Source organism: Hylobates moloch, unplaced genomic scaffold (genome assembly GCF_009828535.3).
Source record: "Hylobates moloch isolate HMO894 unplaced genomic scaffold, HMol_V3 SCAFFOLD_12, whole genome shotgun sequence".
Classification (NCBI taxonomy): Eukaryota; Metazoa; Chordata; class Mammalia; order Primates; family Hylobatidae; genus Hylobates; species Hylobates moloch.
Genome location: NW_026652287.1, coordinates 62,413,225 through 62,474,172, shown reverse-complemented (window position 1 = coordinate 62,474,172; position 60,948 = coordinate 62,413,225). Strand labels below are relative to the sequence as shown.

The following is a 60,948-nucleotide window of genomic DNA, read 5'->3' as shown; positions in this document are numbered from 1 at the left end:
AAAAAAAGAAAAAAAAAAAGGAAAAGAAAAGAAAAGAAAACAACAATCATCCACGTTCCTATCACCGAGAATCAATCACTGCTAACTTTTTTTTTTTTTTTTGAGACAGAGTCTCTCTCTGTCACCCAGGTTGGAGTGACATGATCTCTCCTCACTGCAATCTCTGCCTCCTGGGTTTAAGCAATTCTCCTGTCTCAACTTCTCAAGTAGCTGGGATTACAGGCACCTGCCACCACTCCTGGCTAATTTTTTGTATTTTTAGTAGAGACAGGCTTTTGCCGTTTTGGCCAGGCTGGTCTCGAACTCCTGACCTCAGGTGATCCACCCCCTTCAGCCACCCAAAGTGCTGGGATTACAGGTATGAGTCACCTCACCCAGCCAGCTGTTAACATTTTTGCATATTTAATTTAAACCTTTTTTTTAAAGAAAAATCAGTGTTGGTTTGATGACAATGATATTACATTTTTCATTTCATTCATCTCATTTTCATTTTTATTTTTGGAAGAAAATCACTTTATTCTAATTAACTCACAAAGAATAAAATCACAACAGCTAGTTTATGGAGGCCACACAAACATTTGCCCAGCCCCAAATTCTACATGACCTTAATGAAATTCTGCATAGTAAGAACACCCTCTTCCATTTCAATTCTGAAGCAAGGAAGCTATGAATGACAAGGAGAGGTTTAACTGATGGTTACACTTTATACCTTCACTATCAATTATGTTTTTATACTAAATTAACTTGGTTATGAGAGCTGATTTTTCATTATTCCAATTTGACCTTCTTGATTAGGGCAAGCTGTTTGCAACTCTGTGACAGGGGCCGGGCAGAGACCAAACTACACCAGTTGCAGTCAAGAGATCTTTAGTGGAGGTATCGAGCGGCACCACACAAGAAGGAAGAGAAGAGAGAGAGGGCTGCTGGTGTGCTGGGTTTTATATCCCTTGGGCCTACGTGGATTGGGCTAGGGGTGGGCCCAAGGGAAGGCGGGAGACGCTGCTTTCTGATTGGCCCTCCTTTGGCGGGTTCAGACAGTGCCCGGTCAAGGAGGGGAGAAGAACCCGGAACCAGCCCCATCTTAAGGTATGGCGCCATTTTAAGGTACCCCATGTTACCTAACATTCCTCCCTTTTTGTTCTCTTAAACGGGGGAAAATGGGCGTCATGGTTCATCTGGCTGCTTCCTGCTGAGTGGGGGCGCTGTGGGGAGGGGGCACAGGGAGAACTGTCAGGGTTGTGCATGGGGTAATATTCCTTGTAGGTATAGATCCTCCAGTGCCGTGAGCCAGTTGAGGGGCAGGGATGGGTTGGCGATGAGCCAGCTGTCGGCACGGAGATCATTGAGAAATTTGTGGAATTGGTTGGCGGTTGTCATGATTGGCTTGGGTTAGCAGGTTGTGAGCCCGTCTGTGGAATCTGTCCCATCCTCGCCGGTGGCTAAAAGTTGGTAGTTTCTGAGGAGAAGCTGGTTAAATGTTTGGTTAGATATGGAAGAGAAACTTAATGAGGCAGGGGAGTAGTGCGCAGAAAGCGAGGATACCCATTAGGGGGCCTAAAAAGGGAAGGAGCCAAGCTCAGAGGGGGGTTTTGAGGGTTTCCCAAAGGGAGGGAGTAGTGCTAGCATTCATTAGTTTGCGTTTTATCTGATGTAGGTTTTTAATGCTAGTTTCGATTACTTGGGACTCATTAATGTAATAACAACAGTTCTCGTGTAGGAAGATGCAAGTACCGCCTTTTTCGGCTGTGAGTAGGTCGATGGCGTGGCGGTTTTGAAGGGTGACACCAGCTAGAGATGTGATTTGTCGTTGGAGGGCGGCTAGAGACTGAGCCGTTTCCTCAATGGCCGTCTGCATCTGGGTTTGGAAATCTGAAAATTGGGATACGCTGTATCCTAAAGAGGTGGCTCCTAGTCCTGTACCTATGAGAGAGGTTGTTAGAGAGATTCCAAGCATGACAGGTAGGAAGATTGCTTTTTTTTTCCCAATGGTCCTCAGGAGAGTTGGGTTTAGGGTGATTAAACTGATAGGCTTGAAGGCCTTCAGAGAAGGAGAGCAATGTGAGTTGAGGGACTAGTGTGGTGGGTATGCAGGGGCCAGGGATAGAGGAATTAATGGATTTGTTTAAGGAGCTGTTACACCAAAAAAAAAGGCCGTCTGGAGCTGGAAAGTTGGGGGGGGTTACAGTTTGTTTGACATTGTGGGGCGATGGGGGGTGGTAGCTGGTGTTGTAACAGGTAGGAATAGGGACGCTGAGGTTGGCAAGGAGGGGGACATGGGAGATTACAAAGCCAGTGATTGGGGGGGAGGAGTTGCTTGTGTTTATGGAGCTAGATAGTGGAACCGCAGCAAGAGGGAAGTGGGGACCTGAGAGGTGTTTAATAGTAGTAATCCTTGATTGAGGAACAGAAGCCAGGAAGCCTGTATGGAGGTTGTGTCGGCCTGTGGGTGCAGCTGGGATTGTAGTTCAGTCTCTCCTTGAGAAATATGTGTGTTAATTTCGGCTAGAACCTGTTGGGAGTCAGTTTTTAGGGTACGGGTGATGGTTATAGTTTGTGCTGGATAAGACCAGGCGTTGCTTGGGTATACTCCCCCTGTGGCTGCCTGGCCCCGGATTGCATTGGCTGGGTCAGTGATGTGAATTGCTCGAGATGAGGCATTGTTTTTGGTGACATAATATATGAATGGGGTCTGTCTGTCTGTTTTTTTTGGTGATTTAATTCATCCAGGGACACCCATAGTTTTGGGGCCATTCGATTTACAGGCGCTGCGGGATTGTTGGTGTGGAAAGCAAATGGCAAAGTGGAACATGTGGAAATAAGGGTCCTAACCACTATTTATTATGGTGAGTTTAGGGAGGGGAAGGTTTACTGAGGATGCGTCGATGGAGCATCGGGTGTAACTGATGACATTGGTGTGTGACCTCAGGTTAGCGTTGTAGGTTTTTTTGAGGGTGAACAGGTAGTAGGGTTGTGAAGGGGGCCTGTTGGCAGAGGAGGGTCCATAGAAGAAGATGTAAGAGGTGGAGAGCCAGAAGAGTGGGCTCGGAGCAGGCATGAGGGCAGCAGCTTACGCCTTAGGAATAATAGGAAGGGAGGGTGTTTTAGAAATGCGAACTTTGAGAGGGTTGTGGGGTACGGGCGTGCCTGGCTTTAGAGGGGTTTGTGGGTTCGTGTTTAAGGAGAGACAGGCAGGAGGGTGGTGGGATTGAGGGGTGCACGTGTTTGGAAAGTTACAGCGGAATCGTGCAGGCAAGGGGGAAGGATTTGTAGACTTTTGTAGGTCAGGAGTTCCTTGAGTTGATGGGGGGAGGTAATGACAACAGCTGCCCTAAACATTAATTTCTTTGACTCTTGAAGTAGTAGGTAGGCTGCAGCCAGGGCCCGAAGGCAGGGGGCTCACCCTTGCACGGTGGGGTCTAGTCGGCCGGCAGGGATGCAGAGCCTCCCATGGTGAGAGAGGAAGGGGTATATGTATACGGCGGCTGGCTGAACAGGGCGTCTCCTATTAGCTGATGGCCATGTTGCGAGTCAGAACCTTCGAGCCAGTCGTTACCGAAACGAAAGAACTGATGGGCCTCTGTAAGGCCGAGGGCCGTGGGTTACCTGGTACCAGGAATTTTTGAGCGAGAGAAGGGAGGAAACCCAGGCGGGACGAGTGAGGAGGGAAAGGAGAAAACTCAGTTCCCTGCGGGCCGAGTTCGCTCTCAGAATTGTTTGGATAGGTATGCAACTGCTGCAAAGGTGGGTCCGTGCATCTGACCTAGGACTCCAAGAGCCAAGCCATTGTGCTCATGTACATATAGAATGAAAGATTGTTGTAAGTCTGGAAGATGTAGGGCTGGGGCTTTGAGTAGTGCCTGTTGGAATGACAGGAAGAGCTGCTTGACTGTGGCCTCTACAGGCTCAGATGGGATACCTCGGGAGAGATCATATAGGGGCTTTGCTAATAAAGAGTAGTTGGGGATCCAAGTTCTAAAGTAGCCTGCTAGTCCTAAGAAGGAGAGTATCTCCTGTTTGGTTTTTGGGATGGGAAGACTTCTAATGAAGCACTTTCGGTCTAGGGTGATGGCCTTTGAGTCATGGGCAAGGAGGACTCCTAGATAGGTGACTTGAGTGAGGGAGAGCTGGACCTTTTGGGGGGATACTCAGTAGCCTCGGTCAGCAAGGAAGTTGAGAAGAGAGGTGGTGTCAGTTTGTGAGACAGTTAGAGAGGGACTGCATAGGAGGAGGTCATTAATGTATTGTAGGAGGGTGGACTGGGGAAAGTGTAATTTTTGTAGGTCTGAGGCAAGAGTTTGACCAAAGATATGGGGGCTATCTCTGAACCCTTGGAGAAGCACTGTCCACGTGAGCTGTTGTGACTGTTTAATGTCTGGGTCAGTCCAAGTGAAGGCGAACAGGTCTTGTGACTGAGGGGAGAGGGGAATGGTGAAAAAGGCATCTTTAAGATCTATGACTGAGAAATGTGTGGCACTGGGAGGAATAGAGGATAAGAGCTGAGGTCTTGGACGAGGCGGAACGTACCATTGGGTTTTTTTACTGCTAGAATAGGGGTGTTAAATGGAGAATGGGTTAGCCTGAGGAACCCTTTTCTTAAGAGGTCTAAAATAATTGGTTGTAATCCTTTCAGGCTGGAGACGGGGAGAGGATATTGGGGTTGGCTGGGGAAGTGGTGTGGGTTTTTGAGGACGCTGGCTGGGAGCGAATCTATGGAATTCGCCACCAAGGCAATGAGTGAGGTGGATTGCAGGAGGGTGATTGGGTTGAAGGTGATGGAGGTAAAGGTGATGGGACGTCCATCCACTGTTAAAGAGACCCTGGGCTCCTGCATGGTGATGATTTGTGTCAAGAAGGAAGTCCCAAGGCTCCGTCAGTCTTGAATGGCCAATCCTAGAAGATCGGGAGTTGGGATGGTGGCTGGCCTGGCCCCCCTTCGGGAGCCGGGGCAGTCTATGCCCCAGTGGCCAGATTGGTGGCATTTAGGACATGGCCGGTTGGGGGGCCTGGGATTTGGGCACTCTCGGACCCAGTGCCCTTCCTTTCCGCATTTGAAACACGGCCCTGGGAGCTGACGTTGGGATGGACGGGCAGACGACAACTTATGGACCTGTGATCGAGGGGAGGCATGAAGGGCTTGTGCCAGTAACTGTTGCTTTTGCCTCTTTGCCTTCTCATCTCGATTGTGATACACCTTAAATGCCATCGCTAAGATCTCGGTTTGAGGGGTGAGGGGGCCTTTGTCCAGTTTTTTTAGTTTACCTTTGATATCAGGAAAACTCTGAGCAAAAAAATGGGACATGAGGAGTTGCCTACTGTCTGGGGTTTTGGGATCTATGTTGGTGTATTGTTGGAGTGCCTGTGTAAGGCGGTCTAGAAAAGCGGACGGGTTTTCATTTTTATCCTGTATGACTTCATGAAGTTTTTCAAAGTTAACTGCCTTTTGAGCTGCCCTCCGTAGACCGGCTATGATGCAAGTAGCGAAATGGTCTCAGGCTGATACTCCATTTTGGGTGTTATAATCCCAATTGGGCTCATGCTCAGGTACTGCCTGCACTCCTAGCGGTAGGGCTGGGGTTGTTTGGTGAACCTCATCTGCATAAGTTAGAGTTTGTTCCTAGACTCGCCTACGCTCCTCGGGGAGGAGGGTGTTAGAGAGAATCATATAGATGTCGTGGAAGGTAAGGCTATAAGCTTGGATAAGGTATCGGAATTCTTTGATATATAAAGCAGAATTGGAAGTGTAGGAGCCTAGGCATTTTTCTATTTGTGATAAGTCAGCCATAGAAAAGGGGACTTGGACTCAGACAATACCTTCAGCTCCTGCCACCTCTCTAAGACGGGCAAGGAGCAGGGGGGTGTGACTTTGAGCGAGTGGCGGTGGGGGCTGAAGGCGGGGGCTGATGGGATAGGCGGTTGAGGGCGTGGGGGGGGGCAGTGGGAGGCTGGGCGACTTCCGGTTGGGTGGCGGCCGGAGGGTGGTGGTATGGGGGGGGCGTTCATCAGCTGGGTCGAAGTCAGGGGCAGAGGGAGAGGTTGGCGGTTTAAGAGCGGCAAGGAGCTGCTGCGGTTTACCAGGGAGACAAAGGTTAGGTGTATCCCGTAGGAGAAAGAAGCCGTGGATATATGGGATCTCTACCCATTTTCCTGTTCGCTCGCAATAATTGTAGAGATCCTGGAGAATTTTAGGATCAGGAGACCCATAAGTGGGCCATTTGCTTTGGTTGTCTAGGGGATATGTGGGCCAGTTTTGCTATTTGGGGTCTACCGTGGCCTTAGGGGCTTGAGGCGAGGCGCTTCGTGGGGTCTCTTGCCTGCCTAGAGAGGTAGACCCCGGAGGGGAAGACTTACTGAGACAGGGCCGGTGTTGGGCGAACAGCTTGGCAAACAGGAGAATGGGTGAAGGCCAGTTGGGGGTTTGGGTTGAGTCTAAGAAGAGATCGGGATCCCAGTAAAAGTGGGGAGTCCCGATCCGAGTCACGGCACCAAATGAAAGGGATGGTGGCAAACTCAAACGACACCGAGTACGGGCAAGAGATCTTTATTGAAGAGGTTGATGTCAGGTCGTGCAGGAGAGAGAGAGAGAGAGATGTTGGGTGGAGTAATTTATAGCCCCCAGGGCTGGGCACTGATGATTGGATGGGGGGCGGGCCTGAAGGGAGGAGTAGGAGGTGCCTTCTTTTATTGGGTCTCATTTGGCGGGCCGACGTAGTGCTGGGTGAAGAAGAACCCGGAACCAGCGCCATCTTTTGGCGCCTTGCGTCACCTAACAGTCTGCGCTGTTTCAGCACCTCACTGAAACCCTCACAGAGCTTTCTGTCACCCTGATTCTGTGCATCCTCCAAAAACTGGTCTCATAGAAGCAAGGCCGCTGCTGCTGTGCCGACTGGGTTCCCTGAGGCTACTGGTAAGTGATGTCAGGCCTTACAGGCTCAGCATTACTTCCTCCACTGAAGCCCCCGGTGATGGCGTGGCCCAGTGTGTGCCCCACAGCAGAGCCCACAGCCACATCAGCTGCAGTGGTTGTCATCTGGGCCCTCAGACCTGGCTGCTGGGGCGCAGCAGCAGGAGAGCCAAATGCAGAGGTGGATGCCACTGTTGGTGGCTGAGCTGCTGGTGCTGGCCTGGGTGCAGCTCTCATCTGAGATGCCCAGCTGGCCAGAGGGGCCATGTGGGAGGTGCGGCTTCGGCTTCCATGGGGCATCCTAGGTGCGCGGCGGCTCGGCGTTTGTATGTGTGAAAACAAGCCGTTTTGTTCATTTTAAAGAGCTCAAACAATGCAGAAAGCTGCAGTGATAAAATTTAGAGAATATGTAATCCTCCCCAAATCCCACCACCTAGAAAGAACCACCATTAGCTCCATTTTTATTTTTATTGCCCAGGCTGGAGTCAATGGCTCGATCTCAGCTCACTGCAACTTCTGCCTCCCGGATTCAAGTGATTATTCTGTCTCAGCCTCCCAAGTAGCTGGGATTACAGGTGTGCACCACTGTGCCCGGCTAATTTTTTTGTATTTTTAGTAGAGATGGGGTTTCACCATGTTGGTCAGGCTGGTCTCAAACTCCTGATCTCAGGTAATCTGCCTGCCTCTGCCTCCCAAAGTGCTGGGATTATAGGCGTGAGCCACTGCGCCTGGCCTATCAATATTTGTTGAATGAATACCTTGTAGAATTTTTTAAGACTTTGAAATTGCTTTGTATTTGGCAAATACTTTAAATCTAATGCCTCTCCCACTTGCTTTTTTGAAAAAATGAGTACACCTTATCCTTTTCCCAGGATAGCCCTCAGACTTTCCTGGGTGGGCCCTGCATCTCAGCAGCCTCCCTGGAAAACATCCTCTGCTTCTCTGGACTCTCCAAATGGGACAGCTGCAGAGAATATCTGCCCCCTTGGCCCCCCTAGGTTGAGCATATCCAGTAATTGGTCTTATTATTCTGTGTTGGAATTTTAGAAAGATAGTGTGATGTTGTTATTATTCTATGAATAACAACTTCTAAATTGATCCAATGCTCAATGAAAATGACATTTCTTTTTCTTTTTTTGAGACAGAGTTTCGCTCTTGTTGCTCAGGCTGGAGTGCAATGGCACAATCTTGGCTCACCGCAACCTCTGCCTCCTGGGTTCAAGTGATTTTTGTGCCTCAGCCTCCTGAGTAGCTGGGATTACAGGAGCACACCACCACACCTGGCTAATTTTTGTATTTTTAGTAGAGACAGCGTTTCGCCATATTGGCCAGGCTGGTCTCGAACTCCTGACCTCAGGTGACCCACCCGCCTTAGCCTCCCAAAGTGCTGGGATTACAGGTGTGAGCCACTGCACCTAGCCATTCTTCTTTCTTTCCTTTTTTTTTTCTTTGAGACAGGGTTTTGCTCTGTTGCCCAGGTTGGAGAAAACCCACTGAGAAACATCATATATATGGAAGCTGTTCATACGTAGTATATGAGTGGGCTGTAGAGACAGGGGTGCTGTGGAGGAAATGAACTTTCATTTTGTTGCTGAAAACTGCATTATTAGCTCCTGAATTTCCAGTCTCTTATATAATTGTTTATGTGAACATGATGCATTTTAAGGTATAATATTTAAAATTTACTTGGCATTAAATCGTAGTTCTGCTCTTAACGTACTTTATAGAGAATTTGGGACATGGTTTTATTCATACAGATTATTAGGTTCATTTCTTTAAAAGAGACTACTAGCTCCTTTAAGTAGTGGATTTGATGTGTAGAAGGATAATTTTAGCGCAAGTAACTACTAAACTATGCATTTGAGAGCAGAGGCAGTGGGGAATGTGGTGTAATTACTTGAGAAAAGGTATGTTTATCATTTGTGTTTCCTCATGGTGAAGATTATATAGCTTAAATATAATATATATGCTCATAAGAACCCTTTTCATTAGATGTATATGTACTAAGAGTAGCAGGTTCTTAAAATGGCTGTTTCTCTGGATTGATTGTTGAGGGAAGAAAGTGTAATTGCACCAGATCAATCTGGCTCAACTTTTATGTAACAAAGTTGTGAGTTGTTTTCCAGCTGCCATGGACCCCTAGGTCAAAGGTCATGTTACCCGAGCATGCCCAGATGGACAAAGTCTGGGTAGGGGGAACCTAAGTGCCTGGACTGAGGAGAGGGGACTGAATTAAGAAGCGGACACCACATGGCAGCATCCAGGATCCAATCAGATCAAGCTCTGGTATTACCTCATGGCAGGATCCCGTCAGATCATGCCTCCTGGCAATCACCTCATTGCAAGATCCAATCAGATCATACCTCATTATCCTGTGCTTATAAAACCTGATCCAAATCCCAGCTCAGGGAGACAGATTTGAGTGTTTCCTCCTGTCTCCTTGCCAGTCAATTCACAAAAAAGTATTTCTTTTTTCAAAAACCAGTGCCATGCTATTTGCCTCTATGTACATTGGGCAGCCAGTCCATTGATTACTTAGTAACAAAAGCAATAGATTATTTTAGATGACTCCTTAACAACTTATTTTTCCTGAAACTTCAAATATCTTCTCTCTTACTCTCACTTTCAACAATGAAAGAGAACTTGCGTGTGTTCCATCACATCTGCACGATGTTCTACGTGTCTCTCCATATATACTTTGCCTTGTCTTCTGTTATTCTAAGACAAACCTTTTGTTTTGTGCATTACATCCTATCTTCTTGTGCCTTCTTAAGAACACTCTCCAGCAGATTTTCCCTTTTCTGTCTCATCACGTTTTCCTCATCCACTGGAAGATTCCCGTCGGATGTACGTTTGCTATGTCGCCCATCTTAAGATTCAAAAAACTTCATTATTCTATAACCTTCTCTAGGGATGACTTTATTTCTCTCCTCCACTTTATAGCAAAACTCCTTGAAAAAGTTATCATATTCTTTCTTGAATGCATGTGGTCAGGTTTTCAACCCTGCCTGTCCTCTACTGAAGTAACTTATGTCAAGGTCACCAATGACTCTGATTTGCTAAATTCAATGGTCATTTCTCAGACCTTTTCTTTCTTTCTCTCTCTCTCTTTTTCTCTTTCTTTTTTTTCTTTTTTTTTTGAGGTGGAGTTTCATTCTTGTTGCCCAGGCTGGAGTGCAATGGCACGATCTCAGCTCACTGCAAACTCCACCTCCCGGGTCCAAGCGATTCTCCTGCTTCAGCCTCCTGAGTAGCTGTGATTGCAGGCATGCCCCACCACGCCCAGCTAATTTTATATTTTTAATAGAGATGGAGTTTCTCCATGTTGGTCAGGCTGGTCTCCAACTCCTGACTTCAGGTGATCCACCCGCCTCGGCCTCCCAAATTGCTGGGATTACAGGCGTGAGCCGCTGCACCCCATCTCTCTTTTTCTCTGTCTTTCTTTCTCTCTCTCTTTCTTTCTTTTTCTTTCTCTCTCTCTGTCTTCCTTCCTTCCTTCCTTCGCCTTCCTTCCTTTTCTCTCTCTCTCTTTCTTCCTTTCTTTCTTTTCTTTCTCTTTCGAGACAAGGTCTCACTCTGTTGTGCAGACTAAAATGTAGTGGTGTGATTTTGGCTCACGGCAGCCTCAACCTCCCAGGCTCAAGTGATACTCCCACCACAGCCCCACCGAGTAGCTGAGACTACAGGTGAGTGCCACCACACTTGGCTAATTTTTAATTTTTTTGTACAGACAGGTTTTCATCATGTTACCCAGGCTGGTATCGAACTCCTGGGCTCAAGCCATCTGCCCGCCTTGGCCTCCCAAAGTGCTGGGATTATAGCTGTGAGCCACCATGCCTAGCCTAAACCTTCTCTTTCTTGACCAGTCTACAGCATTTGACATGGTCACTCCTTTCTTCAAACTCTTTGCAAACCCTTGGCTTTGGGATAACGCGCTGTCGTGGCTCACCATCTTCATCACTGCTCATGCTTTCTTAGTCTCCTTTGCTGGTTATTCCTCATCTTCCCGGCCTCTACATGCTAGCTACCCCAGGCCTCTGTATTTGAGCCTTTTCTCTATATTCCCTTCCTTATGTTAATACTTCCTAAACTTTTTCATATCATGGCCCATGCAGAAAATGACCACTTGTTTTGGCACACTGGAGTCAGTAAGGCCACCCAGGGCTTGAGGTGACCAGTCTAGAGGCTCTCGCAGCCTTCAGCTATCACATCTTGACTCACCCATAACCCATTTATATGATGAGAAATGTCAAGTGGAAAACTCCTTACCAGGTGATCATATCTTTCTCTTCCAGACTTTACTTATTTATTTATTTTTCTGAGACAGAGTCTCACTCTGTCACCCAGGCTGGAGTGCAGTGGCACGATCTCGACTCACTGCAACCTGTACCCCCCGGGTTCAAGTGATTCTCCTGCCTTGGCCTCCTGAGTAGCTGGGACTACAGGCACGTGCCACCATGCCCAGCTAACTTTTGTATTTTTAGCAGAGATGGGGTTTCATCATGTTGCCCAGGCTAGTCTTGAACTCCTGGCCTCAGGTGATCCACCCGCCTCGGCCTCCCAAAGTGCTGGGATTACAAGCGTGAGCCACCGTGCCTGGCTTGTCAATGCTTTTTACTTTAGCCATTCGAATGGGGGAGTAGTGGTATTTCACAGTGCTTTTGTGTTGCGTTTCCTTAAAGTTGAGCAACTTTTCTTTCTTTTTTTTTTTTTGAGACAGAGACTCGCTGTGTCACCCAGGCTGGAGTGCAGTGGCGCAATCTTGGCTCACTGCAAGCTCTGCTTCCCGGGTTCACGCCGTTCTCCTGCCTCAGCCTCCCGAATAGCTAGGACTACAGGTGCCTGCCACCACGCCCGGCTAATTTTTTTTGTATTTTTAGTAGAGACGGGGTTTCACCGTGTTAGCCAGGATGGTCTCCATCTCCTGACCTCATGATCCACCTGCCTCGGCCTCCCAAAGTGCTGGGATTAGAGACATGAGCCACCGCGCTCGGCCAAGTGGAGCAACCTTTCATGTGCTTGTTGGGTATCCATACAGCTTCTTAAAGTGTCTTTTGCTCATTTTTTTTTCAGTTGGATTGTTTATTATTATTGATTTGTAAGAGTTCTTTTATTTTCACTTCCCAATATAAGTTCTTCGTTCTAAATACAAGACATATGTGTTGAATATTTTCTTCTGGTCTATGGCTTGCTTTTTCTTCCTTTTAATGGTATCTTTTTAAGAGCACAAGTTATTAATTTTAATGCTACCCAGTTTATCATAGGTTTTTAAAATTTAGTGTTTTCCGTTTCCTTTAAAATATTCTTTGCCTATCCCTAGTTTTCCAAGACATTCTATGTTTCTTCTAGAAACTTGATAGTTATAGCTTTTGTTCTATCATCAACAAAATGATGATAGAACTTTTGTTCTATCATCAACCTATTTTATTTGAAAATGCCCTTATTTTGACTTCATTTTTTAAGGATATTTACTCTGTATACTGAACTCTTGGTTGGTCGTTTCTTTTTTCTTTTAGCACTTCAAAGATGTTATCTCCCTGTCTTCTGACCTTCATGCTTTCTGATGAGAAGTGACTGGTAATTTTAATTATTGCTCTACTTTTTCTCTATTTTCAAGATTTTCTCATTATTCTTGGTTTCACTAGTGCCATGATATACATAGGGGTATGTTTCTTTGTGTTTATTCTACTGTGCTTCACTGAGTTTCTTGAATCTGTGAGTTTATCTCTGGAAGGATTGCTTGAGGCCAAGAGTTCAAGACCAGCCTGGGCAATATAGTGAGACCTATATATCTACAAAAATTTTTAAAAATTAGCCAAATTGGAAAAGTTTTAGCCATTATTTCTTCTAATACTTATTTTGACTCCTTCTCTTTCTTCTTTCCTCTGGTACCCCAGTCACACAGACGCTAGTCATTTCTTTCATTGTTCCGCAGGCCCAGAGGCTCCACACACGTGCTCAAAGAGGGTCTCTCAACAGTTCTCTTGTTCTGTCTCCAGTTTTTTTCACATACATTTGGTAAAGATCCATGGAGTAGAGTTGGCTATGAGCACAGAGTCTCTGTGTATGGGGCTGTTAGGGATTCTAAGCCATCACTCAAACCTTCGTTTCATCTCTAGAAATTCATTAAAAGTTCAGTCTTCTCTTCTTACCCATCTGCAGCGAGATCCTCTGCCCCCTGCTGCTCGACCAAGGGAAGGCAACCATGCTTGTCAGTTTTTGGGTTTTTTTCATTAGGTTTTATGCATTCTCAGCTCTGATGTACTTGGAAAGACTGTGATTAGCCGTTAACCATCTTTTTCTTGTTAGAGTGGGGAAACATTGTCTTGCAACCTCCTGCATTCTAAATGGGAGTAGAATTATTCTACTAGTTTTGATATGTTATGTTTAGTGTTTTCCTTTATAAGCACTTTTTAATTTCCCTGATAGTTTTTTTCTCTGACCTTGGTGTACTTCTGAAATGTTTTTAAATTTCCAAACATACAGATTTGAAAAAAATATATTTTTATAATTGAATCCTAATTTAATTACATGTTGATAGAGATTAAGGCCTGTATGCTTTGGAATGTTTAACATTTGTTTTTAACTCTTTAAAAAACATTTGCCTTAACCCTTTGAATGGCCAGTATTTGTAAATGCTCCATGTGACTAAAGAGAGTATATAGCCTGTTTTTTAGTTATTGGTTTATTATATCAAGTTTATCGTTCAAATTTTCTTTCTTTCTTTCTCGCTTTCTTTCTTATTTTGACAAAGTCTGGTTCTGTCGCTCAGGCTGGAGTGCAGTGGTGCGACATTGGCTCACTGCAACCTCCGCCTCCTGGGTTCAAGCGATTCTCCTGCCTCAGCCTCTCTAGTAGCTGGTATTACAGGCTTCCCGCCACCACGCCGGGCTAATTTTTGTGTTTTTAGTAGAGACAGAGTTTCAGCATGTTGGCCAGGCTGGTCTCGAACTCAAGGCCTCAAGTGATCCGCTCACCTAGGCCTCCCAAAGTGCTGGGATTACAAACGTGAGCCGCTGTGCCCAGCCTTGTTTTGTTTTATGAGACAGGGTCTTGCTCTGTCACCCAGATTGGAGCTCAGTGGCACAATAATAGCTCACTGCAGTCTTGACCTTGTGGGCTCAAGCAATCCTCCCTCCTCAGCCTCCTGAGTAGCTGGGACTATAGGTGCATACCACCAAGCCTGGCTAATTTTTAAATGTTTTGTAGAGACAGGCTCTTATGATTTTTTAATATTTTATTTTTATTGGTATGTAATATATATACATACTTTTGGGGTACAGGTGATTATTTATTTACCTGTCTATTTTTGAGACAAGGTCTTGCTCTGTCACTCAGGCTGGAGTGCAGTGGTGCAATCATAGCTCAGATCAAATCAGTGCAATTGAGATACCTACCACCTTAAATATTTGTCTTTTCTTTACAGTAGAAACACTGAAATTACTCCCTTCTAGCTATTTTGAAATAAATATGCAATCGATTACTGTAAACTATAATCATTCTTCTGATCTATCAACACTATGTTATGACTTTTTTATGTAAGAAAAGTCTTGCCTGTCTGAGAACAGTGAAGTCTTTAGTCTTATTTCATAGCTATTCCGATATTGGGGACTTGTTTTCAGTTTGATTGTCATCAGCCAAGCATAGGAAATTTTTCCCATTTGAAATAGTGGGATCTATTATTGACTCTGACTCTACGAGCTTCCGGAGCGAGTCTTGGATTGTCACCTAATTTCCCTGTTGTCAGTATCTTTGGCGAGTGTTGTGGGAGATTCACAAAGATCACTAACACACTAAGATCACAGTGCCACAGTTTATCAGAGCTGGAAGGAACCCCAGGAATCTCCAACCCTCTTCCTGTACAATGACATCACTGAGCTCTAGAGAGGGAAAGGGACCTGCTTAAAGTCTCACATAAGTGATGGGAGAGCTGGGACAAAGACCCTAATCTCTTGACCCTCCCGACACAGGGCCTTCTTCCTCTGCACTCGCCTCAAAGGCAGAACACTAAATCATGCCTAAAGTTTTAATATTGTTTTGTCAGAGTTGATTTAGAATTGACAGTGACAGGAGTGTCTGGAAATTAAAGTGTAGGAAGTGCTGTGGTCCCTTGATGTGTAATTGTAGACAGGAGTAAAAGACTTGAGCAGGGGTGGGAGGATTTGTACACAGAGCTTTTGGGCTGTGCAGGAAATTATAAATGCTGCTGTAACACTTGTGTTGTTTCATCCTGTTTGGAGTAAGGAAAATGTTACTCCACATTTTTTGTTTTTAATGTTACAAGTTTCCCTTTTCACTTCTTCCTTTAGTTCGTTTTCTGTCTCTTTTCTTCTTTCACTGCTTTCTTAGATACCATTAACCCTTCTTTTTCTGTAATCTTTGTTTCTTTCCCTACTAACCTCTGACATAAAGTATTAATTTTTGGTAATTTTTTTTTCTTTCTTTGAAGTGCTCCTTCTGGCTACAAAAACTTCCAATTAAGTTTTTTAAATAAAAGATAGAAGTTAAAAGCAACTGCTGCCTGGGGTTAGCAGGATGGAAACTTGTAGTTGCTTGAAGCTGTACTTCAAAAAGAGAAAAACTCAATTTTAAAAGTGTAGAGGCTTATTCATAAAATACATTGTGTTCAAAAAAATGACTCTGTGGGTACTCTAGGCTGTGGAGAAGTGAAACTGTAGGTCACTTGTTCTATTGTATTTATTTACAGAATATTCTTTTCTCTATGTAATATTTTTATTCTAAATAAAAGGAAAGGGAACATTTCCAGCATCTGGATTCTTGTTTATTCCGTTCTTGGTAATAATGTTAATTAATTTAATAATGAGATTCTCATCTTTATTCACTAAAGAACTTTCATGAAGTTCTTATGTATATTTCCTTTTCTGTGCTACTTTATACACCAAAAGAATACAGGAAGGTATCTCAAATTTCCCATTTTAGCAAATTCTCTTGTTCCTAAATTCCACTTACAAAGACACCACAGAGAGTGTGTATGTATTTGGCAAGGAGTCACGCAGAGGGTAATGAGTAAGTGGCTGGGGGCTCAGTTGTACACAGGCTGCCTCCTTTAACTGCAGGTATCCAGAGGGCTGTGAGCGTCTTCTTTCTTCTTTCCTCTCCTTCTCCTTCTCCTCCTTTTCTTTCTCCTTCTCCTCCTTCTCCTCTTTCTCCTCCTATTCCTCCTCCTCCTCTTCCTCCTCCTCCCCCTCATCCTCCTCCTCCTCCTCCTCTCCCCTCCCCCTCCCCCTTCTTCTTTTTTTTTTTTGAGACAGGGTCTCACTTCATTGCCCAGGCCGGAGTGCAGTGGTGCAATCATAGCTCACTGCAGCCTTGACCTCCTGGGCTCAATTGATTGTCCTGCCTCAGTCTCCCAAGTACTGGGACTGCAGGCATGCACCATCACACCTCATTTTTGTATTTTTTATAGAGATGTGGTTTCCTGGTTTCCCTTTATTGCCCAGCTGTTCTCGAACTTCTAGGCTCAAGCAATCCTCCTGCCCTGGCCTCCCAAAGTGCTGGGATTATAGGTGTGAGCCACCATGCCTGGCTGTGAGTACTTCTTATGGCCAGGAGAAAACACTTGCTTCAGGAACTCTCTTTTTCCCTTGGCTCAGGCCTATTGTGGCTAGAAGTTCTCGTGATTCCTTTAGTTCACTATTATTGAAAACCAGCATTGCAAAGTGTGGGCTTCCTAGAAAAACCAGAGGCAACATGGAGAAAACAGGGGTAACCCATGAAAAAAAATCACTTTTTCCCCATTTTCATCATAAACCCAAGGACATATTTAAGGAGCAGAAACATAAGCAATCACGGTGAAATGCAGAGTTTTCCAAACTGCAGGATGTCGCCTGTTAGTGGATCATGAAGTTAATTTAAAGGCTCATGACTAGCAACTATTTGAAAATAAAATTTAAAAAAAGGATGGTGGTGCACCCGTAGTTCCAGGTTAGGAGGATGAGGCAGGAGGATTGCTTGAGCCCAGGAATTCCAGGCTGTAGTGCACAATGACAACACCTGTGAATAGCCACTGCACTCTAGCCTGGGCAATGTAGTGAGACCCCCATCTGTTAAAAATAAAAAAGAAGCACATAGAAAATGCAAATAAAAATACATGGCAAAGTAAAGGCAAGTATGGTTTCATGGATGTTTATGTATGTGTGTGACATATACATGCATACACACATTGGGACATGATACAAAGTGTATCTCTTTTTCTTTTTCTTTTTTTTGAGACAGGATCTCACTTTGTAACCCAGACTGCAGGCTGGAGTACAGTGGTGTGATCTTGGCTCACTGCAGCTTCAACCTCCTGGGCTCAAGTGATCCTCTCACTCAGCCCCTTGAGTAGCTGGGACTACAGGCGTGCACCACCATGCTAGACTAATTTTTGTATTTTTTTTGTGTGTGTAGACGAGGTCTCCCTATGTTGCCCAGGCTGGTCTTGAACTCCTGGGCTCAAGTGATCCTCTGGCCTTGGCTTCCCAAAGTGCTGGGATTACAAGCATGAACCACCATGCCCGGCCCAGTCCTCTCCTGTCTGGCTGCTTTCATCTCTCATTGGGGTGATTGCCCACTGTAGAGGATTTGAGGGAATTGAGACTTGAGCAAGGGAAAAGAGAGAACCATAAAGTAGAAGTAGCACAACAAGCTTGATGTGTGATGCTTGGACATTGACATGGGGAGGAAGCACCTCTCAGCAAGAAACTCTCTGGAGGCTAGAGCTTGGGGGTCGCTGCTCAGAAGGGGAGAAGAGCAAGGGCACTCCCAGGAGAGAGGGGGATGGTGAGGGGGGTTGACACATCTAGGTGGTGCCCACCAGCAGCACTGAGGGGAATCTCTAGGTCAGAGAGAAGCTTGAAGTCTCAGAACCACAGACTCCATCTGATCCATGCCAGCAGATGCTGGGTGGAGTTTCACGAGCGATGGCTGAAAATCTGCTTGTGTGGGCCTTATTTATTTATTTATTTATTTATTTATTTATTGAGATGGAGTTTTGCTCTTGTTGCCCAGGCTGGAGTGCAATGGTGCCATTTTGGCGCACTGCAGCCTCCCCCTCCCGGGTTCAAGTGATTCTCCTGCTTCAGCCTCTCGAGTAGCTGGGATTATAGGCGCCTGCCACCACGCCTGGCTAATTTTTGTATTTTTAGTAGAGACAGAGTTTCACCATGTTGGTCAGGCTGGTCTCGAACTCCTGACCTCAGGTGATCCACCTGCCTTGGTCTTCTGAGGTGCTGGGATTACAGGCATGAGCCACCGCGCCCGGCTGTGTGGGCTATTTTTAGAATAACTGGCTGTGTAAAAATTTGAGTTGGTGCCAGTCGGCCTTTGAACGAATAGGTCTCAGTCTGCGGTGAAGAAATAAACAAAGATGGCCAATCTACAGAGGCCATCTTTGACCATTTTATATAACAACACCCCCCTCAATCCATCCTCCACGCAGAAACCTGAGCCATCTCCTTAAAGTGCAAATTGAGTCTTGTCACTCTGCTGTTCTCTTACAGTCTCCACTTGACTGTTAAATGCCTTTGCCCATCTTTTTATTTTGAGCCTTTTGCAATCACTTCCATTCAGGTGCGTCTCATGTATATAGCATATAGCTGAGTTTTGCTTTGTGAGTGAAACTGGAAATCTTTGATCTTTGTCTTTTTTTTTTCTTTTCTTTTTTGAGATGGAGTCTCGCTCTGTCACCCAGGCTGGAGTGCAGTGGCGTAATCTTGGCTCACTGCAACCTCTGCCTCCCGGATTCAAGTGATTCTCCTGTCTCAGCCTCCCAAATAGCTGGGACTACAGGCGCACACCACCATGCCTGGCTAATTTTTGTATTTTCGTAGAATGGGGCTTTGCCATTTTGGCCAGGCTAGTCTCAAACTTCTGACCTCAAGTGATCTGCCCACTTCGACCTCCAAAAGTGCTTTACAGGCATGAGCCACCACGCCTGGCCAAATCTTTGTCTTTTAATAAATTAGTCAATCCTCTCAGTGGACTTAAGCCCACCGATATGTATTAACGGTCTCAATTGTGTCATATTATTTTATAATATAATTGTTATGTGTGTTATATGTATGTTATATGTGTGTTATATGTATGTTATATGTGTGTCTGTATTTCCTTCTCTATTTGATATTTTCTTTGTTCTTTTATTTTCTAAATGTATTTGGATATTTAGGATATTTAGGAAGATGGATTTTTTATTTGTTTGTTTGTTTTTTTGGAGACAGGGTCTTGCTATGTCACCCAGGCTGGGGTGCAGTGGTATTGAGAGGTGACAGCGTGCTGGCAGTCCTCACAGCCCTCGCTCGCTCTCGGCGCCTCCTCTGCCTGGGCTCCCACTTTGGCAGCACTTGAGGAGCCCTTCAGCCCACCGCTGCACTGTGGGAGCCCCTTTCTGGGCTGGCCAAGGCCGGAGCCGGCTCCCTCAGCTTGCAGGGAGGTGTGGAGGGAGAGGCGCGAGCGGGAACCGGGGCTGCACGCGGCGCTTGTGTGCCAGCTGGAGTTCTGGGTGGGCGTGGGCTTGGCGGGCCCAGCACTCGGAGCAGCCGGCTGGCCCTGCCGGCCCGGGCAATGAGGGGCTTAGCACCCGGGCCAGCGGCTGCGGAGGGTGTACTGGGTCCTCCAGCAGTGCCAGCCTACCGGCGCTGCGCTCGATTTCTTGCCGGGCCTTAGCTGCCTTCCTACGGGGCATGGCTCAGGACCTGCAGCCCGCCATGCCTGAGCCTCCCACCCCCTCCGTGGGCTCCTGTGCGGCCCGAGCCTCCTTTATGAGTGCTGCCCCCTGCTCCACGGCGCCCAGTCCCATCAACCACCCAAGGGCTGAGGAGTGCAGGCGCACGGCGCAGGACTGGCAGGCAGCTCCACCTGCAGCCCTGCTGCGAGATCCACTGGGTGAAGCCAGCTGGGCTCCTGAGTCTGGTGGGGACGTGGAGAACCTTTATGTCTAGCTCAGGGATTGTAAATACACCAATCAGCACCCTGTGTCTAGCTCAGGGTTTGTGAATGCACCAATCCACACTCTGTAGCTATTCTGGTGGGGACTTGGAGAACCTTTGTGTGGACACCCTGTATCTAGCTAATCTAGTGGGGACGTGGAGAACCTCTGTGTCTAGCTCAGGGATTGTAAACGCACCAATCAGCGCCCTGTCAAAACAGACCACTCGGCTCTACCAATCAGCAGGATGTGGGTGGGGCCAGATAAGAGAATAAAAGCAGGCTGCCCAAGCCAGCCGTGGCAACCCTCTCCAGTCCCCTTCCACCTGTGGAAGCTTTGTTCTTTCGCTCTGCAATAAATCTTGCTACTGCTCACTCTTTGGGTCCACACTGCTTTTATGAGCTTAACGCTCACCGCAAAGGTCTGCAGCTTCACTCCTGAAGCCAGCGAGCCCACGAGCCCACCTGGAGGAAGAACAACTCCAGACGCGCCGCCTTAAGAGCTGTAACACTCACCGCGAAGGTCTGCAGCTTAGTCCTGAGCCAGCGAGACCACGAACCCACCAGAAGGAACTCCGAACACATCCGAACATCAGAAGGAACAAACTCCAGACGCGCCACCTTAAGAGCTGTAACACTCACCGTGAGGGTCTGCGGCTTCATTCTTGAAGTCAGTGAGACCAAGAACCCACCAATTCCGGACACAGTATGATCATAGCTCATGGTAGCCTCGAACTCCTGGGCTCAAGTGATCCTCCCCACTCAGCCTCCTGAGTAGTTGGGACTACAGGCATGTGCCACCACTTCTAGTTAATTTTGAAATTTTTTGTAGAGATGGGGTCTCGCTATGTTGCCCAGGCTGGTCTCAAACGCCGTTCCTCAAACAATCCAACTGCCTTTGCCTCTTGAAGTGCTAGGATTACAAGTGTGAGTCACTGCAGCCAGCCTGAAGGTAGATGTTTTTGTTCTAGTAATTACCTTTGTACTTAAAAAAAATGGTTAAGATACCATTTTCTTATTTAATCTTTTATTTATTATTACTACTTATTTTATTTTTTTATTTTGTAGAGATGGGGGCCTCACTATGTTGCTCAGGCTGGTCTCGAACTTCTGGCTTCAACTGATCCTTTCACCTTGGCCTCCCAAAGTGTTGGGATTACAGGTGTGAGCCACTGTGCCTGGCCTTTTTTAACCTTTTAATATCAAGTTTGTTAGATTAAAAAAAAGCAACCATTTTTATTGAGATATAGTTCACATATCATATGATTTAGTCATTTAAAGTATACAGTTCAGTGGTTTTTAGTGTATTGACAAATATGTGCAACCATCACCACAGTCAATTTTTTTTTTTTTGTAAGACAAGGTCTCATTCTGTTGCCCAGGCTGGAGTGCTGTGGCATGAGCTCAGCTCACTGCAATTTCTGCCTCCCAGGTTCAAGCAATTCTCATGCCTCAGCCTCCCGCATAGCTGGGATTACTGTTGCCTGCCACCACACCCGGCTAATTTTTGTATTTTTGGTAGAGATGGGGTTTCACCATGTTGGCTGGCTGGTCTCAAACTCCTGACCTCAGGTTATCCATCCGCCTTGGCCTCCCAAAGTGCTGGGATTATAGGTGTGAGCCAATGCACCTGGCCAGGGGTAGGACTTTCATCATACTGAGTTGAGGGTTAGGGAAGGAGTGAGTTGTGACTCAAATGCTACAGACTCTGAGTGTTCTTACTGAGATTTAATAGATTTTCTTGAATAAATGCTTCTTTATTTGCTTCATGCCATGAGGACAATTTCCAGAGACTTTAAATCATCGTTTGTTTTTTTTGAGATGGAGTTTTGCTCTTATTGCCCAGGCTAGAGTGCAATGGTGCGATCTTGGCTTACTGCAACCTCCGCCTCCCGTTCAAGTGATTCTCTTGCCTCAGCCTCCCAAGTAGCTGGGATTACGGGCATGTACCACCACGCCCGGCTAATTTTGTATTTTTAGTAGATTCGGAGTTTTACCATGTTGATCAGGCTGGTCTTGAACTCCTGACCTCAGGTGATCTGCTCGCCTTGGCCTCCCAAAGTGTTGGGATTACAGGCATGAGCCACCGCGCCTGGCTTTTTTTTTTTTTTTAAAATAAATCTCATCAGTTTTGGTCATTTCTCTAAAGTGAGTCCATGGAGGTCCTCACTCTGCCGTTCCAGAAGTCATTCTAATAGTATTGTTTTAAAAATGTACTACCTAGTTCAGAGGAAGGACGATTTCTGGGGCTTCTTTTTAGCCCATTCTACCATGAATTATCTTACTCCCTGGATTAGGTGGCCCTAAAGCAACTACTAAAATGACACAACAAAGACTTATGGCTGGTAAGTCAACAAAGGAGATACGCGAATTCATAAAAAATGCTTAATCCAAAATCAGGCAACAAAAGAAGAACAAAAGAACAAAGAACAGATGGGACAGATAGAACAAATAGCAACATGATAACTTCTAAACCCAAACATATCAGTAATCATATTAAATGGAAATGCCGCATACGCTCCAATTAACAGGGAGAGACTGTCAAATTAGGTCAAAAGTAAGACCCAACCTTATGTACTGCCTGCAAGAAACACTTTAAATATAAGGGCATCAGCCAGGCGTTGTGGCTTATGCTTGTAATCCAGCACTTTGAGAGGCTGAGGCGGGCGGGTCACTTGAGGCCAGGAGTTTGAGACCAGCTTGGCCAATGTGGCAAAACCCCATTTCTACTAAAAATACAAAAAAAACTCCAAACACAAAAAACCCCAAAACAAAAACAAAATTAGCTGGGCGTGGTGGTACATACCTGTAATCCCAGCTACTTGGGAGGCTAAGACACGAGAATTGCTTGAACCTGGGAGGCGGAGGTTGTAGTGAGCCAAGACTGCACCACTGCACTCCAGCCTGGGCGACAGAGTCAGACTGTGTCTCAAAAAAAAAAAAAAAAAAAATATATATATATATATATACACACACACACACACACACATACACACGCACATACACATATATATACACACACACACACTCACATACACATATATATACACACACACACACACACACATACATATATATATGTGGGCATCAATAGGTTAAAGCGATGGGAAAAGATGTATCATGCAACACCAATCAAAAGGAAGCTAAAATGGCTATATTAAATGCTGCCATAGAGGCCTCCTGACTTTCACACCATGCTGTGAGTTGATAATTGGCTGTCCTGAACCTGTCATTTTCTTTCTTTGGTGCTTCAATAGCACTGAACAACAAGTGATTAGATTTCTGAGTCTGTATAACTACTTCCCCATGTCTATCAAATGCTAGAAATATAGCTCGTGAACCAATGCTTCCTTTTCCCTTGTATCGCAGCCAGTTCATCACAGATGAAAGTACTAGTGATTATTAGTTAAACAATTGCACAGCTTGCCATTAATCCACTCATCACTGACAATGGGGACTCTATTGCCATTTGGCTGGGGAATGATCCAGCTCTAAAATCCCATCTTAGAATCTGTTCCCTAGCGGCCGGGCGCGGTGGCTCACGCCTGTAATCCCAGCACTTTGGGAGGCCAAGGCGAGCGGATCATGAGGTCAGGAGATTGAGACCATCCTGGCTAACACGATGAAACCCTGTCTCGACTAAAAATACAAAAAAATTAGCCGGGCGTGGTGGTGGGTGCCTGTAGTCCTAGCTACTTGGGAGGCTGAGGCAGGAGAATGGCATGAACCCGGGAGGTGGAGGTTGCGGTGAGCAGAGATTGCACCACTGCACTCCAGCCACCTGGGCGACAGAGTGAGACTCCGTCTCAAAAAAAAAAAAAAAAAAAAAATCTGTTCCCTAGCACCCCCATTCCTGGTTCCAAATGAGTTTCCTGGAAGTAGATCCTGAGACAATAATTTTTGAGCAAACATGGTGTTATTAAGGAACTATTCCCAGCAAAGACTAGTAAGAGATTGTCATGGGCTGGGTGTGGTGGCTCAAGCCTGTAATCCCAGCACTTCGGGAGGCTGAGGCAGGAGAATCACTTGAGGCCAGGAGTTCAAGACTAGCCCGGGCAACATAGTGAGACATCTGTCTCTACTGAAAAACTATGTATTAATTTTAAGCAAGACATTGTGGGAAGCAGATACGGAAGGGAAGGAAGCCAAGCAGAATGTACTTTCAGGCCAGAGTCCCACAGTGGATAGGCTTCAGTTTGATCTGACAGGGGCATTTGTGCATGTAGATCGTGCTGCAGGGGTGTGTTAACCTTGGGCAAAGGAGTAGGGGACATTCATACTCCTAGTGCCTCCCAGGCACTTCTAGCTCCTGTGCCCGTGGACAGTGTGACTCTGGCAACCCAAAGGCAGTCTTCTAAAGAAGAGGTTGGCCAGGCGCAGTGGCTCATACTGTAATCCCAGCACTTTGGAAAGCCAAGGCGGATCATCCAAGGTTCTGAGTTCGAGATCATCCTGGCCAATGTGGTGAAATCACATCTCTACTAAAAATACAAAAATTAGCCAGGCGTGGTGGTGGGTGCCTGTAATCCCAGCTACTTGAGAGGATGAGGCAGGAGAATTGCTTGAACCTGGGAAGGTGGAGGTTGCAGTGAGCCAAGATCGTGCCACTGCACTCCACCCTAGGCAACAAAGTGAGACTCCATCTCAAAAAAAAAAAAAAAAAAAAAAAAAAAAAGCAGTCCAGGAGCTGCCATTAGGACCAAAATCACATTACAGCTAAAGGTGTGTAAAGCCATAATATACAGGAACCTGGGCAATCTGAGCAGAGTGCCTGCATTGTCTTCTGCAAGACAGAATGTGGACTGAGGACCAAGCCAGCCTTCGGAGTCAGCCTTAGAAATCTGCAGAGGAGACCAAGAGAAGAGGCCAGTGGGGACAGAGGAAAAACCCAGGGAGCACTTCAGGAGAGGTGTGCTGCCCTGGGCAGTGTCTAGTGCAGCATCCAGAGTGGACTCCAGGGCTTCTGACCTGGGGACTCTGGATAGTGCTCCATGGGCTTCCACTGAGATGGGACAGTGGGGAACTCAGGAAGGGTTGTGGTTTGGCTTGGGATGTGGAGACTTTGATATCATTTTTTGAGACAGGGTCTTACTCTGTGACTCAGGCTGGAGTGCAGTGGCATGATCACAGCTCACTGCAGCCTTGACCTCCTGGGCTCAGGTGATCGTCGCACCTCAGCTTCCCAAGTAGCTGGGACTTTAGGCACGTGCCACCATGCCTGGCTAATTTTTACAATTTTTTTGCAGAGATGGGGTTTTGCCATGTTGCCTAAGCTGATCTTGAATTCCTGGACTCAAGTGATCCTCTCACCTCAGCCTCCCAAAGTGCTAGCATTACAGGTGAGAGCCACTGTGCCCAGCCTGATTTCACTTTTATTTATTGCATAAGAAAGAAAATATAGGCAAGGCATGGCAGCTGTCACCCATAATCTCAGTTCTTTAGGGGGCTGAGGTGGGAGGATTGCTTGAGGTCAGGAGTTTGAGACGAGCCAGGGCAATAGAGCAAGCCCCCGTCTCTACCAAAAAAAAATTAGCTGATTGTAGTGGTGTGCACCTGTAGTCTCACTACTTGGGAGGCAGAAGTGGAAGGATCTCTTGAGGCCAGGAGTTCAAGGCTATGATGAGCTATGATCATGCCACTGCACTGCAGCCTGGGCAACAGAGTGAAACCCCCATCTCTACAAAAAGCTTAAGAAAATAATAAAATAAAAATTAAAAAAGATAGGCAAAATATTTTATATGCCACTCCTAAAATTTCTTAAATTGTAATGAAATAACCACAAGGGAAAAATTTCTGACAACATTCAGAGATGCTACTGCTATTAAAAAACTGGATGATCATTTCACTTTTCTCTGTGGGTTTTGTTTAAAGGCATAGCAATAAAAAACCCATATGCCTTGATTCCTTATGGTTTAATTTTACCTTAGGTCTCAGTGTGACTTAGTAAGTCATTATAGGAGCTCTACTCTGTGTTAAGCAGAGGCAATGAAGGCATCCTCCCTTCTCTAAGGGGCTGGCCGTGTGACAGGGAAGTTATCTGTGTTTGTAAAACCACATCACATGGAGAAAGAGGACGAGGAGCCACTCTACTGTGGCCTTTACAGATGGCTTCACAGAGGTCTTGGCTCTGAGCCTCAGTTAATGAGCTGGGGTTTGCTGATCCACAAGTGAAGGAGAGGCTGTTGGGTACGACAGTGGTGCCAGAGAGCAAGATGCTGTGTGTGTGTGTGTGTGTGTGTGTGTTTTTTGAGACAGTTTTGCTCTGCCACTCAGGCTGGGGTGCAGTGGCACAGTCTTGGCTCACTGCAACCTCTGCCTCCTGGGTTCAAGTGATTCTCCTGCCTCAGCCTCCACAGTGGCTGGGATCACAGGTGCACCCCAGCATATAGGCTAAATTTTTTTTTTTTTTTTTTTTGAGACAGAGTCTCATTCTGTCACCCAGGCTGGAGGGCAGTGGCGTGATCTCAGCTCACTGCAACCTCTGCCTCTTGGGCTCAAGCGATTTTCCTGCCTCAGCCTCTCGAGTAGCTGGGATTACAGGCACGTGCCGCCACGCCCAGCTAATTTTTGTATTTTTAGTAGAGACTGGGTTTCACCATGTTGGCCATGATGGTCTCAAACTCCTGACCTCAGGTGATCCACCCTCCTTGGCCTCCCAAAGTGCTGGGATTACAGGCGTGAGCCACCGTGCCTGGCCCGAGATGCTGTGTTTCAGAGACAAGGGGGCAAGAGGAAAGGAGTCTAGACAGGTTTGCGAAAGCCGGGAGGAGAACCGCACAGGTGGTGCGACCATGAAGGCCCAGCTCAGCATCTTGCACGCAGCAGGCTCTCTGTAGGACTTGCTGATTAATTAGCCCCTAGGTAAGTTTCTTGCTCCAACTCTCCACTGGCTGAAACTAGGCTCTGATATTGAGCGGAGGGAATGTGGGAGAGGATCTGAGCATCACGTAAATGCCTGAAAACAACATATTTTTAGGACGAGTTCAGCATAATATTGGCCCTAATTATTTATTTATTCTTTATATTTTTTGAGAAAAGGTCTCACTCTGTTGCCCATGCTGGAGTACAGTGGCCTGATCTTAGCTCACTGCAGCCTCGAATTCCTGGGCTCAAGCCATCCTCCTGCCTCAGCCTCTTGAGTAGCTGGGACTAGAGGCATGTCCACCATGCCTGGCTAATTTTTTGTATTTTTAATAAAGACAGGGTTTTGCTGTCTCAAACTCCTGAGCTCAAGCAATCCCCCCTACTTAGCTTCCAAAATGCGGAGATTACAGGCGTGAGCCGCTGCACCTGGCCTTAGTTATTTTTCCATCCATTGGTGGTTTTTTTTTTTTTTTTTTTTTTTGAGTCACTCTGGAATGCAGCGGCGTGATCCTGGCTCATGGCAGCCTCTGCCTCCTGTGTGCAAGCAATTCTCATGCCTCCGCCTCCCAAAGTGCTGGGATTATAGGTGTGAGCCACCATGCCTGGCCTCCACTATTTTCGATGTCACAGTCTTATGGCTCTGGGGATGGTTTTTAGAAGCTTTGTGACTGCAATTTTTTTCTTTCCCAAAAAACTAAAGAGCACCTGCTTTATTTAAGAGGAATTATGCTTTATCTCATATTATTTGCAATCTAAGTATCTGAAATTCTTAGAGTCACCTACCCCACCACACGTGTGGACATACCTAGGGCATTTAGAAGGACAGGTTGGGGAGGAGCAGGTTGGAGCCTTGGCACCCTTCAGTGTGCTAAGGTCACAGGTCAGGGACACGTTCAGATGCACCATTTGGTATTATGTTAACGTTTGGTTTTATTCTAAATGGTGCATTCGTTTCTAATATCTAATGAAGATAAACATCAGAACCCTGAAGTTCTGCATTTTGTTCAATGGGAAAGGAAGTTCCTTCTGTAGTGTCTGTTCACAGGGAGGGGGAGAGGGAAATACACTTGTGGCTGGTAGAGGTGACACTGGAGGAGTTGGGGTGTGGCCCCACCTTTACACACCCGGAGGGTGGAAAATGGTCTTTGTGAAGCCTTTCTGTGGTTCCAAGTGTGAATCTTCTGGAGGGGCAAATCAGTTTTTCCTCTTTGTGACTTCCTTTTTTTAAAAAAGATTGTCCCTGGGACCAGGCGTGGTGGCTCACGCCTGTAATCCCAGCACTTTGGAAGGCTAAGGTGGGTGGATCACCTGAGGTCAGGAGTTCAAGACCAGCCTGGCCAACATGGTGAAACCCAACCTCTACTAAAAATACAAAAGTTATCTGGGCATGGTGGTGCACAGCCTGTAATCCCAGCTACTTGGGGGGCTGAGGCAGGAGAATCACTTGAACCTGGGAGGCAGAGGTTGCAGTGAGCAGAGATGGCACCACTGCACTCCAGCCTGGGCGACAGAGCAAGACCCTGTCTCAAAAAAAAAAAAAAAAAAAAAGGTCCCTTTTTTATTCTCAGGGAACACAGGTGGGAGAAGTTTAAGAGAACTCTTTGGTTCACAACACCTCTTTTTTTTGTCCATCTTGTTTGGACTTCATAAACAGCTCTTGTTAATTCAAGGTCCATGTTTTCCTTTCGCAGAGCCATTTTATGGGGATTGACTCTCAGTCATGATGTATGATTTTATTCTGAAAGTATGACTCAGGATCAAGTGATAAAAGAACCGAGTTTAAATGCGTTTACAAATATTTGGGCCGAGTGCAGTGGCTCACCCTGTAGTCCCAGCACTTGGGAGGCTGAGGGTGGGCAGATCGCTTGAGTCCAGGCATTCGAGACCAGTCTGGGCAACATGGTGAGACCTTGTCTCTACAAAAAGAAAAGAAAAATTAACAGGCATGGTGGTGTGTGCCTGTAGTCTCAGCTACTTGGGGGGCTGAGACAGGAGGATCCCTTGAGTCCAGGAGGTCAAGGCTGTAGTGAGCTGAAATTGTACCACTGCACTGGGCAGCAGAGTGAGACCCTGTCTTAAATTTAAAAAAAAATTGAAGCTTAATATATATGTGGGTGTGATATTAGAAAATTTTTTTTGTCTTTATGTATAACTAACTGAATTCATGGGAGTTATTTGGTAGTCTTGGTTTATTGAAATCTATCACCAGGTTAAACTAGTGGCCCAACCTCTGTCATGAAATTATGCCTCCCCGTTCAACAATTTCCTGGCTAGACGGAGTCTTGCTCTGTTGCCCAGGCTGCAGTGCAGTGGCGCGATATCAGCTCACTGCAAGCTCCGCCTCCCGGGTTCACGCCATTCTCCTGCCTCGGCCTCCTGAGTAGCTGGGCCACCATGCCCGGCTAATTTTTGTATTTTTAGTAGAGACGGGGTTTCACCTTGTTAGCCAGGATGGTCTTGATCTCCTGACCTCATGATCTGCCCGCCTCGGCCTCCCGGAGTGCTAGGATAACAGGCGTGAGCCACTGTGCCCGGCCTAGCCCGGCTAATTTTTGTATTTTTAATAGAGACGGGATTTCACCATGTTGGCCAAGCTGGTCTTGAACTCCTGACCTCAATCGATCTGCCCACCTTGGCCTCCCAAAGTGTCAGAATTACAGGTGTGAGCTACCACACTCAGCCAATTCACAGACCTTTGAAATTAAGGCTTTTAAACATTTGTTCTTCAAACATTTACTGGGTGTGTGTTATATGCTGGGCAATATAGGCGTTGGTGTAGGAAGATGTGAATTCAAGTCCTAATTCTGTCATTTGCCAGCTGTTGTGTCTTTGGGAAAATCACTTAGCTTCTTTGAGTTGCAGTATATACATTAGGTTTCATAATACATATCTTGTGTGGTGGTTATAAGGGTTAAGTACAAAGTATGGCACTATGTATAAAACAGTGCTTGATTTTCAGTAGGCATTTAATAAATGCTAGTTTTTCCTCTTTTTTCTTTTTGTTTTTTGAGACGGAGTCTCGCTCTGTCGCCCAAGCTGGAGTGCAGTGGCGCGATCTCGGCTCACTGCAAGCTCCACCTCCTGGGTTCATGCCATTCTCCTGGCTCAGCCTCCCAAGTAGCTGGGACTACAGGCGGCTGCCACCACACCCGGCTAATTTTTTGTACTTTTTAGTAGAGACGGGGTTTCACCGTGTTAGCCAGGATGGTCTCAATCTCCTGACCTCGTGATCCACCCGTCTCGGCCTCCCAAAGTGCTGGGATTACAGGCATGAGCCACCGCGCCTGGCCAATAAATGCTAGTTTTTTCTTACCATGAAGGATTCCAAGCTTTAAAAATTACTCTTTTTTTTTCTTTTTTTATACAGGGTCTTACTCTTTTGCCCAGGCTGGAGTGCAGTGGTAGGATCATAGCTCACTGCAGCCTCGACCTCCTGGGCTCAAGCTATCCTCCCACCTCAGCTTCCTGAATAGCGGGGACCACAAGTCCGCACCAGCATGCCCATCTAATTCTTTTTAATTTTTTGTAGAGACAGGGTCTTGCCATGTTGCCTAGCCTGTTTTCAGACTCCTGGGCTCAAATGTTTCTTCTGCCTTGGCCTCCCAAAGTGTTGGGATTATAGGTGTGAGCCACTGAGCCCGGCCATTTTAAAGCTTTTAGAAACTGTCCAGGTGTGGTGGCTTGCGCCTGTAATCCTAGCACTTTGGGAGGCCAAGGTGGACAGACCACTTGAGCTCAGGAGTTTGAGACCAGCCCGGGTGACATGGCAAGACCCCATCTCTATAAAATATACAAAAATTAGTTGGGTATGGTGGCGAGCGCCTGTAGTACTAGCTACTCAGGAGGCTAAGGTGGGAGGATTGCCTGAGCCAGGGAGGTGGAGGCTGCAGCGAGCCATGATCATGCCACTGCACCCCAGCCTGGGTGACAGAATGAGACACTGTCTCAAAAAAATAAGAGAAATAAAAAAATAAAATTAAAGCTTTTAGAAACATACCTGCACACATGTGGTGCGTTACATGACTGAGTCATTCTAATTGATTCTGACTTACAAAATCCCTTCGACATAACAAAATATAGTTATGAATACTCATTTTCCCAAAAATATGTTGTCTTTGTGGTGATTACGTAAGTAATATGTAAAATATAATAATATGTAAATATGCATAAGTATATACGTGTGTATATACATATGTATAAGTAACATGTAAAATAAGTAATAATATGTAAAATCAGTAATATGTAAAATAAGTAAGAAGTAATATGTAAAATAAATAATATGTAAAATGCACATTAGTCCAGCCAACATTTGGTTAGCCTGTGAAAGAAAAAACCATGTTCATTTGACATTAGAAATGACTGCAACCAGGGAATTGCAAGGTTAGGGTTTAACATTCTAGAAAACTCCCGCAGGCCTAAGGAGGAATTTCATTGTCATGTGCAATTGGTAGCACAGGCAGATCTTGAAGTGCTGTCATTGACAGCTTCATGTTTTTGACACTCCTCTGCTGCCTGGGGAAGCAGGGAATTCACCTCTGCACCCATAGCAGCTTTTACTACCTTCATCATGATTTCATACCTTCTAATTAACCAAACTTGCTCTACCTTGATAAATCCATGTATGTGTAGCGTGGCATATTCCTGATAAACTCTGCAAACATGTTTGTTTACGCCTGAGTCCCTTTTTCTTTTTGTAGTCTCTTAAAAAAAAAGCCCCCCCACCTTTTTTGTTTTTTGAAAAAGCCCCCTCTTTGTTGCAGGTGATCCCTCCCGATGCCATGTGGACACTCACTTGGGGCTGGATCCCTGCTGGACTTGAAGTCGCCAGAGGTTTTTTTTTTTTTTTTGTGAGCCCCTAAGCACTATGTGGTGTGCAGCTCCTGATAAAGAGGAAGTCTAATTCAGCCTTTGAGTCTGGAGTGGGAGGAAGTTGTAAGCAAGCGAACCATTGAGTTAGGAGCTTTTACTTCAGGCTAATGTTAAATGACAAACTCAAGAGTTCAAGTCTAAACATAGAGTATCCTTGATAATTCTCCATGTGAATTGCCTTTAAGATATACACACACATATATATTTTGCCCAGAGGAGTGACTGTGATTTCATAATTTTACTTAAAGTTATGTAAAGTAAAACTTGGAATATTTTCCAGAATGTCATGGTTCAGGTTAGGACAGAAAGCAGGTAAATAACGGGAAAATGAGGACATTGAGAGCTTCATTTGGAAGCCTACTTCAGAATGAAAGCTTTTGGGAAAAAGAGAATATCTGAGTTATATATTTTGAGGCTCTATGGTAGATGCTTATAAGATGATATTTTTCTGGTGAATAGTTAAGTAGTGGCTTTTTTTTTTTTTCTTTTTCTGTGACGGAGTCTCTGTTGCCCAGACTGGAGTGCAGTGGTGAGATCTCAGCTTACTGCAACCTCTGCCTCCCAGATTAAGCAATTCTCCTGCCTCAGCCTCCCAAATAGCTGAGACTACAGGTGTGCACCACCACACCTGGCTAATTTTTGTGTTTTTGGTAGAGATGGGGTTTCACCATGTTGGCTAGGCTGGTCTCGAACTCCTGACCTCAAGTGATCTGCCTGCCTCAGTCTCCCAAAGTGCTGGGATTACAGGCATGAGCCACTGTGCCTGGGTAATGGCTATCTTTCTGCCTGAAGTCCTATTTTATCTTATGTTACACTAGTTTTATGTGGGTGAGTATTAGCCTGGTATTTCTTTTCCCATCTCTTTACTTTCATTCTCATTTTATGTCCTTAGATGTCTATCTCTCTCTCTCTCTTTTTTTTTTGAGGTGGAGTCTCGCTCTGTCACCCAGGCTGGAGTGCAGTGGCGCGATCTCGGCTCACTGCAAGCTCCGCCTTCTGGGTTCACGCCATTCTCCTGCCTCAGCCTCTCCGAGTAGCTGGGACTACAGGCGCCCACCACCATGCCTGGCTAATTTTTTTGTATTTTTAGTAGAGACGGGGTTTCACCATGTTAGACAAGATGGTCTCGATCTCCTGACCTCGTGATCCACCCGCCTCGGCCTCCCAAAGTGCTGGGATTACAGGCGTGAGCCACCGTGCCCGGCCAAATAAAGTTAACTTTTAATTGTTGTTTTTATTTTAGAGATAAGGTCTTGCTCGGTCACCCAGGCTGGAGCTCATGGCACAATTATAGCTCGCTGCAGCCCTGAACTCCTGGGCTCAAGCGACCCTCCTGCATCAGCCTTCTGAGTAGCTGGGACTACAGGCATGGCCACCACACCTGAGTAATACTCTCCCTGTTTTTGATGACTTTGTCATTTGAGGAGTCCTGGTCAGACATTTTGCAAAATGTCCCTCCACTGGAATTTGTCTGATGTTTTTCTCATGATTAGACTGGGATTGTGGGTTTTTGGGAGGAAGACCACAAAAGTAACGTGCCATTTTTGTCACATTATATCACAGATATATTGTCATACATCCTTTAACAAGGGGGATGCTTTCTGAGAAATGTGTCATTAGGTGATTTCATCATTGTGGGAGCATCACAGAGTGTGCTTACACAAACCTAGATGGCACAGCCTATTCCACACCTAGGCTGTCTGTATGGCCAGCTGCTCCTAAGCTACAAACCTGCACAGCATGTTACTATGGGCAACTGTAACACAGTGGTAGGTATTTGTGTACCCAAACATATCTAAACATAGAAAAGGCACAGCAAAAATATGGTATAGAATTTTTTTTTTTTTTGAGACGGAGTCTTGCTCTGTTGCCCAGGCTGGAGTGCAGTGGCGCGATTTCGGCTCACAGACTCTGCCTCCCAGATTCTAGCGATTCTCCTGCCTCAGCCTCTGGGGTAGCTGAGATTACAGGCATGCACCACATGCCTGGCTAATTTTTGTATTTTTAGTAGAGATGGGGTTTCACCATGTTGGCCAGGCTGGTCTCGAACTCCTGACCTCAGGTGATCCACCCGTCTTGGCCTCCCAAAGTGCTAGGATTACAGGAGTGAGCCACCGTGCCCAACCTAGAATATTTTTTAAAATGGTATATAGGATACTTCACGTGAACGGAGCTTGGAGTTGCTGTCATTCGCAGTGGCTCACACCTGTAATCCCAGCACTTTGGGAGACCAAACTCCCAAATGAGTGGAGGACTGGAAGTTGCTCTGGGTGAGTGAGTGAGTGGTGAGTGAATGTGAAGGCCTAGGACATTACTGTAGACTTTATAAACACTGCAATTATGCTACAGTAAATTTATAAAAATTGTTTTCTTCAATAACAAATTAACCTTAGCTTCCAATAACTTTTTACTTTATAAACTTTTTATTTTTTAACTTTTTGACTCTTCTGTAATTACACTTAAAACACATTGTACAGCTGTACAAAAATATTGTCTTTTTTTTTTTTTCTTTTTGCACGACAGAATCTCGCTGTGTCACCCAGGCTGCAGTGCAGTGGTGTGAATCTTGGCTCACTGCAACCTTCATCTCCTGAGTTCAAGCAGTTCTCCTGCCTTAGACTTCTGGGTAGCTGCGATTACAGGTGCCTGGCACCACACCTGGCTAACTTTAGTATTTATAGTAGAGACGGAGTTTCGCCGTGATGGCCAGGCTGGTCTCAAACTCCTGACCTCAGGTGATCCACCCGCCTTGACCTCCCAAAGTGCTAGGATTATAGGTGTGAAATACCACGCCCGGCCTATTGTCTTTCTTTGTATCCTTATCCTATAAGCTCTTTTCTTTCTTTCTTTTTTTTTTTTTTGAGACCTTGTTTTGCTCTTGTCCCCAGGCTGGAGTGCAATGGCACAATCTCGGCTCACCACAACCTCCGCCTCCTGGGTTCAAGCGATTCTCCAGCCTCAGCCTCCTGAGTAGCTGCGATTACAGGCATGCTCCACTATGCCCGGCTAATGCTTTTTCATATTTTTAGTAGAGACAGGGTTTCTCCGCGTTGGTCAGGCTGATCTTAAACTCCCGACCTCAGGTGATCCACCTACCTCAGCCTCCCAAAGTGCTGGGATTAAAGGCATAAGCCACCACACCCGGGCTTCTATTTTTAATTTAAAAAAATTTAAAAAATTCTTTCAACTTTTTTATTAGGAATGAAGACACAAACACACGCATCAGCCTAGGCCTACACAGGGTCAGGATCGTCAATGTCACTGTCCTCCACCTCCACATTTTGTCTCATTGGAAGGTCTTCAGGGGCAGTAACACATGTGTTATCCCTGTGATAACAATGCCTTCTTCTGGGTACCTCCTGAAGGACCCTCCTGAGATCTTCTTGAGGTGGGGTCACTCTTTTCAGAAATATGTCCATGGTGGTTTGCTTGGTTTGTTTCTTTTCTTTATCATAGATTTGCCTGTAAACAGATAATGCACCATGAACATTTCTCTCTGTTAATAAAAACCTTTCGGTGTTGGGGGTCCATGTTTTCAAACTTCTTAAGGAGTTTGCTGAAATTTGCAGAAGCTTCTGCTAAATCCTTCACTATGAGTTTTCTTAGGAGTTCTTTTCCTTCTTTCAAACTTCTTAAGGAGTTTGTTGAAGTCTGCAGAAGCTTCTGCTAACTCCTTCACTATGAGTTTTCCTGGGAGTTCTTTTCCTTCTTTCAAACGTCTTAAGGAGTTCGTCGAAGTCTGCAGAAGCTTCTGCTAACCCCTTCACTGTGAGTTTTCCTGGGAATTCTTTTCCATTTTTCAAACTTCTTAAGGAGTTTGTTGAAGTCTGCAGAAGCTTCTGTCAACCTCTTCACTGTGAGTTTTCCTGGGAGTTCGTTTCCTTCTCCAGCAGCTCCCTTTGCTCTTGCCCCTTCTTCAGCTATGTGTTCCAATCCCAGTTCCAACAACTCCTCATTCCTTTAGGAGCTCCTCAATGCCATCCTCAGCCACACCCAGATTAGAGTTGTTTGCCATCTGAACCACAGCCTTGTTGATTTTTGCAACCTTCTCATCCTTGGCAAATCCTTGAATCATGGACAAACCCCTTGAGTGTCTTCCTCCAGATGCCATTCATACATTCCTCGGTGGCATCACCCCAAACCCAAGCTCAAAGTGCTTGACACAGTCATAGATGTTGTAATCCTTCCAGAATTACATCCATGTCTTCTCAGGGTCTTCCTCAGTTTCAGCAACAGCCTGGGCAAAAGTCCTCCTTAGGTAATAGTCTTAAAAGCTGCTATAATTCCTTGACGCATTGGTTGGATCAAAGAGGTGGTATTTGGAGGGAGAAACACCACTTTGATATTGAGATGAAAATGACAAGAGAAAAAGAAGAAGAAGCATTATCAATAAGCCAAATCTTGAAAGATATATTATTCTCCAAACAGTACTTCTCCATCTCACTGGCAGAGTGATTCAGAAGGGCCTCTTGGAAGAGGAGCTGGGTCATCTGTGCCTTCTTATTGCTCCTGCAGTGCACTGGCTGTGTGTGCTAACTGACAGGCTTGAAGGCCCTGGGGTCCTCATAAAGGGTTTCAGTTTGTAATCTGCAACATTGTTGCCAGGCAAGACTGTTGCTCTGTCCTTAAAAGTCTTCAAACCTGACATTGACTTGGCCTCCTTATGAATGAAAGTTCTTTCAGGCATTCGTTTCCAGAATGGGGAGGTTTCATTCATATTGAAAATTTGCTGTGACAAGTAATTTTCCTCCACAGTCAGCTCATCCAGAGTTTCCAAAAATTCTTCTGCTGCCTTCACAACAGCACCCATAGACTCACCACTGACTTCCACTTTATGTAAGGAGTAAGGATTCTTGAATCATTTGAACTACCCAGAGCAGTAAATTCAACACCACAGTCAGGTCCAGCCTTTGCTTTCAACCTTGCAAACCAACATTGCTTTGGTGGTGATTGTCATGGTGTTGAGAGGGATATGCATCTGTGTTTGGTCTTCAATCTAGGTCATTAGAAGTTTTTCTGCATCTGATAGAGAACTTTCATGAATTTTTGTTACTTTCATTGCTTTCAATGAAGCAGATCCCTTAACACAGAAGTGCCTAACCTTTTTGGCACCAGGGACTGGTTTCATTGAAGACGGTTTTTCTTTCTATTTTTTTTTTTTGAGACAGAGTGTCACTCTGTCGCCCAGGCTGGAGTGCAGTAGTGGATCTTGGCTCACTGCAACCTTCGCCTCCCAGGTTCAAGTAATTCTTGTGCCTCAGACTCCCGAGTAGCTGGGATAACAGGTGTGCACCACTATGTCCAGCTAATTTTTGTATTTTTAATAGAGGAGGAGTTTCACCATGTTGGCCAGGCTGGTCTTGAACTTCTGGCCTCAAGTGATCTGCCCACCTTGGCCTCCCAAAGTGCTGGGATAACAGGTGTGAGCCACGCCGGACCAGAAGACAATTTTTCTATGGACTAAGGTGGGGGTTGAGGGATGGTTTGGGGGTGATTCAAGCACTTTATATTTATTGTGCTGTTTATTTCTATTATGATTACATTGTAATATATGATTAAATAATTATACAACTCACCGTGATTATAATGATATAACTCATGTCATGATGTAGTGCATGACCGTAGTATCAATATAACTTATCACTGTTGGCATTGACCTTGCTCACCTGCCAGAGATAGTGTTGGTCAGGTTTCTCTACTGTAAAGTTACTCTTCTCCCATTTTTGGAAGGAAGTCACTACATGCAGGCCACACTTCAGGAGTGAGGAGTCATGCTCCACCTCTGTGGGCGTGGAGTATCTGTGAGAATTCATTGAACTTCTTCCGCATGGAAGACGTGTCTCTTCTCCTGCTTCTACACTCAGCCCTCTGTATTCTCTGATCCCACATCGTGGATTCAGCCAACCACAGATAAAAAAATATTAGGGAAAGAAACCCAGTAAAAAATCGTACAAACCGGCCAGGCACAGTGGCTCACGCCTGTAATCCCAGCACTTTGGAAGGCCGAGGCTTGTGGATCACCTGAGGTCAGGAGTTTGAGGCCAGCCTGGCCAACATGGTGAAACCCCATCTCTACTAAAAATATAAAATTAGCCAGGCGTGGTGGCGGGTGACTGCAATCCCAGCTACTCAGGAGGCTGAGGCTGGAGAATCACTTGAACCCAGGAGGCAGAGGTTGCAGTGAGCCAAGATGGCACCACTGCACTCCAGCCTGGGTGACAAGAGTGAAACTCCATCTCAAAAAAAAACCCAAAAAACAAAAAACAAAAAACAAAACCAAAACCAAACCAAACCAAACCAAAACAAAAACCAAATAAACAATCAACACAGCAGAACAGCTATTTACCTAGCATTTCTATTGTATTAGGTATTATAAGTAATCTAAATATAATTAGAGTGTACAGGGGGATGTGTGCTGGTTACGTGCAAATACAATACCATTTTATATAAAGGATTTGAACATCCATGGATTTTGGTATATATGGGGGTCCTGGAACCAATTTGCAGTGGATGCGGAAGGAGAACTGCATTTATTTATTCAATCATTAATATCAGTGTAGACTCATGGGTGTTTATTCCATGCTTTGGGTTATGATCCAATCTATTTTATTTTATTACTCAAGTTGTTCCAGCTTTGACTATTGGGATCTCTTTCAGTTGGATCCTGTGACCCTTTGACATATCCCCGCTGATATGGGCTTTTTTTTGGTTTGTTTGTTTTGAGCACTTTCCTACTTTCTGGTACCAGTAGGTGCTCCGGGCTTATCCTGTGTATTTCCTGCCCCAGTCTTAGAATCAGCCATTTCTCCACGAACTTTGGTTTCTTTCATTGGCAACACAGTGAGGCTCCATCTCTACAAAAGATTATGGGCTGGGCGTGGTGGCTTCATGCCTGTAATCCCAGCACTTTGGGAGGCTGAGGTGGGTGGATCACTTGAGCTCAGGAGTTTGAGACCAGCCTGGGCAACATGGTGAAACCCCATCTCTACCAAAAATACAAAAAACAATTAGTTAGGAATGGTGGTGGGCACCTGTAGTCCCAGCTACTAGGGAGGCCGAAGTGGGAGAATCGCTTGAGCCCAGGAGCTGGAGGTTGCAGTGAGCCAAGATCGCGCCACTGCACTCCAGCCTGGGAGACGAAGGAATGAGATCCCATCTGAAAAGAAAAAAAAAAAGCTGGGCATGGTGGCTTTGGCCTGAAAGCGCTGAGATTACAAGTGTGAACCACCATGCCCAGCCAAGACTGCTGAATTTGTGCATGCAATTCTTGTGTGTGTAACCATCAGAATGACATGCCCCTCCCTTTTAAAGTTTTATTTTCTTATAGCAGAGAGCTACGACAGAACCTCCTTTCTATCTTATTCTTGAAGTACCTTTAAGCAGGAATAAGATGATCAATATAAAGCCATGATTGCCAGCTTCTTTATTAATGTGGCTATTTTGTTTTTCATAAAAATTGTCTCAGATTTTTAAAGACTTCTATAATATATAGAATATCATAATATTGCTCTTCTTTCTATTCTTCCTACCAGGATTAGTAGAAAATTTTCTGTGAAAATAAACTTTAGTTTATTTTCCAGAAACTTCTCCCCCACAGAAGCTCTTGAAAATACTTTTTGGTTTTGTTTTGTTCAAGAGACAGCTGAATATAGCTCTTGGAGAGGAGATCCTCTGACGTGAATCGAGTGAGACAGCTTGTAATAACATTAGTAGGTATTTTCTGGGCACAGTGGGGAAGGTGTCCAGAGTATATACCCGTAAAATCCTTTGGGATTTTGTGTTCGGATTTTTTGCAAGTCAAAAACATAAGTCCCTGAAGGTAGTGGTTTTTGTATTTAAGAAAGGCTTTTCTTGTTTTCCTTTTTGTTATGTTAATCACTGTGGAATGACCTTAACACCAGAGGGCAGTATTTTCTAGTAGTTGCCAAAATGTCCTTGTAGTCGGTGTAATTATCTGATAGATTAAAAAAGACATCTTATGTTTTCCCGGGTGTTGGGATATAATGCACATAGCCTGGGACTCACACCGAAGGTCATAATGCATCTAGAATTTTCTAAACCACAGGGATTTTTTTTTCTTTTCTTTTTAAACCATTCTGTTCGGTGGAGTTTAAGCTCCCTGAATTAATTTTCACAATAAGCTGTGCTGTTTCCAGGGGTTGTGTGATTGGCAGGAATGGGTGGCTTTCACACAGCATCATTTGACCCCAGCCCAAGCCCAAAGGAAGTCCTGTCTTATTAAGGAGTAACAGGCAGATTCGTATGTGGCCAGCGGGCTTGAGTTTGGCTTCAAGGATGGTCAGAATTTCTGACTTTCGTTCCAGAAGTATATCTGGGTCTTGCTGAGAAGATAATGGGCTTTTTTAATCCAGAAACTTTCATACAATTTATTTCATACACACTTTTACTTTTTGCAGCTTAAAAACTACAGACAATAGAGAGGACATTTAAATAGCCTGCATTTGGTTACCCATCTCTCTTTGCTTGCTGGTTTCCATTTAATGTAACTGCAGAGTGAATCTTCTAAAATATGTTCTTACTTTTCTGATATCCTTGTTAAAACAGGAAAGCCTATGTGTATTAACCAGGTAGTTTCTATTTTCTCCTTTTAAAAAATGTTTCCCCTGCTTGCTATACATCTAATACATATTCATTGTAGAAAATAAATATGGCAGGCCAGATTCAGTGGCTCACACCTGTAAACCCAGCACTTTGGGAGGCTGAGGTGGGAGCATTGCTTGAGCCCAGGAGTTTGGGACCAGCCTGGGCAACATAGCAAGACCCTGTCTCTACAAAAAATAAAAAAAAATTAGCTGGGCATAGTGGCGCACGCCTGTAGTCCCAGCTCCTCAGGAGGCTAAGGCAGGAGGATTGCTTGAGCCCAGGAATTCGAGGCTGTAGTGAGCTAGGATGGTGCCATCGTATTCTAGCCTGAGCGAGAGCGAGCCTCTGTCTTACAACAACAACAACAACAACAACAACAACAACAACTTGTAATCTCATCTCATAGATAAGATTTTGTTGTACACACTTTTTCCTTGGAAACAGACTATACATGCTATTTTATAATTTGTATTATTCCCATGATAATGTGATGGGAACTTTACTAAAAGGTTCTAAATTCAAGACCAGCCTGGGCAACCTAGTGAGGCCCCATCTCTACAAAAAATGAAAAAAAAAAATTAAAAATGCATGGTGGCTTGCACCTGTAGTCCCAGCTATTCAAGAGGCTGACGTGGGAGATCACTTGAGCCCAGGAGGTCCAGACGGTGGGGAGCAGTGATTGTGCCACTGCACTCCAGCCTGGGGAACAGAGTGTAATTGTATTTTGCCATACTGCACAATATCACTTTCTTTTTTTTTTTTTTTTTATTATACTTTAGGGTTTTAGGGTACATGTGCACAATGTGCAGGTTTGTTACATATGTATCCATGTGCCATGTTGATTTCCTGCACCCATTAACTCGTAATTTAGCATTAGGTGTATCTCCTAATGCTGTCCCTCCCCCCTCCCCCCACCCCACAACAGTCCCCGGAGTGTGATGTTCCCCTTCCTGTGTCCATGAGTTCTCATTGTTCAATTCCCACCTATGAGTGAGAACATGTGGTGTTTGGTTTTTTGTCCTTGCGATAGTTTACTGAGAATGATGTTTTCCAGTTTCATCCATGTCCCTACAAAGGACACGAACTCATCATTTTTTATGGCTGCATAGTATTCCATGGTATATATTGCACAATATCACTTTCAATGGTTGTTTAGTATGTTCGAGTATGAATGTATATAGTTCATTTAATCAGTTTACTCTCTTGTTAACAGTACATGAGTCTGACTATTCACACTCTTGCCTACCATAGGTATTATTATTTTGTCAATCTGCTGCATTCATTCAACACATAGATATTGGTTGCTAACCATGTACTAGGCATATTCTCAGTGCTTGGGATAGATTATTGAAAAAAACAACCCCTGATCTCATGAAACTTATATTTGAGTGGAGGACATGTACATACATGATAAATGTTATAAATAAGTAAATCCTTTAGCATTTTAGAAAGCAAAAAGTGCTATAGTTAAAAAAACAGAGCAAATTAAAGGAGTAGGGAGTGGAGAACATTGTAGTTTTTTAATTTTAAATTTATTATGGAGGTGACATCTCCCTGTGTTGCCCAGGCTGGTCTCTAACTCCTAGGCTCAAGCAATCTTCCTGCCTCAGCCACCCAAAATGCTGGGGTTAACGGTGTGAGATACTACACCTGGCCAAGGATTGCAGTTTTCATTTTTATTTTTATTTTTTGAGAAAGGGTCTTGCTCTGTCACCTAGGCTGGAATGCAGTGGCATGATCTCAGCTCACTGCAACCTTCATCTCCCAGGCTCAAGTGGTTCTCCTGCCTCAGCCTCCTAAGTAGCTGGGACTACAGGCCTGTGACACCCAAGCCCAGATGTATTTTTTTTTGTAGAGACAGGGTTTCACCATGTTGCCCAGGCTGGTCTCGAACTCCTGGGTTCAAGCGATCCTCCTGCCTTGGCCTACCCAAGTGCTGGGGTTACAGGTGTGAGTCCCTGTGCCTGGCCAAGGCTTGCAGCTTTAATTAGAGAAATCAAGGTAAGCCTAATTGAGAAGGGGGCATTGCAAGACTTGAATCAAGTTATTTGAATTTGCAATTTTATTATTACTATAGCTGATATGGTTTGGATCTGCGTCACCACCCAAATCTCATGTCGAATTGTAATCACGAGTGTTTGAGGTGGGGCCTTGGTAGGAGGTGATTGGCTCATGTGGATGGGTTTCCTCTTGGTACCGTCCTCATGATAGTGAGTTCTGGAGAGATCTTGTTGTTTAAAGCGTGTGGCACCTCCCCCACCTCGCTCTTGCTCCTGTTGCCACCATGTGAGATGCCTCCATCCCCCCTTGCCTTCTGCCATGACTGGAAGCTTCCTGAGGCCTCCCCAGAAGCAGAGGCTACTATGCTTCCCATACAGTCTGCAGAACTGTGAGCCAATTAAACCTCTTTTCTTTATAAATTACCCAGTCTCAGGTATTTCTTTGTAACAGTATAAGAATAGACTAATACAATAGCTAAACGTTCTTTCATGTGTTTATTCTTTTTTTTTTTTTTTTGTGATGGAGTCTCTCTCTGTCACCCAGGCTGGAGGGCAGTCGTGTGATTTTGACTCACTGCAACCTCCGCCTCCTGGATTCAAGCAGTTTGCCACCCTCAGCCTCCCGGGTAGCTGGGACTACAGGCATGCACCACCATGCCTGGCTAATTTTTGTATTTTTAGTAGAGATGGGGTTTTGCCTTGTTGGCCAGGCTGGTTTCAAACTCCTGGCCTCAAGTAATCTACCCATCTTGGCCTCCCATAGTGCTGGGATTACAGGCGTGAGCCACCACGCCTGGCCTACATACCTTGATGTAAAAATACTTTATTGGTTCCCAGTTTCTAAGTGCATAGAAGATGGGAGGTCCTCTTTCTGTACCTATTACAGCTGTGGCTTCTGGTCCCAAGCAGCATCTGAAACGGGTAGCAGCTCCACAGCATTTGGTGCTGGATAAATTGACTGGTGTGTTTGCTGCTCGTCCATCCACCGGTCCCCACAAGCTGAGAGAGTGTCTCCCTCATATTTTCCTGAGGAACAGACCTAAGTATGCTCTGACAGGAGACGAAGTAAAGAAGATTTGCATGCAGTGGTTCATTAAGGTAGATGGCAAGGTTCGAACTGATACAACCTACCCTACTGGATTTATGGATGTCATCAGCATTGACAAGATGGGAGAGGATTTCCGTTTGATCTATGGCATCAATTGTCGCTTTGCTGTACATCGTATTACACCTGAGGAAGTCAAGTACAAGTTATGCAAAATGAGAAAAATCTTTGTGTGCACAAAAGGAATCCCTCACCTGGTGATTCATGATGCTCACACCATCCGCCACCCTGATTCCCTCATTAAGGTTAACGACACCATTCTGATTGATTTGGAGACTGGCAAGATCACTGCTTTGAAGTTCAACACTGGTAACCTGTGTTTGGTGACTGGAGGTGCTAACTGGGGAAGAATTGGTGTGATCACCAACAGAGAGAGGCACGCTGGATCTTTTGACATGATTCACGTGAAAGATGCCAACAGCAACAGCTTTTCCATCATGTTTGTTATTGACAAGGGCAACAAACCATGGATTTCTCTTCCCCGAGGAAAGGGTATCCGCTTCACCATTGCTGAAGGGAGAGACAAGAGACTGCAGCCAAACAGAGCAGTGGGTGAAATGGTCTGTGGGTGACATGTTAGATCTTCGTATGCAATTAAAAATAATACAGCATGATTAAAAAATAAGTAAAAATACTTTATTGCTAGAAAATGCTAACGATCTGTCTGAGCCTTCTGCGAGTCATAATCTTGTTGCTGGTGGAGGGTCGTGCCTTGATATGGATGGTTGTTGACTGATCAGGGCAGTTGTTGCAAGGCTGGGGTGACAATTTCTTAAAATAAGACACAAAATTTGCCGCATGGATGGACTCCTTCACAAAATATTTCTCTGTAGCATGCAATGCTGTGTGATAGCATTGCATATAGCACTTCTTTCAAAATTGGAGTTGATCCTCTCAAACCCTACCACCTTTTTATCAACTATGTTTATGGAATATTTAAAATCGTTTGCCGTCATTTCAACAATGTTCATAGCATCTTCACCAGGAGCAGATTCCATCTCAAGAAACCACTTTCTGGTCGGGTGCGGTTGCTCATGCCTGTAATCCTAGCACTTTGTAGCTGGGATTATAGGCACCCACCACCACATCCAGCTAATTTTTGTATTTTTAGTAGAGATGGGTTGGGGGTGGGGGTTTCACCATGTTGGCCAGGCTGGTCTCGAACTCTTGCCCTTAAGTGATCCTCCGCCTCCCAAAATGCTGGGATTACAGGCGTGAGCCACCATGCCCAGCTGGTGATTCATTTTTGCATGTGGTATGACATAGCAAACATTATTTTTCCTGAATTTGTATTATTGTATCAGATTGTATTGACAGCATTTGTTAAGCATTTTATGCCATTACTGCTTACTGGCAGGGTCTTGCTCTGTCACCCAGGGTGGAATGCGGTGGCATGATCATGGCTCACTGCAGCCTCCACTTTCTGGGCTCAAGCAATCCTCCTGCCTCAGCTTCCCAAAGTGTTGGGATTACAGGCATGAGCCACTGTGCCGGGCTTGTTTTTTATTTTTTATTTTTTTTGAGACAGTCTCACTCTGTCTCTCAGGCTGGAGTGCAGTGGTATGATCTCGGCTCACTGCAACCTCCACCTCCTGGGTCCAAGTGATTCTCCTGCCTCAGCTTCCCGTGTAGCTGGGAATACAGGCATGTGCCACCATGCCCAGCTAATTTTTGTATTTTTAGTAGAGACGGGGTTTCACCATGTTGGCCAGGCTGGTCTCGAACTCCTGACCTCAAGTGATCCACCCACCTCGGCCTCCCAAAGTGTTGGGATTACAGGCGTGAGCCACTGCACCTGGCGTTTTTTAGTTTTTAAATTCTGTTCCAGTGATCTGTCTGTTTTGTCTTGTGCCATTGCCACATTGCATTACAATTTCTACCTTTATGATTTTTTAATGTCTGCCAGGTAAAATCGATATTGTCTCGTTTTGCATGGAGCCATTCACCAAACTTGTTGAGTGCTTGCTCTGCACCAGGCTTTGTCCTGGGCACTGAAGGTGTGATGTTGACCTACATGGTCTTTCTCTCTCATAGGTCTTGGAGACACATACAGACACACAGAGAGGTAATTACAACCTGCCTGATCAGCAGTGCAGTGGGGAAGGCCAGAGCACGGTGGGACACATCTACCCACCTTCCTGCCTTTGTGCCCATGCACCCTGCTCCTGTTACTGTAGATGGACTTTCTGGCTCCTGTCTGAGGCTGCCCCCGACCAGGCATCAGATCCTTTCCCCTCTTGCCTTCTCAAGGACCCACTGAAGCAATTCCCTCTTTTCTTTCCTGCACCATGAATCGATATTTCCTTCTCTACTGGAATACTCCCATTAACTTACATGGATGATGAGTGAATTCCTTTCATTGCACCATATTCTCCCATTACCATCCATTTCTCTGCTTTGTTTATGGCCCAAATCCTTGAGTTATCCATCTTCACTGTCTCCAGTTCTTCTCCCATTCCAGTGGGTCGTCACCTCCACCACTCCTCCAATACCTCTCATGTCAAGGTCACCAGTGACCTCCCCGCACCTGTTCAGTTCACTTGCTCGTGGTACTTGACACCCCAACAGCATTGGACACAGCTCATCACTCCCTCCTGGAGAACATTTCTCCACTTGGCTTTTCACGTGCCTCTCTCTTGGGTTTCCTTCGACTTTACTGGTCACTGCTCAGAGTCCTTTGCTGTTTTCTCTTTATTCTCCTCAACTATATTTTATTTATTTATTTTTTTGAGATAGAGTCTCGCTCTGTCACCCAGGCTGGAGGGCAGTGGCATGATATGGGCTCAGTGTGACCTCCGCCTCCTGGATTCAAGTGATCCTCCTGCCTCAACCTCCCAAGTAGCTGGGATTACAGGCATGTGTCACCACGCTCAGCTAATTTTTTTGTATTTTTTAGTAGAGACTGGGTTTCACCATGTTGGTCAGGCTGGTCTCGTATCCTGACCTAAAGTGCTCTGCCCACCCTGACCTCCCAAAGTGTTGGGATTACAAGTGTGAGCCACCATAACCGGCCATATTTCTCCCAATTCTAAATGCTGGAGTACCCCAGGGCTTAGACCTTAGGTCTTTTCTCTGTCTGCACTTACTCCTAGCCTCGAGACTTTAACTATCATTTCTAATGATGGAAATATCTTCTCAAATCATGGAAACTTCAACTTTATATCCCCTGTTCAGACTTCTCCCCTGAGCTCCAGACTTGTCTATCACTTATCTCCTTACATCCCACTTGCATGTTCCACGGTTATCTTATCTCAAACTCAGTATGTCCCACACTGTACTCCTGAGGCAACCACATTGCTCTTTCCATACCTCTTTATAACTCTGTACATGGCAACTGCATTCTTTAAGCTGCTCAGGTCAAAAACTTCAAAGCAGCTGGGTGTGGCGGCTCACATCTGCAACTCCAGTACTTTGGGAGGCCGAGGTGAGAGGATTGCTTGAGCCTAGGAGTTCGAAATCAGCCTGGGCAGCACAGTGAAGTTCTGTCTCTACAAAAAATACAAAAAGTAAAAATTAGCCCAGGCGTGGTGGCACACGCCTGTAGTCTCAGCTACTTGGGAGGTTAAGGTGGGAGGACTGCCTGAGCCAGGGTGGTTGAGGCTGCAATGAGCCATGATTATGCCATTGCACTGCAGCCTGGAAGAAAGAGCAAGACTGTCTCAAAAAACAAACAAGCAAACAAACAAAAAATTCGAAGCTATTTGCGACTCTTCTCTTTACCACACAGCTCACATAGACTTCATTAACAGACTCTGGACTCTCCCAGAACCTGACCGAGGTTCACCACTTCCGTCTTGCCATCCTTTTCAAGCTGCCATGATTCCTCACTTGGATTTTCATAATGGCCTCCTGATGGCTCTCTCTGCCTCTGTCCTCACTCCCCTTAGTTGTCTAAGAGTAATGCTTTTAGAACGTAAATCACATCATGTCACATTTCTGCTCAAAACTCAATGGTGCCTCTTTTGCCAATGGTGCCTCTTTGTTGTAAGGACCCAGTCCAAGTCCTTACAACAGCCTACAAGGCTGCGCTTGATTCTGCATCCCCCAGTTTACTTCTCTAACTGTCTCTGCCACCATTTCTACCCTAGCCTTATTGGACTCCAGACACATTGGCCTCCTTGCTCTTCTCTGAAGGCCAAGCACGTGACCCTTTCAGGACATATCCTCATGGCTCATCTTGTCACCTCCTTTTGGATTTTGTGCAAATGACAGTGAAACTTTTTTTGATCATCTATTGATAATTTTAACATCATCCCATCCACTTCCCATCTTTAATTAATTACTTAATTAGTTTCTTTATTTATTTGTAGAGACAGGATTTCTCCATATTGCCCAGGCTGGTCTCCAGCTCCTGAGCTCAAGCCATCTACCTGCCTTGGCCTCTCAAAGTGCTGGGATTACAGGAGTGAGCCACCTGCCCGGCTTTTATTTATTTTTTATCTAACTCATTACCAGCTTCTAACTCAATACCAGCTAACATACTCTATTTTTTATTTTTTTAAAACGTATTTGTTTATTTGTTTATTTCCCACTAGCCTGCAAGTTTCTGAGGGCAGAGATTTCATCTGTTAAATTCCAGGTTGTTTATACAGCTCCTAGAGCCATGCCTGGTGTATAACACATGCTCAGTAAATATTTGTTGAATGAGTGATGTCCTTGAATATTGAAATTGATATGTCTGAAGTTTCTACAATTTCTTAAATGAGTTTATTTCTAAGGAGATAATCGTCTTTATCTTAAGTCATTGAATTTTTTACTCTGACAATTTTTGGGTTTGCCTTTCTAGAGGAGTTATGTGGGTGTCTGTTTCAAAGATTTTAGGTCAAGGTGAGAGAAAAAGAGACTAGTTTGAATTTGTTGGAGGTTTATTTTTTCAGACAGTTACGGTTGCACTTGTAAAGCGGAAAGAGAGCTCACCCAGAAGTGGCCAAAGACAGGGAACTTCCCTGTGGTGCTGAAGGGTTCCCCTTACCCTTTTGTTATTATTATGGAAGTGGTAGTGGCAGGAGTAGCCACGGTGAGGTAGATAATAATTGCAAGCATTTATGGAATGCTTCATTGAGTGCCAAGCCCTGTGAGAGGGCTTGACATGCACTTTCTCATTTATTTATTTATTTATTTATTTTTTGAGACAGGGTCTCGCTCTGTAGCCCAGGCTGGAGTGCAGTGGCATGATCCTGGCTCACTGCAAGCCCTGCCTCCCGGGTTCACACCATTCTCCTGCCTCAGCCTCCCTAGTAGCTGGGAGTACAGGTGCCCACCACCACACCCATCTAATTTTTTGTATTTTTAGTAGAGACAGGGTTTCACCGTGCTAGCCAGGATGGTCTCGATCTCCTGACCTTGTGATCCACCCGCCTTGGCCTCCCAAAGTGCTGGGATTACAGGCGTGAGCCACCACGCCCGGCCAGCACTTTCTCATTTAAACCTTATAAACCAGGTACTATTATCATTATAATTCTAAATTTATAATTCTAATTTAGGTCTACCATAGATGGTAGACCTAAAGCTTTTTTTCTTTTTCTGGGACAGGGTCTCACTATGTTGCCCAGGCTGGTCTCAAACTCCTGGGCTTGGCCGGGCGTGGTGTTTCACGCTTGTAATCCCAGCACTTTGGGAGGCTGAGGCGGGCGGATCACAAGGTCAGGAGATCAAGACCATGGTGAAACCCCGTCTCTACTAAAAATACAAAAAAGTTAGCCGGGCGTGGTGGCGGGCGCCTGTAGTCCCAGCTACTCGGAGAGGCTGAGGCAGGAGAATGGCGTGAACCCGGGAGGCGGAGCTTGCAGTGAGCCGAGATTGCACCACTGCACTCCAGCCTGGGCTGCAGAGCGAGACTCTGTCTCAAAAAAAAAGAAAAAACAACTCCTGGACTTAAGCAATCTGCCTGCCTTGACCTCCCAAAGTGCTGGGATTACAGACATGAGCCACTGCACCCAGCCTGACCTGAAGCTTAAATAAAGGTAATGCACAGCCAGCCCCCCACAATGATCCCCACCTCCTGGTATTCACATACTCATGTAGTCCCCTCCCATCTCATACCAGGGTTAACCTGTGGGACCAATAACATACAGCAGAAGTGAGGCTGTCCTTCTTCTGAGATTAGGCATAAAAGACTGGCTTCCTTCTTGAGCACTGTCTTGTCTTGCGTGTTCTCTCTCTTTCTCTCCCTCAGATCACTTGTCCTGTGGAATGTCAGCTGCCATATTGAGAGGATACTCAAGCAGCCCATGGAGAGACCCATGGGATAAGAAACAGAGACCTCTGCCTAACAGCCAGTGAGGCATTGAGACCTGCTGTATTAGTTTGTTCTCATGCTGCTAATAAAGACATATGCAAGAGTGGGTAATTTATGAAGGAAAAAAGTTTAATTGACTCACAGTTTCACATGGCTGGGGAGGCCTCACAATCATGGCAGAAGGCAAAGGGGAAGCAAGGCATGTCTTACATGGCAGCAGGCAAGAGAGAGCTTGTGCAGGGGAACTCCTGTTTATAAAACCATCAGATCTCATGTGACTTATTCACCACCATGAGAACAGCATGGAAAAGACCCACCTCCATGATTCAATTACCTCCCACTGGGTACCTCCCACAACACGTGGAGATTATGGCAGCTACAATTCAAGATGAGATTTTGGTGGGGACACAGCCAAACCCTATCACCTGCTAACTACCCATGCATGAGCTTGGAAGTGGATTTTTTAACCCCATTTGAGACTTCAGATGGTGGTAGCCCTGGCTGGCACCTTGACTACAACCTTCTGAGAGACTCTGAGCCTAAGCCACCCAACTAAGCTGCTCCAGGATTCCTGATCCTTAGACATTGTAGGAGATGATAAATGATAAATTATTTAAGCTACTAGGTTTTGGCATAGTGTGTTATGCATCAGCAGATAACCAATATAGGTAACTTGCTCAAGATCATGCTGTTGATAAGTGGTAGAACTAAAATTTGAACATGGGTTTGTCTGACTTCAGACCACTGGGCTCCATTGCCATGGTGACAGCCACAGTATAGACTCTGCTCACCCCTGGCCTGTTGCGAACTGCCACTGAGTTGTGGGGCTTGCCATGGCCTGCAGGACTGAGACTGGGGCTGAGAACCGACCCCATGACTTCTAGGACATCTTTCTTTCATTCTCAATGTGGGAAAATTTAACCTATTTTACATTCCCTGAGTTATCTCCATAAACATTTGTGGTGAGTTATCACCATAACCATTTGTGGAAAGCAAATTTAAGATGTGGGTTGTGACTTCTAACTGGAACTAGATATCTAGACTTCGTTTTTGGACCATGGGTCAGCAAACAGTAAATAATTTTGGCTTCATGGGTGAAATATGTTTTTAAAAAAATGCTGCCTCGACACAGTTTTGAGGCCTTGGCTAGAGGCTGGTCACATCCCCTTCTGAGGCAGCTGGTTAAGTCATACTTCTTGGCTGGGCACCGTGTAATCTTGGCACTTTGGGAGGCTGATGCAGGCAGATTGCTTGAGCCTAGGAGGTCAACACCAGCCTGGGCAACATGGCAAAACCCTGTCTCTATAAAAAATACAAGGAAATTAGCTGGATGTGATGGTTCATGCCTGTAGTCCCAACTACTTGGGAGGCTGAGGTGAGAGGACCACCTGACTCTGGAAGGTTGAGGTTACAGGGAGCCAAGATTGTGCCACTGCGTTCCAGCCTCAGTGACAGAAGGAGATCCTGTCACACATAAACAAAGTCTACACCCCAAACTGCCTCACCTCTCATGCTTTAGGCCACTATGCACCTGCCCTAATTGCCCAGAGCCAGATATCTGATATCTGATAGGGACAGCTCCTAAGCCCCAGAGCTTGCTGAAATCACACAAATTGGCCGATCCTAAACCTGCTTGTCTGCTTAACCCTTTCCTTCCCTGCTGCCTTCTCTGGTGCTTGCTTCCTTGGGGTGACCCTGCAGGGCATTGCTGTGTTCTCAACCCAGGAAACTGTCAGTAACAAAACAGTAAGACTCAATGCTTTCGAAAGTTTCTCCTGAGATCTGCATAAGGCCTCCTGTCCCTCAACATCCCTCACCACTCACTGTGGGGAGAACAGTGGGCCATATGGCTTCGGTCACAGCTACTCAACTCTGTCATTGTAGGACCCAAACAGCCATAAACAATACAGAAATGTGTTCTGAAGGAAACTGGAATATTTCACCCCAAAAATATACTTCTTTGGCATATTTTGAGATAATTATTCAGAGAAACCGCAGACAAGAATAGCCCTGAAAAGCTGTCTTTGGTGGAGGAGATTTGCATCTGTAGAGAACATCTACATTAGTGAAATAAGCAGCCAGGCTTTCTCTGAGCACCCTCTTCTCCAGATCTAGGAAAGATGAGCTCACAGGAAAAAGAGACTGAGAGCCTAACACCTTTAAAGATTTGCCAGAGAAACTTTGCCACAGTCCACTTCTATTCTTTCTGAGAGCTGCTACCTGTGACGCTTCATCTGCATGACAAGACCACTTTGACAAGTTTTCCTTCCTTCCTTTTCCCATAACCTGTGTGCTACCTCTTCTGGAAGCCCCAAGCCCCTTATTCTTTCTGTAGCCTCAGGATAGTGTAAAAACTCCACTCAACTGTGGCTCACTCCTGTAATCCCAGCACTTTGGGAGGTCAAGGCAGGTGGATCGCTTGAGCTCAGGAGTTCAAGACCAGCCTTGGCAACATGGCAAAACTCCATCTCTGCAACAACAACAACAACAATTAACCAGGCATGGTGGCACATACCTGTAGTCCCAGCTACTCTAGAGGCTGAGGTGGGAGGAGGGTTGCTGGAGTCCAGGAGAGTGAAGCTGCAGTGAGCCTAGATGGCACCACTACACTCCAGCCTGGGGAATAGAGTGAGATCCTGTCTAAAAATAATAATAATAATAATAATAATCACTCATTGGGCTCTTCTTTGAGTTTTCATATTTTCTGGGACATCCCTGCGTAAGTGTGCATGTAATAAATTTGTTATACTTTTCTATTGTTAACCTGCCTTTTGTTATAGGGGATTACCCCCTTTCTGCCCCTACACTTTCAATACTATTTTATTTACAAAAATAGGTGGTAGAACAGATTTGACACTCGGGCTATAGTTTACTCATACTTGTTTTAGAATCTTCTGATAGATTTTCTGATTCGTGGGTAATATTAAAGAAAGCTTAATCAATATATTAGTTAATGAGTACATCTTTTCAAGCTGTCACTTAGTTGACACTGAAGGAGCCTTGCGAAAGCTTTAAGGGCGCTTTGTCATACTCCGTGAACTGTTTCAGCCCTGGAGCCTGTCTGTGTGGCCTTCCATAGTGTTATACTTCATATGATTTTAGAGTGACAGTAATGGGAATGGAACTGCCAGATGGAAGGCTGAATGCATGTCAGAGGCTAGGCCAGGTGCATTTTATTCATTCTCACTCCTCATTTTCCTAAGGACAAGTGTATCTCCTCATTTTAGAGATGGTGAAACTGAGGCTTAAAGAAGCCCAAGATAACACATCTCGTAAGTGGTGGAGGCTACAGTCAATCTTGGTAGTTTAACATAAAAGATCACGTTCCTATCCACGTTATGAAATCACATTTCTGTGATGCCCGTATTTCCTTTAGAGCTTGTTAAAGTCATCCTTTAAAAATGTCTATTGGCATCAATGGCAATTTTTTTTTCTTGAGATGGAGTCTCGCTTTGTTGCCCAGACTGGAGTGCAGTGGCACAATTTCAGCTCACTGCAACCTCTGCCTCCTGGGTTCAAGAGTGGTTCTCCTGCTTTAGCCTCCCGAGTAGCTGGGATTACAGACACCTGCCACCATGCCCGGCTAATTTTTGTATTTTTAGTAGAGACAGGGTTTTGCCTGGCTGGCCTGACTGGTCTCGAACTCTTGACCTCAGGTGATCCATTGCCTCAGCCTCCCCAAGTGCTGGGATTACAGGTGTGAGCCACTGCGCCTGGCCCAATGACAATTATTTAATACAGTATTTCTTTAGTTAAATAATTTTTAATTTTAAGGATTTTAAGGATTCCCGAAACAGAGAGATACACTTTTTTTTTTTTTTTTTTTTTTTGGTAATTGGAGGTTGTGCACAGGGACAGGATAGATTCTTGCATTCATTTTAGTTCACAATAGAATACATCAGTTGGCTGGAATTGTTAATTCTCCCTTGGGGGAAATCAAGTGCCTGAGGCAGTGATTGATAAATCAATAAATCTTTAGTAGGTCTGGTAAATCAAGTGTCACACGGATGTCAACCTTTTCTCCAGATTATAGATTTTACCCAGGACAAGTGTGTTTCTTCCTTTCCATCATTTTCTCCTTCAAAATTGCAACATACTAAGGTATTTAAACAAATCTTTAAGATTGTAAGCTTTTTTTCCTCTTTTTCCATTTTTAAAAGATAGCATAAGGGATCATGCTTTTCCCAGCTATTTTAGGGCAAAAACTCAGTTGTTTGCATATTTGCATTTCAACCCCTAACCTCTCCTGAGGACAAATGGCTGTCTGACGATGAAGCCCACAGGCACAGCGCCGGGACTGTGGATTAAGCCTCTGAATGCTGACTAGTTTTCAGCAGCATTCCCAGCGTGTGTGAAGAATGTGTTTGTAGCTGGGAGGCAAACACAACATCCAAAGCCGAGCAAGAATTTTGAAAAATAGTTGTCTTATGTATAAATGTATTTTTGCTCTTAGTGTTTTCTTCTTGCCGATTTCATTATTCCAGATTTCTGCTTTCTTTTAAAATAGCTCCGTTGTGTTTGATATTCTCATAATATTCTCTCAAGTTTTGGTCACTCGATTTTTTCAAAATGTTCTTTTTTTTTTCTTTATCATTTAAACACCCAGCCATGGATGGCTGGCTCAGATATTTCTCCGCACCGCCCCCCCCGCCCCCCCCCGGTAGGGAAGACCTGGTGACTTCCACACAAGATGCCTATAAGGCCTTTGCTCTTCACAAATCAGGGCCCAGTTGGAAGCTTTGGCAGGTACTGAGGGCGACAGCTTAGGTTTGTAGCTTTTATAATAGGAACAGCAAGGCTTAGGGCTGTGGATTTATTTCTCTTAACAGTTTAAGTTATCATTGTGCCTGCTTTTAGGGCCAAAGAAATGAATTCTCCTAACTGGCTCTTTATTCTTTTAGTGAAGAAACATATATTGTAGAAGTGTGAGTTCTGTTTGGGTAGAAAAACCAAACTGATTTGATGAATTGGCACATTGGCTTAAAGGGTCCCCAATAATAATTTGTTGAGAACCTCCGTTTTCCAAACTGTCAGTGTTGGGAAGGCATGGCATGACCCAAAGTGAAGTAAAATCTGGTTCCTGTTCTCAGGAGCTCAAGGTACAAATGTAGAATAAAGAGAAAGCCAGAAAACTTACTTATCAGTGAAAGCATCCAGTTTGAGAAATTGTAGACCAGGGAGCACTGAAGGTTGAGCCTTAAAAGATTGGTGGCATTGGCCGGGCACGGTGGCTCACCCCTGTAATCCCGGCACTTTGGGAAGCTGAGGCGGGCCTATCACCTGAGGTCAGGAGTTGGAGACCAGACTGGCCAACGTGGTGAAACCCCGTCTCTACTAAAAATGCAAAAATTAGCTGGGTGTGATGGTGGGCACCTGTAATCCCAGGTACTTGGGAGGTTGAGGTAGGAGAATTGCTTGCACCCAAGCGACAGAGGTTGCAGTGAGCCAAGATCGTACCACTGCACTCCAGCATGGGTGACAGAGCAAGGCTCCGTCTCAAAAAAAAAAAAAAAATTGGTGACATTTTAACAATGTAGCTATATTTGCCATGGCTATAAAGGAGTGTCTGTGTGGGTTTATGGGTGTCTGTCTGTCTGTGGCTGTCCATGTCCTTTGGGGAATAATTTGCTATTCACTTCATCTGGCACAAGAGTATGGGAGCAATGAGACATGATTTGCTAAAACTAATTTAAATTTAAAACTCATAACTCATCAGGTCTTTAGGAGAATGGCAATGTGTACTTTCCTTTAACATGCAGTAAAATTAGATCCTTGTCTGTAGGGATGATGATTAAATTTATTATAAAGTTAATGTCAAATCCATTGTTAGCTATTTTGTAAGTTGAACTGTGACTGACACATAATGAGCACTGTGTTGTAATTCTTAAAAATAGTTACAATAATACTGCCCTCGAGGTCAGTGTCTTGCTGTAGTTAAATTCATTACACAGCCTGTACTTTCTAAATGTCTTTATTAATTATTTGCCTGTATTTTTAAACTGGGAATTGATCACCTATTCTAGGCCAAACATCAGGATTAGCAGCAAGTGATCTCAACTTCAATTTGCTGTTTCAATGAGCTAAAAGATTTCACTTAAAGTGGAAGGAATGGCCAGGTGCAGTGGCTCACGCCTGTAATCCCAGCAGTTTGGGAGGCTGAGGCGGATGGATTGCTTGAGCCCAGGAGTTTGAGACCAGCCTGAGCAACATGATGAAACCCTGTCTTTATAAAAAAATAAAAAATTAGCCAGGCATGGTGGCACACACTGTAGTCCCAGCTACTTGACAGGCTGAGGTGGGAGGATCACTTGAGCCCGGGAGGTCAAGGCTGCAGTGAGCTGTGATTGTGCCACTGCACTGCAGTCTGGGTGACAGAGTGAGACCCTGTCTCAAAAAAAAAAAAGTGTAAGGAATGGGTAACATTAAATTGCCATTCTGTTAATAATTCTGCTAGTTGGGGTTTTTTTTTGTTATGTTGCATATTATTAGAAGACACAATAAATCACACTGCAAACTATTTTTATTTTTTGTATATTTTTGGGTGAGAAATGAAGTATTACTTTGAATCTATGCTTTGTGGACAGTCTGCTGTGTTTATATCAGAGGGGCCAGGGAAATTAATTGAATAAGAAGGAGATTTCAAAAACAGATAGATTAAAATATGCTGTTTGTGAATGAGATGGATTTGGATTTGAAGGCAGGAGTTTCTTCTCCTATTGGCTTGAAATGGACTGATATTATTTAGTAACATTTCTGAGAAATTATTTAAACCATCTGTATTAGTCTGTTCTTACACTGCTATAAAGAACTACCCAAGACTGGGTAATTTATGAAGAAAAGAGGTTTAATTGGCTCACAGTTCTGCTGGCTTACCAGGAAGCATGGCTGGGAGGCCTCAGGAAACTTACAATCAAGGCAGGAGGCAAAGGGGAAGCAAGAACCTTCTTCACATGGAGGCAGGAGAGAGAGAGAGCTTGAGGGGGGAGTTGCCACGCCCTTTTAAACAACCAGATCTCGTGAGAATGCTATCACAAGACAGCACTAGGAGATGGTGCTAAACCATTAGAAACCAACCCCATGATCCAGTCACCTCCCACCAGGCCCCACCTTCAACACATGGGGATTACAATTTGCCATGAGATTTGGGTGGGGACACAGAGCCAAACCATATCACCATCCTCACAGGGGTGGCAAGAATTGCATGTCTGGTTATGGACAGAAATATAGTTGTAATTAAGCATCAATCAGGTTGTACTTTGGCCCACTTCCTTGTAGCTGAAAGTCTTGTGGTGCTGGATCGTGATCATTGGCACCCCATCACTCCTATAGACAGGATCTCTGACATTAGACTCATAAGGCTTTAGATGTTTTTCAGACCTGAAATTCTAGCAACCAGTTTGAAGACCTCACAAAGGATTGGGATAAGCATGAGAACACAGCTTTTTCCTCTCCCTGCCCCAGGAGTTCACCCTGCACTCTTCCATCCATCAACAATTTGCACACTTTAGCCTGCTCCAAAACCCTAACCCCAAATTCCTCAGGGAGATGGACTTGAGGTTTCCTCCCATTTTGTGACCTTACCATTAAACCTTTTTCTCTGCTGCAACCTGATGTCTCTGTGTATTGACTTGCTGGGTGCATTGGGCAATGGACCTAATACAGTTACAGCTACTATTAGCATTACAGTTACAGGTATTATTAGTAACAACAGAATTGTAGCACATCTCTTGAATTCATCACGATGGGTTAGTATACCAATGAATCACCTGGGAAGTTGTAGAGTGAAGATTCCTGTGTCTCATTTTCCTTCTTCTCTTCTTTTGGATTTTTTTCTTTTCTCTTGACTTCTTTTGGATTTTTTTCTTTTCTCTTGACTTCTTTTGAATGGATTTTTAAAAAATGATTTTTATCACCCTCCTCCGCTCCCCTATAGTGGTTACTCTAGAATTCTAAATTATTTGAAAATTTATGAAAATATAATGTTAGTCAAATCCTTTACTATCCACCTGAACAACATATTTACCTTCCAGCACATTAACTTCATTTATTTCCCATTATGACTTACAAGCTATTATTATTGTCTGTCTTACTTTATATATATTTAAATCCCCCAGAGGCATTTTTATAATTATGGTAAGTCCCTACTTAACGTCTTCAATAGATTCTTGGAAACTTCTATCTTAAGTGAAATGACATATAATGAAACTAATTTTATCATAGGCTAATTGATCTAAACAAGAGTTAAGTTCCTATGGCATATTTCTGGTCACAAAAATATAACAAAACTTCTAAATAAAGACCAAAATACTCTTAATATTAAACATGGAAATAAATGTGAGCTATACATACATTTGAGAAAGATTAATAAAAACAAGTAAGATAATATCTACCCAGTTATTCCAGTTCAGGGTTTCAGTGACTGGGGCCTATCCCAGCAGCTCAGGACACAAGATAGGAACCAGCCACAGACAAGATGCCCTCCTGCTGGGGGGCATGCTCACACACACACCCATACTTGTGATCACCCTGTGCGTTTTCCCTGCCCCCTGCACAGACAAAACCAGTTCACTGAGACCATGGTATTGCAGTAAAGATAGAATTTAATTAACATAAGACCATCCAAAAGGAGAATGGGAGTTCTCACTCAAATCAGTCTCCCCAAAGGCTCAGAGATTAGGGTTTTTCATGGATAGTTTGGTGGGCAGGGGGCTAAGGAATGGGGAATGTTGATTGGTTGGGGATGAAATCATAGGGGTGTGGAAAACTGTCCTCATGTGCTGCGTCCACCTCTGAATGCGGGCCACAGGACCAGTTGAGTCATGAGTCCCCATCTGGGTGGAGTCAGCCAGTCGTCAGAAATGTGAAAGTCCAAAAAATCATCTGGAAAGGCCAACCTTAGTTTCTACAATAGTGATCTTATCTATAGGAGTAATTGGGGAAGTCACTCAAATCTTGTGAAATCTTGCACAAATCTTGTGACCTCCAAAACAATGGCTGGCTATTGTTTAAGTACGCCTACATCTTAGCAGAATTTGGGCTCCTCCCGTAATCCTAACATTGTGGTCTTTCATTAGTTTTATAAAGTTGGTTTAGTTTTGGGAAGGGCTATTATCATCCTTGCTTTAAGGTTAAACTATAAATAAATTCTTCTCATGGTTAGCCTGGCTTCTGTTCAGGAATGAGCGAGGACAGCCAGCCTGTGAGGCTGGAGGCAAGATGGAGTCAGCCATGCTAGGCTTCTCTCACTGCCATCATCTTTGCAAAGGTGGTTTCACAGTCACTCAGACTGGGACGTTGTACACATGCCAATCAACCTAACATGCACATCTTTGGTATGCAGGAGGAAACCAGAGGACCCGGAGAAAACCCACACAGATAAGGGGAGGATGTGTAGACTGGGAAGTGATTTTTTTCTCATCATTATAATGAAACAACATGATTTGAGGACCAGCTGTACTTTATGAAGTTGGTGTGCATTTACACTGACGACTTGCTCACCACTTTCTTTCCTCTTCACTCCTTGTATCTCTGACATTCCATGTGGAATCATTTTCTTTCTGCTTAAAATACGTACTTTAACATGTTCATTGGTTCAAGTCTGCTGATCCTGAAATCTCGTCATCTTTGTTTATCTAAAATGTCTTTATTTGAAGTTTATCTTTTATTTTGAGCTTTTCATTTTGGCACAATTTCAGACTTACAGAAAAGTTGTAAGATTAATACAAAAAATCTCCAATACGCTTTACCGCTCAGCCATTCAAGTAGCTGGGACCACCGGTGTATGCCACCCCACCCAACTAATTTTTTTTTTAAATCCGTTTTTGGGTGGGCATGGTGGCTGATGCCTGTAATCCCAGCAATTTGGGAGGCTGAGGTGGGAGGATCATTTGAGGTCAGGACTTCAAGATCAATCCAAGCAACATGGTGAAATCCCATCTCTACTAAAAATACAAAAATTAGCTGGGCATGGTGGTGCACACCTGTAATCCCAGCTACTTGGGAGGCTGAGGCAGGAGAATCACTGGAACCCAGGAGGTGGAGGTTGCAGTGAGCTGAGATCGCACCACTGCACTCCAGCCTGGGTGACAGAGCGAGACTCTGTCTCAAAATAATAATAGTAATAATAATGGCTGGGCATGGTGTCTTATGCCTGTAATCCCAGCACTTTGGGAGGCTGAGGTGGGAAGATCACTTGAGGTCAGGAATTCGAGACCAACCTGGACAATACAGTGAAATCCCATTTCTACTAAAAATACAAAAATTAGCTGAGCATGGTGGCACACATCTGTAATCCCAGCTACTCAGGAGGCTGAGGCAGGAGAATCACTTGAAACCGGGAAGTGGAGGTTGCAGTGAGCTGAGATTGTGCCACTGCACTCCAGACTGGGGAGACAGAGTGAGACTCTGTCTCAAAATAAATAAATAAATACATACATACATATATACATACATACATACATATATACATACATACAATCTTCCTGCCTCAGCCTCCCAAAGTCCTGGGATTACAGGTGTGAGCCATTGTGGCTGGCTAATACATTTGTCTTATCTTTTCTCTTTCTCTGTCTTGATGGATATATAGTCATGTGTTGCTTAAATTAATTAATGCGAGGTTGGCCATGTGGGAGACTGAAGCTATCACTCAATAAGTCTCCCCAAAGGCTCAGAGGTTAGGGTTTTGCAGGGATAGTTTGGTGGGTAGGTGGCTAGGGATATCTTCTCTTAATGAAAGGGATGCCTTCTGAGGAATCTGTCATTAGAAGATTTCGTCTTTGTGAGAACATCAGAGAGTGGACTTACACAAACCTAGGTGGTAGAGACTACTCCACACCTAGGCTCTGTGGTATAACCTATGGCTCCAAGGCTCTAAACCTGTACAGCATGGCACTGTACTGAATGCTTAGGCAACTATAACACAATGGTAAGTATTTATGTATCTAAACATAGCAAAGTTACAGTAAAAATGTGGTCTGTCATTGACTGAAACTTTGCATGTGGTGCATGACTGTGTACACACATGTGCCTGCGTGCACCTGCACACATGCACATACACACCCCACTGTAACTGCATTCTTTCTAATTATTAAGTATCTTCTGGGAAGTACATAGAGGCTCTGTAAATATTATGTTACTCAAACTTTTCCTTACTCATTTTAGGCTGTTGATCACTTGCCTGAATCAATTGTTACTGTTAAGCCCCTCACATGGTGACTTTCTAATTCCACCATTCCTTCTATGTGTATTAGATGAATTTCTACTGTTTATTTATTTATATCAGTGTATTAGTCCCTTCTCACATTGCTATAAGGAAGTGCCTGAGACTGGGCAATTTATAAAGGAAAGAGGTTTACTTGGCTCATGGTTCTGCAGGCTGTACAGGGGGCATGATGCTGGCATCTTCCTGGCTTCTGGGGAGGCCTCAAGAAACTTAAAATCATGG

The 60,948-nt window shown here is 44.8% G+C and overlaps 1 protein-coding gene across 1 annotated transcript; it reads left to right on the top strand.

Moving 5' to 3' along the window:
* Positions 1-5,983: 5,983 nt before the first annotated feature.
* Positions 5,984-43,839, top strand: LOC116479557 (small ribosomal subunit protein eS4-like). Its single transcript, XM_032762171.2, has 3 exons — positions 5,984-6,099; positions 6,858-6,904; positions 43,049-43,839. The coding sequence occupies exons 1-3, from the start codon at positions 5,984-5,986 to the stop codon at positions 43,837-43,839; spliced, it is 954 nt and encodes a 317-aa protein (XP_032618062.2).
* Positions 43,840-60,948: the final 17,109 nt, after the last annotated feature.

What these genes read in the sequence shown, in the direction of transcription:
- LOC116479557 (XM_032762171.2), top strand. Translation starts at nt 5,984, where the DNA reads ATGGGGGGGGCGTTCATCAGCTGGGTCGAAGTCAGGGGCAGAGGGAGA. An exon ending in ACAAAGGTTAGGTGTATCCC is followed by an intron (nt 6,100 to 6,857) that starts GTAGGAGAAAGA and finishes CTGGTCTCATAG; the next exon opens with AAGCAAGGCCGCTGCTGCTG. An exon ending in TGGGTTCCCTGAGGCTACTG is followed by an intron (nt 6,905 to 43,048) that starts GTAAGTGATGTC and finishes TACCTATTACAG; the next exon opens with CTGTGGCTTCTGGTCCCAAG.